Source organism: Musca autumnalis, unplaced genomic scaffold (genome assembly GCF_047663935.1).
Source record: "Musca autumnalis isolate F117 unplaced genomic scaffold, ASM4766393v1 scaffold_4, whole genome shotgun sequence".
Taxonomy (NCBI): domain Eukaryota; kingdom Metazoa; phylum Arthropoda; class Insecta; order Diptera; family Muscidae; genus Musca; species Musca autumnalis.
In genome coordinates, this window is record NW_027411977.1 from 89,986,182 (window position 1) to 90,058,270 (window position 72,089).

Sequence of the window (72,089 nt, forward strand, 5' to 3'; positions counted from 1 at the left end):
TATAACCGCAGAGAATTGCAATTGTTTTTGCTATCACAAGATTTTCAGTATTTCGAAGATCATAGATTACATTTTGGGATTCCTCTTAATCCAAACCCTATATAACTCTATTCGCGAGTAGGACGAGTTAAGTTATACACGCGCTTAATATGTTGGAGGGTATACCCGATCATAACTCCTTTTTCGACTTCTGTGAATTAAATACCTCGAAAAAGAAGAATAACTCGAATCCGCGAGTGCAGCTTGCACTTCTACATTAATATTGTATCGATAGCCTAAGAATAAAATATTATTTTATGTCATAAAACGCCATATTTGCTTCTTTACTAGAAGTGATAGAGTCTGTGCAAGACAATTAAAAACGCCAGAAATTTAAAATCGGACTATACAGACTACGACCTCCGAATCCTTCTCACAGTACTGTATGAGACTACAAAACTCATGTTTGGGCTATGCCAAAGTATGGTTGAACAAATATCTCAGAAGCCAATATCAGAAATCATTCGGCAAACTCAGATAAATCGTCACAAAACACTTTAAGTCGAAAAAGTTCCATGATTGTTGTTCCGGCTGTATTATCTACTATCGATATAATGTTACAGAAGAAGCATTAATTTTTTAATTGTACGTGTAGACGTTTTCGGACTCGATGATATTAAACACTTTTCTGGACTCAGGTCTTGCAACTTATTGGAACTAGAATTTAAATATTTCTTAAATTACATGAATGTAATGCTTCAAAGGTAACATAGTTTTGACAAATAACAATTGATCCTTAAACAACCCCACATAATTACTCGCTAATAATAAGCAAATTAATCAAAAGTGTTTTATTTTTGTCATAAATTATAATCGGTTGGAAACGAATTAAAAAAAATCGTATTTTGCGCTTTATCAGGAAGCGTGGACTTGCCCACGAAAAATAGGATATCGCTGTAAACAAGACTACAAGCGTCAACAAAAAGAAATGTCGAAAGGATCCTCGGACAGTCTTTAAACTGCGCTTATTTTAAACTTTTGTGAGGGATATAACACTATGCAACACTGAAAATGCAAACAACTTCTGGTATGCATATTTTGAAAGTACATATTGAGACTATAAAAACCCTAGTAGGGTTTTGTCCTGTCAGATCCAGTTCGGATTTTATGGCCTCATCTTAACCGGGCTAAAACTACAGTTTTTTGCATTTATGGGACCTTTATCTCAGAAACGAACAGGAATCTGGCCTTGCTGTCATGGGTAATATTGTAGCCCTAAACTAGTAGAACTTATCTTTTGAAGAGACTACATAAAAAAAACTCCATCTAGGGCATCAAAATTGATAAAATGTAGAAAATTTTACATAATTTTTGAAATTCTGGTCAGTATCAGCTAAACTATTGGGAGTTGAACCAAGTAACCTCTTGCAAAAATATTCTAAATAAAGTTCTTAGCAATTCTTCAGACCATTCTGAAACTCTACAGTGCTTACTTCATGTTGTTTCAGCAGTATTTTGCATCATATCTTTTACAACACGTATTTCAAACACAGTTCACACCAACAGTTTATTCTCGCATTTCGGATTTCACTACATTATTGACATTTTTATTAAATCTTCGTTGAAAAATGTACTTAAAACAATGGCATAGAGGCATCTTACCACAATGACATGTTCTGAAGAGTTGTGTATTAAATTCCAGGGAATATTTTGCCAAAAGAAAATATTCAGAAAAAATTAACGGTTTTGGGGATACGGTGCGAAATGTATAAAAATTGTGGAACTTTTGCATATATTTTGAAATTTGAGGCAATAAATGTAGTTTTTCGAGTTCATTATTTCTCCAAATATTTTATTCTTGTCCTTATCTACAAATTTGCTTCAGAGGTCAGAAGAAGATTCGCATTGGTTTCAGAGATATAGCCCAGAATTTCTTTAAAAACTCAATATTTAACCATGTTTAGATGGGGCCATAAAATCCGAACAACAAAACCCTACTAAGGTTTCTTGTCGTTTGGGTTTGTACTTTCAAAAAATCCTCAGTTCGAATTGTTTGCACAAGATCGCCTTAAAAATGTTGCACAGTGTAATTGAATATGTTGTCTAAACATATTCTCTTGGAACTTGATGTACATGTGGAAGTAATTTCACGATATTTGAAGGAGTGGACCGATATAACCCATATTAGGCTCGATCTATGTCAAGGAAGAAATATTGCAATGTGCAAAGTTTAGATAGAATCGATTACTCTCTTTGAGAGATATAGTATGCACCAATTTTGCGAAAATGTTTGAACTTTTATGGCGGAGGTACAGATATGACTTAAACTTCAAATATTACGAGATCCAAAACTTTGACCAAATCAGTTGATCCGGTCGACAGTTATCATGCGCTCCATTCTGACAGATAAACAGAGATACAGACAGACGTATTGTGCTGAAGGCCCTAAAGGCTGAGTGTACAATTATACTGTGCAACACTAAAAATGCAAACAACTTCTAATAGATATTTTTCGTTTCGACTTTTCATATCCGGTTCGAATTTTATGGCTTTATCTAAACCAGTCTAAAACGACCTTTTTCAGAACATATGTCATACAAAAATCGATAAAATATAGAAAATTTTACATCATTTCTGAAATTATACCCAATAGCTGCTAAATCATTGGGAGCTGAACCATGCTACCTTTACAGGAAATTTTCGAAAAAGTGCGCTTAACAATTCCTTGGAACATTGTGAAGATGTAAAATTCTTCCTTCATGTTGTTTCAGCAGTATTTGATGTACCTCTTTTTACATCATGTATATCAAACACCGTTGACACAAACAGACTATTCTCATATTTGGCAATTCGTGGTGAATTATTGAAATATTTATTAAATGATCGTTGAAAAATATTCTAGATATACCGTGATAGAGACATTAGACAACAAAGGCATGTTCGGATGAATTGTGTAGCACGTTCAAGCGAATATTTTTTTTAAGATATCATTACGACAAATTTTAAAGTTTGGGAGATATGGTGCAAACAATATCAAAACTGTGGTATTTTTAGCTATTGCATACATTTTATAGCGCTAATGCAGTTTTTCGATTTTTTGTAAAAATATTTTCTTTGTTCCCTTATTTTTAATTTTGCTAAAAATCTCAAAAAAGTGTATATCTAAGGTCTAACAGCTCAACTCGAAAGAGAATTAATTAAATATCACTATAAATGACCTTAGCCCTAATACGGCAAAAATAAAAAAAACAGAAAAAATAATTTCAGCATGAGCCAGGCTGGGATTCGAACCTGTGTCTCCGACAACTGAGTGTCAAGGTTGCCGGCGTCTTAGCGTTCTGAGCCACCGTCAAATTGTCAAAACTTTAGTAGACAATAATTGGTGATCAAAAACAAATCTTCTGATATAGAGGAGCAATTACTAATGACGTAGGAATAAAACACCATAGTATTTGTGAACATTGAAAAATGGGATTACCAAGCAGGACTTTAGGAAAAGTTTGGGGTTCGATTAACTGACATAATTTCGCATATGCATTTATCTAATGAAGTGAGATATATATACTAGTTACCAAGCTTTGCCTTCGTCTGCCACAAAAATATCCTAATACGCCTGAAGATCGGCTTAACCACCCGTGAAACGTAGCGTAATGGTTGGATGCGTGGGACTTCGGTAGACTCCTAATTTTTCTATGTATATCTAAGGTCTAACAGCTCAACTCGAAAGGGAATTAATTAAAAATCAAATGTCGTTCGTTAGTAATTGTATCACTTGAGAACGGCTGGACCAAGTTGGATAATTTTTTTGGAAATGTTCGTCATAATCCGACTTAGGTTTTTATGGAAAGAAAATTTAACCACGCCCACTTTCAATTTTCAATTTCAATTTTTCTACTACTACTTAACGAATTTTCCTGAAATTGTCTGGGAATGTACAGGGATGGCCCATGATGAAAATAGGCAACAAATTTAGTTGAATTAGGAATGTACCGGTTTGAAAATTAATTTGCGAGATAATTGTGGTTGTGTCTCCTTACATACTTATTTGGGAATTTTACTGAAAATAGGCTGCATAGATTGTTTGATATAAAAAACGCTACATTTGTGTCGGTATGAAAATGTACGAATTAATCTAAAATGTAGGTACTTCTTTGGGCCTAAACGAGGGGCCAGCAACGCGGATCTGGGTCTGCTAGTATAAAATATGAAATATAAAATATACATATATTAATTTAAAATCAAGCAGATTTTATAAATGACAGTAAACAATATATTTTCAAAAAATATGTAATTTTTAATATCATATAATCTTATATATATAAAAATGGTGTAAAAAATGTATAGTAATTCATAAAATGAGAACGGCTAGGCCGATTTCTGTAAAATTTTTTGTCAGTTATTCGTATTTTCGAGAAAAAGGTCTTTACGGAAGAAAATTTTGGAAAATCTCTCTGGAAAAGTCGGAAAATTGGAAAAATCGAAAATTGAGTTTTTGTATGAAATTTTATTCCTTAATAGCGAGACGAAGTTCGCCGGGTCCGCTAGTTTAATATAATAATAAACTACAAAAATGAAAGTATTCCAGAAACTTTAATCACCCCAGAAATAGTTGGTACCACAGTGGTGCAATGGCAACCCTTGCACTCTGAATGCCCGGGTTCGATTCCCAGGCCAGACAAAATCACATTTATAAAACTTCATCACAAACTGTGTCTTATAGTACGGTTACACTTTGACACTTTAAGTCCAAACCCACTGGGTTAATCCGGTTAAGTGTAACCGGGGTATTAAGACACACTGTTCGGACTTAATTCCATGTAATTGAGCTAATATGCACAGATGAGAGAAAGGAGACTTCCGTTTTGAGATGTTTATGGGCGTCAGTATATATTATCCCCTATTATATACTATCCTCTGTTTTCCTAAGTAAAATAAACAATTTAAAATTTGCAACATTTATTTTATTAGGTTTGCATGCATTTTGTTGTTTGTTTTTTTCGTTATTTTTCTTCTATTTTTTATTAATTTCTCTAAAGGAAATCACAAAAGGATTTCGTGATTATATATTAAACTAAACAAAGACAAGTCAAGCGGCTTGTTTCAAATCGTACATACATAAATACTGGTGCACATCTTTATAAAACTACATAGTAACTACAAAATTACTAATACGAGTATACATATTGTTACTTTTTTTATTGCTTGAGCAAAAATAAAAGGAAGACAAAAAAACTTATAACTAATAAAAAAAGTTTCGGTGTATCACTTGTTGAGGATTTGTGTTACCTCTATGTCTAAATTAGGGTGGGAAGGCGCAGGACTTATTGATTCTCCTCTTTCGTTTTTTTCTATGAGGCAAAAATCAGATCCTTTGTGTAATCTTTGATCTTAGCACTAAGAGGTAATTTGTACATACAATAAATACATGGTGCATACACGTATGGAATATAATCGTAAAAGGTGGGTCTAGTAAAATTAGGTGGTGGTAGTGGTATACAAGTGAAAAATAATTATACTATAGAAATTGTGCCAGTTTATTCATCATCCAAACGTATGGCATGATTCACATGTCCACAAGCCTCTTGGATCTGTTCTGCAGTGGCAAGTGTGGTGGATATGGTATTGTTCTCCTTTGGTGTATTAGCCTCAGTGTCCATTTTCATGGCGTTCGATGTCTTGGCCGAGTTGATTTTCAATACACGATGTTTTTGTACACAATTCACAATGGAGGATATAATTAGACCCAAAGCCAGGGTCAATAGACAGCCAATCATGGAATACCACATATAGCTGAGTTTAAATATGGGCCAATCCCTAAAAAAAGTTGAACATAAAATGTTAATTATCTGCTATTGCACAGAATTTGAAATTATGATAACTTACGTAAATCCAGTCTCTGCAATTTCCAAAGCTTCCCTACGCACTGTAACCGCTGAGCCCAAGGATTGTGTTACATTGACCAAACAATCACAGTTCTCCACTGACAAAGGTAAATCTTCAGGATCTACATTGGAAATTTGAGCAACTACTCCAATGAAAATGACAATAACCAAAGACGCAATGCCACCGTAGAAGGCACCCTTGGTATTGGCACTCTTAAAAGCTATGCCCAAAACAAATAGGCCCAAAGTCACACCACCAATAAGACCATTTAGTGTTAAGGTGGCTTGTAGAACACCACCCAACCGTTCCACTATGAAAACCAGACCGAAGGATAAGATACCATAGCCCAGTGACATCCATTTGGCATATAAGGCGCCCTTATCGGGGGAAATTTTGATATTCAAGCCATTCACTAGCAAATCTTCGCAGGTCACAGCCGACAACGAGTTCAAGGCAGAAGCCACAGTTCTAATAAGAAAAATAAAAACAAATTAAATTAATATGGAACAAAATTTCCATTTGCAAATGCTTACCCCAAACTTGCTGCAAAAATACCAGCCACAAATATACCAGCCATTGTATAAATATGCTCATAGGTACTAATAATATAGTATGGCAACAATTGATCCGAGGCTGTAATACGCCCCGCTGTCAAAGGATCACAATCGGCATAGTGATTAAAGACCATCAGACCAGTATAGAAATTCAATAGGAACACAACCACAAGTCCCAGGATGGCAAAACCCAAAGCAATGCGAGCCAATTTCAAAGATTTCAATGACATACATTTCTGTACCGAAGCTTGATTGGTGCAAAACAATGATGTCCAATAGAAGAAACCACCAATAACTACCGACCATACAGTGTGACGTGTTGTTGGATCCATGTTAAAGCTGAAAAAATATAAAAATTATTAGTTTTGTAAGATATAAAAACTCTATTTTATTTTAAATAAGTTTTCCAATATATTGCCACTTTGTAGAGTTGGGCAATTGAGCGACCTAGTTCACTGTCCTAGTTCAATATTAAGTATACACAGTTTGTTCGTACAAAAGACCGGTGTAAATTGAACTATATGTGAACAAGGTCGTTCAATATACATAGTTCAATTGGCACAACTCTACCACTTAGTTTCTTCTATACGTATACATAACGACACTATCAATACGCACTGGTGTATCAAAGACAGGACACTCCTATCAACATGCTAAGCTTAAGTAAACGAATTAGGTAATAACAATGTGATTTTAATTCTAAAATAGACCACTTCTTAAGTGGACACATAGTCATTCCTAGTTCGAAAGGTCTCGATACAGTTCTAGCTACAGAGAGTGTCGACAGCTCATTTGCATTAGAGTTTATTTAGTGGATCCGAGGCCCAACAAGTCTTGATACAATCTTACCTACCGAGAGGGCAGAATCCGAGGACCGAGAGATATCCGGTTTAAAGCATCCATTCAGAGGGACGAATGGTCTCGCGTGTATAATGCATTTCATTGTATGAGTGCCGAGCGATCTTGCAACAGCTCTATTTGGCGACATATCCATTATCCGACAAGAACCAGCTCTAAAGAATTTCTTCAAAAGAGACTGGAAGTGGTGTTCGAGGATAACGCGACGGTAGGGCTTAAGGACGCATTTTTTTCCATTTAAAACAACGTATTTCATATGTGTTGTCTTGAATGAAGAAACAAGAACTAAATCTTACCCAAGTAGTGATCTCCTACCTAACAAGTAAAAAAGTATCAGTCGACGAAGATATACACTCAGCCTGTGTGGATTAAAACACCTTTTTCCCGAAACAAAACCCATGTATTTAGGGGGCCTTGCCGACAAATATATAGATTAGGATAACATCTCAAAAGTTATGCGGGGGAGATACCTAATGGAACGGACCGACTAGGCCGTCGTTTTTTTTTTTTTTTTTTGGAGTCATTCCTCCCGACATTTCAGTTGGTCACCATATTCTTTAGAGCTTTTGGACCATTATATCAGAAAACATAGACTTGCCCACGAAAAACATCATATCGCTCTAAACAGGACTACTACGAGTACCTTCGGTAAAAATATCCAAAGGATTCTCGCACAGACTCTTAACGGCACTCAAACAGAAATGTTGATCAATTGTGTGGGTGGTACCCTAAGAAATGGATCGGTAGGGCCCACTTTTAAAACTAAACTAAGTTTGTAAAAAATATTTCGAGATCCAAAGTTTGGACCAAATCGGTTGAGATATAGCGCGTACCATTTTACCGAATATTTTCGGACTTTTGTGGGGAGGTACCGGAAGGAGTGGACCTATAAGCACTATCTTCTAATTACATCTAATATTCGAATAAATATTACGATATGCAAAGTGTGGATCAACGCAGCATTCGGTTCGGGTTGTTGTCGTGCTACACATGCTGGCAGTAGGGGATTTTTACAGTTTTCGGGTCATTTTCTCAAGAAGTATGGACTTGCCACTGAAAAAACTTGTACCATCGTAATAGCGGCCTTGAGTGCAAACTGTTGCAAGAAAAATCAAAACAATTAGAGAGGATGTCCTAACCTACACTTTTCCGAAATTTGGTGTGGAAGATATCGAAGTCGTTGCATATATAGTCCATATTCTAACCTAATCTATGTCTCGTAGAAATATTACGATATCCATCGGTTACTGCCTTCGAGAGTTATCGTGCGCACCATTTTAGCGAAAAATTTTGAACTTTTGTGGGGGAGGTACCAAAAGGAGTGGACCGTTAAGACCCATCTTAGAACTTCATATAACTTTGGGCAAAATATTACGATTGCCAAATTTTGGATCGAATCCGTTCATCCATTTTCTCAGGAAGTATGGACTGGCCCCTGAAAAAAACTTGCACCGTCGTAATGGGGGCAGCGAATACAAGTTGTTACAATAAAAATCAAAGGGATTCGAGAGGAGGTCTTAAACTGCAGTTTTCCAAAATTTTGTGTGGAAGATACCCGAAGGAGTCAACCGATATAGTTCATGTTCGAACTTTATCTATGCCTGGTAGAAATCTTACTATGCGCACAGTATGGAATAAATCGGATAGTCCCTTCGAGAGTTAGCGTGCGCCCCAGCCAGACAGACGTACGGACATTGCTAAATCGACTACAAATTGTCTGAAACGGATTTCGTCCAAACATACGAGTACTTGCCCGTATGAAAGAGTATATAGCCTCGTTAGCATAAATGCTGAGGGTATAAAAAGAGATCTCCCCCTAACGCCGAGTTGTTAAGCGACAACATGCCGCCGATTAGTGTCTTTTAAGATTTGCAGTAGCTTACCAACTGTATTATAACCAAGCCTCGTTGTTGCCTATGCGCCTCAATGAACAACAGGTTTAGTTGCCAAGTCCCTGCAGTGGCAAGGAGGCTATGCCACGGTTGACTTCAGTCCCTCCATTAAATCAATATCTCAGTATATACGAACTTTTATTACAAAATATAACAAACCTGAAAATTTGCCTACGACTGATCTTGGTTTTAGACCCCAACCATTATTTCCTTTTTACCCTCGGGATACTCTTGCAAAAGTGCAACAACCTCCCTAACCTGAATATTATACAAATTAACAAATTTCTGCGTGGGCGGACACAACATACCGAAACTCGACGACATAAACGACAGTCTGAACAGAAATCCCACGGCAGCGGGTTCTTTCGTACCGGATTGACCTGAGACCACAGTGTTTCGGCGGCTACAAAGCAGCATTAAACCTATCCTTCTACGTGGGTTTCATGTCGCAACAAACAGTCTAAACAGACAGAGCAGGGTAGAGCCCTGCTTAACCTCGTCCACAAAAAAATATCTCAAAATTTGCGGAAAGAGGCATCCAAGACGACATTTGGGAAAATTTATCACTGAAGGCAGAAACTATAAAAATAACTTATATACGTATTTCCACCTACAGTCAGAATATTTCACCCCAAATCATCGGAAAAGACCGGATTAGTTAGAGCCGTATGGAGGAGGAAGATTGTAAGGACAAATTATCCATCAAAATGACAGATGTTTTGCTAGTACCTCCGACTGCCAAAAATGCCAAAGACAGACGGACGGACATGGTTAAATCGAGGTACCCGAGGTAGTGGGCAGATATGGCCCATCTTCGAACTTAAACTAAGTTTAAACAAAATATGAAGAAAGCCAAACTTTGGACCAAATCGGTTAATCCTTTCAAGAGTTATCGTGCGCCCCAGCCAGCCAGACAGACGGACGGACGGACATGGTTAAATCGACTCCAAATTGTCTGAAACGGATTTCGTACAAACATACTTGGGGTCTAAAACCATTATTTCCATGAGGCACGTTTTGCCCATATGAAAGTGATATTGGCGTGGATGCCTTGGTACCCTCAGGCTTCACCTTTAAAAGTGCAACAACCTCCCTAACCTGAATATTATACAAATGAACAATGACGAATATTCCCTCACTACTGTCGCAAACTTCTGCGTGGGCGGGCACAACATACCGAAACTCGACGACATATACGACAGTCTGAACAGAAATCCCACGGCAGCGGGTTCTTTCATACCGGATTGACCTGAGAGCACAGTGTTTCGGCGGCTACAAAACAACATCAAACCTATGCTTCTACGTAGGTTTCATGCTGCAACAAAAACAACAACAACAGTCTAAACAGACAGAGCAGGGCTCTACTTAACCTCGTCCACAAAAGAAATATCCCAAAGTTTGCGTAAAGAGGCATCCAAGACGATATTTGGGAAAATTTATCACAAAAGGAAGAAACTATAAACACAACTTAGATACGTATTTCCATCTACAGTCAAAATATTTCACCCCAAATCATCGGAAAAGACCAGATTAGTTAGAGCCGTATGACCCTACAACCCAATACTTCTTAGGCAAAAAGCACTGGAGGAGGAAGATGGTAAGGACAAATTATCCATCAAAATGACTGATGTTTTGGTAGTACCTCCGACATCCGAAAATGCCAAAGCAAAAGAAGCAATTGATAACAAATAGCAACGGAAATCAGTAACATACTTTTATGTACTACTGATACATCAAAAAGGATACTAAAAACCTCATTGGACGGGAATTTCAGGTGATAAGAATGCACCTCAAATTTATGACGAAGTTCGAATCATCTGCTAGGTAATTGAACTGTAGGAAACCTAAAACCTGTCGAAATCCCTATGTAGGTAACAACTGTAGGACGGCGTTAGAACGTTTTCTAAGTCTTTGAAACAACCACAACCTGGAAAGGTTGAAGAGGTGGCAAGTCCATAGGCTACCTCCTCCAACTCAAAACAGAATATGAGAGAGGTGACACAGTCGAAACCTGTGAAATTTGAGAAAGTGTTGAGAACATCTGATCCTCTATCAACGCAGAAGGTAAGTATTCGACAAATGTGTCTAGATCATAGTCTTCCAAAAAGGTTGAGAAGACTACACCAAAAAGCTCTGTGAGGAATTCGCTGCGATCCTCAGCTTCCTTACTTCCCAAACTCCATACTAGGGTGATGGAAGTGAGAGAATGGGGAGAGAGAAACCATCCAACGGAGGTGCAAACGCGAACAGTCTGGGTCTATGACAACGTCGACCACTTTAAAGGCCTAAAGTCCATAGTCGACCAACCCGAAACCACTACCAACAATCGTGAAGAGGGTGAGGTAATCGGAGGAACAGAAGCTCTCCGTGAAAAAGTTGATACTGTCACCACCGATTCATTCGTCTGTTTCGTATGCCTCGTTAACAATTAGGGATAGTGAGAAGAGCATCTCTGAAGATTCTAAAATCCATTCAGTCAATACATTCTTCGCAGCAAACTTCTAGATCTGGGAAGGCGAGCAAGGTTAGCCCAGTATATCACAAAAATCTTGCTAGTCTAACCCGAAGCATAATGACAAAACTGTGCAACGAACGATCTGAGGGTATCAATCATACACAAGGCTAATTCCAATGGGTGTATCAGTGAACGCCATGGGTGGCTGATCGAGGTCAGCTTAGGGACAACTTCGTCTCAGGCAGGTGGATCAGAGTAACGTACGACTTGACCAGCCGAAACCACAATCAATGATCGTGAGAGGATGAGATCATCGGAGGAACAGCAGTCCGCTGTAAAGAAGTCGACACCACCGATTCATTCGCCTGATGCATATGCCTCGGTGACAATGAGGGATAGTGAGAAGAGCATCAGTGAAATCCCTAAAATTCCTTCAGTCAGTACATTCTTCGCAGCAAACTTCTAGATCTGGGAGGGCGAGCAAGGTTAGTGGGAAGACTAGTTCTTTGCAGAAGCCTTGCTCGTCTAACCCGAAGCATAACGACAAAGCTGTGCTACGGATAATGACGAAGTTCGAATCATCTGCTAGGTAAGTGAACTGTAGGACTGAAACCTGTCGAAATCCCTATGTATGTAACAACTGTAGGACGGCGGTAAAACGTTTTCCAAGTTTCTGAAACAACCACAACCTGGAAAGGTTGAGGAGGTGGCAAGTCCATAGGCTACCTCCTCCAACTCAAAACAGAATATGAAAGAGGTGACACAGTCGAAACCTGTGAAGTTTGAGAAGGTGTTGAGAACATCAGATCCCCTATCAACGCAAAAGGTACGTATTCGACAATTGTATCTAGGTCATAGTCTTCCAAAAAGGTTGAGAATACTACACCAAAAAGCTCTGTGAGGAATTCGCTGGGATCCTCAACTTCCTTACTTGCCAAACTCCATACTAGGGTGATAAAGGTGAGAGAGTGGGAAGAGAGAAACCATCCAACGGAGGTGCAAACGCGAACAGTCTGGGTCTATGACAGCGTCAACCACCTTAAAGATCTAAAGTCCATAGTCGACCAACCCGGAGGAACAGAAGCTCTCCGTGAAGAAGTCGATACTGTCACCACCGATTAATTCGTCTGTTGCATATGCCTCGGTAACAATGAGGGATAGTGAGAAGAGCTTCGCAGCAAACTTCTAGATCTCGGAAGGCGAGCAAGGTTAGTGGAAGCCCAGTAAATTACAAAAATCTTGCTAGTCTAACCCGCAGCATAATGACAAAACTGTGCGACGAACGATCTGAGGGTATCAATCGTACACAAGGCTAATCCCAATGGGTGTATCAGTGAAGGCCATTGGTTGCTGATCGAGGTCAGCTTAGGGACATCTTCGTCTCAGGCAAGTTGATCAGAGTAACGTACGACTCGACCAGCCGAAACCACTATCAATGTCGTGAAGAGGATGAGATCATAGGAGGAACAGCAGTCCGCTGTGAAGAAGTCGACAACACCGATTCATTCGCCTGATGCATATGCCTGCCAATGAGAGATAGTGAGAAGAGCATCAGTGAAATTCCTAAAATTCCTTAACTCAGTAAGAAGTTGACATTGTCACCACCGATTCATTCGTCTGTTGCATATGCCTCAGTAACAATGAGGGATAGTGAAGATTCTGAAGATTCTAAAATCTGAGAGGGCGAGCAAGGTTAGTGGGAAGTCTAGTTCTTTGCAGAAGTCTTGCTCGTCTAACCCAAAGCATAACGACAAAGCTGTGCTACGAATAATCTGTGGGCATCAACCCTAGACAAGGCTAATCTCAATGGCTATATCAGTGAAAGTCATTGGATGCTGCGAACATCTTCGTCTCAGGCGAAGTGGATCAGAGTAACGTACGACTCGACTAGGGATACGCATGTCGGTTCTCGAGTAATCGATTCCTCGATTTTTTTGATTTGAAGAATCTAAAAATCGAAACCGACTTTTGACTTCGTAGAAAATCGAAAGATCGATTTTCTATTATGATTTTTAGATTTTTCCAGTGGAAATCGAAAGATCAATTCTGTTTTGACTTTTTGATGTACTACGAAAATGATTTAATAATTTTAACTAATTTCTTTGTATGTGAATACGATAAACATAATTAAATTGCACTCAAATATCCGCAAAAATCGAATTGACATTGATGGTGTCGGATTTATCCTACAAACGACTTGATCAAACGAATCAAAAGATCGATTTTTGAGTTGTAAGTAAAAATCAAAAGATCGATTTTTAAGTTTTAACCAAGAATCAAAAGATCGAAAGTTCGACTTTTGCTTGGTAATACGTATCCCTAGACTCGAACAGCCAGTCCTGTACAAATGATTCAACCGAAATCAACCGCTTCCTTATTCTCGCAGCTAATGGCATTGGCTCCCATAGAAAAGGCAATAATTGGCAGCCGTACTGCTGCTGCGATCTCGTGTGAGAGCTTGTCAGGATAATGAATTTAATTAAGTAGCAAGCGTCGGGGAATTGGAGAATTTTTCCGAAGAACGGCGGACTTGTCATAAAGTTAGCCACCTATGTATCAAAATGGAGAAGAATGACAAACAGTAGGGGTGCTAAACTTTGGACAAGGAAAGAAATGCTTCCGAATCACTGCGAAGCACCTGTAGCATGGAAGCAGCAAGACCTTAGATTTGCGATTGATATGAATCAATGTAAAGGCTGCTGCTGATGAACTTTTGACATCTTCTAGTAAAGCTTTAGAATTCTTTTTGATTGAAGTATTAAATAAGTGGAAGTTCGATAAGGGATTTCATGGTATCCTTGGGAGCCTAAAGGTTTGGTATGTTTGGACGAAATCCATTTCAGATCATTGATTAGCTCTATCCATCAGTCTGTCTGGCTGGCTGGCTGGTGCGTTCGATAACTCTTGAACGGATTAATCGATATCGCAGTAGCTTATAAAATGAATAGTACCTAATTAGGGCAATACTTACTTGAAAAATTCCAAACGATCCCTGTCAGCTGCAGTGTTGAAAATCTCAACAGGTGTTCCACTGTAATAACTGCCCAAGGCAACAACTAAAACCAACGACAAAGCCAATACCGCAGCCTAAAATTGGATTGAAAACAAAACTTTGTAAAATTAGAACAGATAATAGTAGTTGTGTGATAGGATATTACTTGGAATGTATCAGCAATAACCACAGCTTTCATACCGCCCTGAGATGAGTAGAAAACACACACGACATAAATAAGAACAACAGCTATTTTTGTATCCAATCCTGTTGCCTTGGATAGGGCAATGGCGGGGGCTAAAACAGCAACGGCTGTATAGAAGCACATCTGTAAAAAGAAAAAAAAAATGAAATATTAGAAAATATCACAACTGATTTTAAATTAATCGTTTTTCTTAGGCGATTCTAAAACAATTCGATCGATATACAACACAATTTTATTTACTAAATTTTAATGTCCTCTAACACAACAAACAAACTCACCTGTAGCACATACAATATGGCTCCCAAAACACGGATTTCCTTGCCAAAACGTATACCCAAATATTCATAACAACTGGTCAATTCCATTTTGAAATAAATCGGATAGAAAACTTTAACAGCAACTGGCACCACAAATACCATAGGAATAACTAAAAATTTAAAAAAATGTATTAAAAAACTGGCATAAATTTAAAAAACACACACACACAACTTACCAATCAACACAAATTGTGTACCCTGGAAATACATTTCCGATGGATTGCCCAACAATTCAATGGCTGTTATAAAACTCGTTGTTAAACTCAACGTCACGGGGAATATGGACATTTCCGAACCGAGTAAGAATTCATTTGATGAACTACCCGACTTTTTGAAGAATCCATAAAAGATACCAATACCCAGAGATATAACCAACATGCCCAATAGCACAGTATAATCATAGGGCGAAAATGTGGCCTTGTGTGATGGGTTACTACATTCTTCCATGGCCGGTTCATCGGCCAGAGGTACTGCAACGCTAGCAACATCTTGGAGATTTTTCAATAGCACAGATGCGGCCAATTTAAATTGAGGATTTTCCACTGAAGAATCTTCACCACGAACAATAACATATTCGGCAGCTTTCTTGGCAGGTGGATCAGTGGTAGTTTCAAAGGATTCAACGATACCTGTAGCAGGTAGTGCCCAACAACCAGCTGTGTGTGCCAATGCACACAAGAATAAAAGTTTCAAAATGGCTACCATTGGAGCTGGCATTTTGTTGTTTGTTCGTTTGTATTTTTGGAACTGTTTTATTTGTGTGGAATCGGATAATTGCTTATCCTTCTTTGGTATAGGTTCTGGTTCTAGTTTTTGTGACTTTTTTGTGTTGTGTTTCTTCGGTTAGTTCTGTGAATACAGGTGGGGGCGAGTTATTTACATTTCCGTTAAAGCTTTCGGCTATCAACAATAAGTTCACGTTTTCTTGGTCCAAAATATGTTCAGTAAGCTAGAAATAGAAGAAGAGAATATAAAATTAAAAACAATAATTAAATAAACATTTTAAACATTTTAAATAATAATAATAATATAAAATATATATTATAGGATATAAAACATATAAAAATCATGTACCCACTACAGTTTTTATGCTGTCTTTGCATCGCAAAGAAGACCAGCATAAGTAGTGTTGTTTGCAGTAAGCAGAGATCACAACAAAATGGCGGTGGGATTAGCAAATGAGCGTGATGAGCTTCGTCGAACCAACCCCAATGACCCCAGAGTCAGGAAGCTGACACTGGAAGTTAACAGGCTGGTCGGCGAGCATAAGCGGAACAAGTGGTTAAATCATCTGAAGAATTGCAACATTGGAACCGGTATAGGTGAATTGTGGGCAACGGTTAAGTCACACTCGAACCCAGGAAGAAGGGAGGATAGGACCTCAGTCACGTTTGGCGACGTTACTTTGACTGACACGAAGAGGTGCGCATGCCATTTCAATCGACAGTTTGTCAAGCACTCCGAGAGTGACAGGGCGAAGAGAAGAGTATTACGTCGTATCAGACCTCTTCCTGCCGAGGAGGAACCACCACAGTTTACAATGGATGATGTTGCCAATGCCATCAGGAACGCTAAATCATCCAAAGCGTTGGGACCTGATGGAATCTTCATGGTAATGCTGAAGCAGGTGGATGAGTCGGGAGTGGAGTATCTCACTAAAGTTCTCAACTTGTCGCTAGCCACCCTCATTGTTCCCGAAGTCTGGGAAATGGGCTGCCAGCAAAAGTGAATCGTACAGACCGATTTCGCTTTTGTCGCCCGTAGCAAAGACCCTTGGGGCCTTAGTCCTCCCCAGTATCAGGAATAGCTAGCAAGTTGCTGATCATCAGCATGGATTCCGTAAGCAGCACAGCACGACAACAGCGCTGCACGCCATCTCCACATATATTTGTCAAGGACTCAACCAGAGACAGCCGTGTGGTAGAACAGTGATGGTAGTGCTTGACTTATCAAAAGCCTTTGATACAGTCAGGCACTCCACGTTGTTTGAGGACATTGAGCAGACAACCCTCCGGCCAAGCTTGAAACGTTGGATAGTCAACAATACATGTGGACGCTAGTCGTACGTGGAATTCAGAAACAAGAAACCCCGTAGAGTGAAACAGGGAGTTCCCCAAGGCGGGGTGATATCTCCGGAACTGTTTAACCTCTATCTCTCCTGTATTCCGCCCCCTCCAGACGGCATCGAGGTCGTAACGTATCTGTGAGAGACTGAACAACTATTTAACCGATCTTACCACATTTTTCCACGCGAGGAATATGCAGATTTCCGCCACAAAATCAACAGCCACTCTGTTCACCACATAGACAGTGCAGTTTGGAAGAGAATTGAATGTCGTGGTCGACGGTAGCAGAATTCCGACCACAAACTGCCCCAAATTTTTAGGGGTCACATTCGACACTACTTTCAAGATGTGCGCGCACGCCACAGCTATCAGCGACAAACTGAAAAGTAGTAACAAGGTCCTCAAGTCCCTAGCCGACAGCAATCGAGGTGCAGATAAAGAAACCTTGTTGACCACATATAACGCGATAGGTTGGTCTGTGGTAAGCTATGCGGCGCCAGTTTGGTCCCCGGGATTATATGATACAAATTGGAAAAAAATTCAAACCTGCCAGAATGCCGCCCTGAAAACAGCAACAGGGTGCCACCACAAGTCTTCAGTGGACCATCTACATGAGGAGGCAAAGATTCTTCCAATAAAGCAACACAATGAGATGCTTTCGTTGCAATACTTGCTTGGGTGTTACCGTGAGCGGCATCCCAATCACCATCTGCTGGCTAGGCCCGTCACATTCAGGCATATCAGGAAGGATATTCATGCTCTAGAGAGGGAGGTCCAACAATGTAGGAGAGAACCCCTAGATCAACAGGCATATCAAACGGGTTTAAATAGTATTCACACGGATGCTGTTGCTGAGGCCATAAGCAAATATAATGTGAATAAAGTCCTCGAAATACATCACCCATCTATTGCAGCTGAGGAGCGTCAGCTTCCACGACAAACTAGAGTAGTTTTGGCTCAACTACGCTTGGGATATTGCAGTCGCCTAAATTCTTATTGGGCGGAAATCGACCGCACCGGGCAAGACATCTGCCCAGTATGCGTCATGGACCCGCACGACACAAAACAGCTTTTCAACTGCCCAACCAGCCACTTTCCTGGAACTGGAGATAGACCCAGAGGCAGATTGAACAGGGGAACGAACATACAAACATAATAATAAGCACTGTTACAACAACAACAACAAAATGTTGTTTTTGCCTGTTATTGTTGTTGGCTTTGTATTGTTGGACTGCAAAATAATACATGTTGTGTATTTATTTCAGCCATATTGTTTTGCTTCAATATTGGAAGATCAAAATGTTTAACAGTGGGTAATGAAATTGATTACTGCGATGCAAATACAGCATAAAAAACAGTAGTGGGTATATGATTTTGGTTATTGTGACTCAATTGTGCGGTCAACAGATTTAGGAGGATACAGAATATTTCGCATTTTGTTTAATTTTCTGGTCTCCCTTATTGACCTGTTTATCGACACATTTTTTCTTCAAATATTGAAGCAACAAAGTATGGACTTTAGCTGAAATAAATACACAGCATGTATTATTTTGCAGTCCAACAATACAAAGTCAACAATATAAAAGAGTTGAGTGATGATGACTGACAGATCTACAACGCACAGACGAAACAGCTGAATCTAGAATCTTGAAATTTTGGGTGGGGGTAAGTCTTGGGGCGAAGTTGGTCATTTGGTTGGGTTTTTGGAAATTCGTACTAGAAGGGTGTATATAGTACTGAAATGTACTAAAAATGGTAGCATTTGTGTGGCTGACCGACTAATAATCAACGCCCAGGCTAAGCGAGTAAAGCTAAAAAAATTAACTAAAAATTTACTATCTGTAACAGAAAGTAATGTTTAAGCCATTGGGGTAATACTCCAGACTTAAAAACAACCAAAAAAATTAACATTTTGGGAGAGGGTCACTCTTAGTCCGTAGGTGTGAAATATGGATGGGCTTCGGGAAATTCTTGCTAGAGCAGAACGAAAAGTACTAAAAGGTAATTAATATGGTACACTTTTGAAATTTGGAATGATTGTCACTAATGGAGAGTTAAAAAGATGTACCAAAGGGTTCTTGGAAATTCGAATTATAAGTGGACGAAAAGTACTAAATTTAGTACAATTTGGATTTGGGTGAACGGATAGAGCTGGAATCATGAAATTTTGAAATGAGGTTCACTGATGGAAAGTAAGAAAGATTAACTGTTTTTAGCAATTCGAACTATGAGTGTACGAAAAGTACTGAATGGTACCAAATTTAGTACAATTTGGATTTGGGTGAACGGATAGAGCTGGAATCGCGAAATTTTAGAAAGGGTCACTGATAAAGAGTAAGAAAGAGGTACCAAAGGGTTTTTGGAAATTCAAAATATAAGTGTTCAAAAAGTACTAAATGGTACAGAAATTAGAATTTTGCGTTTGGGGGAACAGACAGAGCTGGAATCCTAAAATTTGGAATTAAGATTACTGTTGGAATGCAGGATTGAAATATGGAAATAGTTTTGGAAATACGTACTTATGTGTACGAAAAGTACTAAATGGTACTTAATTTGGTACAATTTGGATGAACGTATGGAGCTGGAATCTTGAAATTTGGAATGAAGTTTACGGTTGGAGTGCTTAAACCTGTAGTTTTGAATTTCGTTCTTATGTGTTTGAAAAAATATTAAATGGTACTACAATGGCTACAATTTGGATTTAGGCAAACGGATAGCGCTAAGATAGTAGATAGTAGTTTTTGGAAAGGTCGCAAAAAGTACTAAAAATCTTACCATTTGTGCGGTTGACCGACTAATAATTAACGTCCAGACGAAACGGCTGAAGGTAGAATATGGACATTTTGCGTAAACGTTAGTTTTGGGGTGAAGGTGGTCGATAAGGCTGAGTTTTCGGAAATGCGTACTAGAAGGGTACCAAAAGTACTAAAAAGGTACCGTTTGTGTGGCTGACCGACTAACAATCAACGCCCAGGCTAAACTACCAAAGCTAGAAACTTGAAATGATGGGAGAGGGTCACTTTTGGTCCGAAGATTTCAAATATGGCTTGGTTTTTGGAAATTCGTACTAGAACGGAACGAAAAGTACTATAAGGTACGAATATTAAATATGGTACAATTTGTATTTGACGAACAGCTAAAGCTAGAATTCTGAAATTTGGAATGAGAGTCAATAATGGAATGAAGGATAAATATACCATAAGGTTTTTAGAAACTCGAACTCTAAGTGTACGAAAAGTACAAAAATGTACTAAATTTGGTACCATTTGGTATTATGTGAACGGATAGAGCTGAAGGCGTGAAATTAAAATGAAAATCACGGTTGAGAAGTAAGGATAATATGAGGAGGTAATTTTGGAAATGTGTACTCATGTGAACGAAAAGCACTAAATTTGGTACAATTTGAATTTGGGTAAACGGATAGAGCTGAAATGCTGAAATTTGAAATTAAGTTTACTGTTGGAGGGTAGGATTGAGATACATAAGTTGGTAATTTTGGAAATTCAATCTTATGTGTAAGAAAAATACTACAGGGTTCTAAATTTGGTACTATATGGATTTGGGTGAAGCAATAGAGTTGGAATCCTAAAATTCGGAAAAAATATTACTATCGGAGTGTTGGATTGAATTTGTGTTTTTTTTTAATTCGTACTTTTGTGACACAATTTGAATTTGTGTGAACGGATAGAGCTGGAATCCTGAAATTCGGTCTCAAAATAATTGTTGGAATGTAGGATTGAGGTAGTTTTTGAAATTAGTACTTTTGTGTACGACAAGTACTAATTGTTAATAAATTTGTTACAATTAGGATTTGAGTGAACGGATAGAATTGGAATCCTGAAATTTGGAATTAAGATTGCTAATTGGGTGTAGGATTGAGATATGGTGGTAAAAATATTTGCTTAAATATAGAATTGAATTTCTGAATTTTGGTATTATGATCAATATTGGTTTGTAGAACGTAGATAAGAAAGATATTTTGGATATTAGTACATATGTGTACGAAAAGTTTTACATAGAAGTAACTTTAATATGGAGTATAGAAATAGAGGTGGAATTTAGAAATTCGATATTATAGTCGCTGGTTTTGTTTCGAGTTGAAGTATAGATGTGGTTCGGTGGAGTATATTGAGTTTTGTATGAGGGTACGAAAAGTAAATAAATGGATCCTTATTATTAAGTAAAGGGGTTGAACTGGAAGTTTGAAATTTGGTGTTAGGATATCAGTTAGTTTTTAGAGTAGGTTTTGGAAATTTATACTTATGTATATGAAAGTATATAAGAAAGTATATATTATAAGAAGTTATTTTTTCAAACTTATACCTATGTGTACCATTTTGTACCATTTTGGTATTGCATAAACGGATAAAGCTAGAACTTTGAGTTATTTTTCACCATATCCATATTGTTCTAAAGTATTTTATTCCCTTTCATTTTTAAATGTAAAATAAAATTATTTAAATATAAAGATTTCAATGAAGTAAGTAAGCAAAATTGGAAAGAACACGAATGTATTAGAGGGGTTCGCTTTTTGACACAAACGTTCTGCATCTTCCCACCTAAGTGAGTTTATATATATACAAATTTATGTAATTGGATTATTTGTAATTGCGTTTTATTATTCTCTATTAATTGAATTCTATAAACAAAACTGTTTGAAATAATGTTCATGTTTTCAATTTAATCCATTTGATGCGATGTGCTGTGCTGTACGATTGTCCACCCATCGCAATTCGATTGTCATCAATTGGTTTATTTTGGGCATGTCCGCCTATAACCAGACAATTTTTTAATAATAATTTGTTTTCTTGTGGATTTTTTTATGAACTCATAACTATTTGTACCGCCATGGATCGACTCAATGACAATTAATTAATTGAAGATCGTTGACTTACATAAAAGCGTAAGTGTGTATGTATGCATGTGCAAAACGCCTTACTTATCCATTTTGTCGATGTTCTTGTTATTGTTGATCTCTTTATAAGTAAGGAAATAATATTGAACTTGAAAATAAAAAATACATTTTTGCTATTAATTAATAAATATTTAAGCCCAAACATTTACTGGGTGTTGAGCGGATAAGTCATTCCTGTTATAAGTATGTGTGAGCAATAAGGCATTATTGTTTATGCCTGCTTGTTAATGAATTAATGTTCTAGCCAATTAATGGAAGAAATGTACAAAAAATAATAATTTTTATTTTAATTTTAATAAATGTATGTATATACGTACATAAATAAATAATTGGCGATGTCCGTTCAGCTGGGGCGTACAATAAATCTCGAACGGAAAACCCGATTCATTCCAAAATTTTGTCCGAACTTAGATCACGTTCGAAGATGGCCTATATCAGTACACTCCCTCTGGTACCTCCCACATAAAAGTTCAAAATGTTTCGATAAAATAGTGCGCAAGATAACTCTGGACTGTTGATGACAGTATGATGACCTCGAGAATTTATGAATTGAGTATCCGATGTGGCCGAAACTTTGAACATCGTTATTGTCCAAGAGGGTCCATATCGGACAACATCGCTGGGTACTTCCCTAACACAAGTTCAACATTTTGAGTAAGTGCAGTTTAAGGTATGTTCGAGGATCCTTCTGGGATCTTGTGGACCAGTTTACAGTGATATTATGTGTTTTGTGGGCAAATCCATGCTTCCTCACATAGTGCTCCAAAAACTCTAAATCCTACGATGACCAACTGAAATAGTTGGTAGGCGCTATATTTATCGAAAGGAATGACTCCCAAAATGAGATCACGTCAAAAATGGACTACGACAGTCCATTCCTTCAGGTAGGGGGACTTCCCGATTTTACGTATTTATTGACCGAACTACCTGTAATTTTAAATTTGAGATTCCCAGTGGTCACAAAGCCTCTCCAACAAAAACTGTCAACTTCGTTGTTGTTGTTGTAACAGTGTTTATTATTATGTTTGTATGTTCGTTCCTCTGTTCAATCTGGCTCTGGGTCTATCTCCAGTTCCAGGAAAGTGGCTGCTTCGATGGGCTGTAAACACAGATCCACTGGAGTTAAGGTAGAATTAAACGTGACATAGCAATAACGCCATAACCATAGAAAACCAAAACCCAATTGGTTTGTTATGGCTATGGCATTATGTTATGTTACAACTAATCGAATACATTGATTTCCATAGGTTTGGTTCAATCAGCAGATTGATATGGCCTTATGGCGTTATAGTTATGTCACGTCTAATTCTACCTTTAGATGAGTAGGTTTGGCGGGACAGATGAAAAGGTGTTTTGTGTCGTGCGGGCCCATGCCGCATACTGGACAGATGTCTTGCACGGCGCGGTCGATTTCCACCCAATAGGAATTTAGGCGACTGCAATATCCAGAGCGCAGTTGAGCCAAAACTACTCTAGTTTGTGGCAGCTGACGCTCCTCAGCTGCCATAGATGGGGGATGTACTCCGAGGATTTTATTCACACTATATTTTCTTATGGCCTTAGCAACTGCATCCGTGTGAATACTATTTAAACCTGCTTGATACGCCTGTTGGTCTAGGGGTTCTCTCCTATATTGTTGGATCTCCCTCACTAGAGCATGAATATCCTTCCTGATATGCCTGAATGTGTCGGGCAGTTGTTGATTGAGATGGCTCTCACGGTAACACCCAAGCGACTACTGCATCGAAAGCATCTCATTGTGTTGCTTTACTGGAAGAATCTTTGCCTCCTCATGTAGATGGTCCACTGAAGACTTGAGGAGGCACCCTTTTCCTGTTCTCAGGACTGCATTCTGACAGTTTTGAATATTTTTCCAATTCGTATCACATAATTCCGGGGACCAAATTGGCGGCGCATAGCTTACCACAGAGCGACCTATCGCGTTATATGTGGTCAACAAGCAGCTGGATGAGCCGGCTTCCTGATATGCCTGAATGTGTCGGGCCTAGCCAGCAGATGGTGATTGGGATGGCTCTCACGTTAACACCCAAGCAAGTACTGTAACGAAAGCATCTCATTGTGTTGCTTTACTGGAACAATCTTTGCCTCCTCATGTAGATGGTTCACTGAAGACTTGAGGAGGCACCCTGTTTCTGTTCTCAGGTCGGCATTCTGGTAGGTTTGAATCATTTTCCAATTCGTATCACATAATCCCGGGGACCAAATTGGCGCCGCATAGCTTACCACAGACCGACCTATCGCTTTATATGAGGTTTCTTTATCTGCACCCCAAATGCTGCCGGCTAGGGCCTTGTTCCTACTTTTCAGTATGTCGCAGATAGCAGTGGCGTGCGCGCACGACGTGAAAGTAGTGTCGAATGTGACACCTAAAATTTTGGGGCATTTTGTGGTCGGAATTCCGCTACCGCCGACCACGACATTCAATTCTCTTATAAACTTCGCTGTCCATGTGGTGAACAGAGAGGCTGTAGATTTTGTGGCGGAAATCTGCATATTCCTCGCGTGGAAAAAGGTGGTAAGATCGGTTAAATAGGAGTTCTGTCTCTCACAGATGTCATCAGGGAAGGTACCTGACGCCAGGATCGTTCAATCATCCACATACGTTACGATCTCGATGCCGTCTGGCGGGGGCTGAATACAGGAGAGGTAAAGGTTAAACAGTTCCGGAGATATCACCCCATCTTGGGGAACTCCCTGTTTCACTTTACGGGTTTTGGACTTCTTGTTACTGAATTCCACATACGACTGGCGTCCACACATATAGTTGACTATCCAACGTTTTAAGCTTACCCGGAGGGTTGTCTACTCAATGTCCTCAAACGGCGTGGCTTTTGATAAGTCAAGCGTCACCATCACTGTTCTATCACACGGCTGTCTCTGGTTGAGTCCTTGACAAATATATGTGGAGATGGCGTGCAGCGCTGTTGTCGTACTGTGCTGCTTACGGAATCCATGCTGATGATAAGCAACTTTATAGCTATCCCTGATACTGGGGAGGACTAAGGCCTCAAGGGTCTTGGCTACGGGCGACAAAAGCGAAATCGGCCTGTACGTTTCACTATTGCTGGCATCCTTGCCTGGCTTCCGTAGCGGGACCACACCATTTTCCAGGCTTCGGGAACAATGAGGGTGGCTAGCGACAAGTTGAGAACTTTAGTGAGATACTCCACTCCCGGCTCATCAGCTGCTTCAGCATTACCATGGAGATTCAATTAGGGCCCAAAGCTTTGGATGATTTAGCGTTCCTGATGGCATTCATCCATTGTAAACTGCGGTGGTTCATCCTCGGCAGGAAGAGGTCTGATGCGACGTAATACTCTCCTCTTCGCCCTGTCACTCTCGGGGTGCTCGACAAACTATCGATTGAAATAACTTGAGCACCTCTTCGAGTCAGTCAACATAACGTCGCCAAACGTGACTGAGGACCTACATTCCATCCTTCCAGGGTTCGAGAGTGACTTAACCGTTGCCCACAATTCACTTATACCGGCTCCAATGTTGCAACTCTTCAGAACTCTTCAGGCAAGAAGACACAGTCCGATGTTTCAGCAGATATTATCATGTCAACTTAGGTGCATAGTTTCGTATAGCCAGCATAGAACGGTAACTCCCGATTTAAGGTATTTTGAGGGTTTTTGTTGCATTTTTTGTTGGGACTAGCTGTAATTTAACATTTGAGGTTCCCAGTGGTCACAAAACTTCTCCACCAAAAATTGCCAACATAGATATAGCCCCCATATAACGTTACCTCCGGATTTTAGGTATTTTGAGGATTTTAGCTGCTTTTTTCCGATCTAGCTGTAATTTGAGCTTCCCACTGGTTACAAAACTTCTCCATCAATAATTGTCAATATTGGTCTATTTTTTGGTATAACCTCTATACAACGTAAGGATTTTAGCTGCATTTTTTTGTCCGAATTAGCTGTAATTTGGAATTTGAGGTTCCCAGGGGTTACAAAACTTCTCCATGTTTTGGTATAGCCCCCATATAACGTTACCTCCGGATTTTAGGTATTTTGAAGATTTTAGCTGCATTTTATGTCCGAACTAGATGTATATTGACATTTTAGGTTCCCAGTGATCACAAAACTTCTGCACCAACAAATATCCATGTTATGATATAGCCCTCATATAACGTTACCTCCGGATTTTAGTTATTTTGAGGATTTTAGCTGCATTTTTTGCCCGAATAAGCTGTAATTTGACATTTGGGGTTACCCGTGGTTACAAAATTTATGGACCATAACTTGTCAACATAGGTGAAAAGTTTGGTATAGCCACCATATAACGGTAACTCCCGATTTTGGGTATTTGAGGGCTTTGAGGGTTTTTGAGATTTTTTTTTATTTTTTTTTTTTTGACATTTGAGGTCCCCAGTGGCCACAAAACTTCTCAACATAGGTCCAATTGTCAACATAGGCCCATGTTTTGATATATCCCCCATATAACGGTACCTTCCAATTTTACGCTTTTTGAAAAGAAAAAAAGTCTCCACCTGCTATTGTGGGCAATGGTACTTTCGTTACAGAAAGACAATTATTCCATATTAGTCCCAATTTACATTGGGCGAGTTTACTTGCGGCAATTGTCATTTTGTAGGAGAGAGAGGTGAGGCATATGGTAACCCTTTGCCTCTCAGCACCCTCTCTCACCTACAAACTGACAATTGCCGCAAGTAAACTCGCCTAATGTAAATTGGGACTAAGTTCAAAGAGAATTATAGAGCACATTACAACTGCTCCATTAAATCTACACAAAAAAAAAAACTTCAAACAATCCATTAACCGGTTCAAAGTCAAAAACTTCATCGAAATTGGAATATTTGACTTAGTTTGCATGTTATCAGTTTTTATTATTGTTAGTGGCTGTTACATTGGAGGTATATGCATCTAAAATGCATTCAAGCCAAAGCTAGTTACAACGACCCACAATAAAAGAGTACAAATCTCAATCAAAGAAGAAAAAAGCCTCAAACGAACAAAATCTAACCATGGCAATAATACAACTTTTACGTGAACAACATACTATGGGAGGCAAGTGAACAAAAACAACAACAACATACCAATGTACTCAGTGGCGCTCAGTGTTCTCCCCACATTGGTGGTGCCATGGGAAAGCGAATTTATCTGGTTTATAGCAGATACTACCAGACAAACTGGCACGAGCTAGTTCATTTCTGTAAGAAAGCGGAAAGATACACCAATACATTGATGCCAGTTTGTTGTTGTTGTTGTTGTGAAGACCGGTGGCACCCATTAGTCGGCATTTCATCGATCCATCCTTCTCTGGCCACTAACCAGCAAAATGACGTTAACAAGAGTGGCACACAAGCGCCCAATGAATTTCAAATGAAAACACCAATAACAACAACAACAACGAAGAAGAAGGAACAACGCCATATCTCACTGATCGCGAATTCATTTCATGTACAAATCCCGACAAATGGTACGTATGTCTGTTGTATGTCTAATGTATTGAGAGAGATGGTGAGAATACCTTCCACAGTGGACAATTGAACTGAGTGCCAGTTTTATAATCAAAGAACACAAACGACCACAAGTTAGTGCTGCAGACGCCGCTTTAATTCACCGACCGAGTTAATGGCACGAGTGACAAATCACACACCCCGTTACTTGATTAATTTTGAAATTGTATACCATTGTGTCTGGGTATAAGGGTGTAACGATCAAGGCAGTTTTGAAACAGTATGACAAGATATAAGAAATATGGTAGAATAACACTATGCAACACTGAAAATGCAAACAACTTCTAGTGTGCATTTTTTGAAAGTACATATTTAGACTACAAAAACCCTAGTAGGGTTTTGTCCTGTCAGATCCAGTTCGGATTTTAAGGCCTCATCTAAACCGGGCTAAATCTACACTTTTTTGCATATATCAGGCCTTTATCTCAGAAACGAATAGGAATTTGGCCTTGCTGTCTTCAGCAATATTGTAGCCCTAAACTAGTAGAACTTATCTTTTGAAAAAACCACATAAGAAAAACTCCATCTAGGGCATCAAAATCTATAAAATATAGAAAATTTTACATAATTGCTGAAATTCTAGTCAGTATCGGCTAAACTATTGGGAGTTGAACCAAGTAACCTTTTGCAAAAATCTTCCAAATAAAGTTCTCAACAATTCTTTAGAACATTCTGAAACTCTAAAATGCTTACTTCATGTTGTTTCAGCGGTATTTTGCATCATATCTTTTACAACACGTATTTCAAACACAGTTCACACCAACAGTTTATTCTCGCATTTCGGATTTCACTACATTATTGACATTTTTATTAAATCGTCGTTGAAAAATGTGCTGAAAACAACGGCATAGAGGCATTTTACAACAATGACATGTTCTGAAGAGTTGTGTATTACATTCCAGGGAAATTTTTTCCAATAGAAAATATTCAGAAAAAATTAACGGCTTTGGAGATACGGTGAGAAATGTATAAAAATTATGGAATTTTTTTATATATTTTGAAATTTGAGGCAATAAATGTAGTTTTTCGAGATCATTATTTCTCCAAATATTTTTTTTCTTGTCCTTATTTACAAATTTGCTTCAGAGGTCAGAAGAAGATTCGCATTGGTTTCAGAGATGTAGCCCCGCATTTCTTTAAAAACTCAATATTTAACCATGTTTAGATGGGGCCATAAAATCCGAGCTGGATCTGACACAACAAAACCCAACTAGGGTTTCTTATCGTTTGGGTCTATACTTTCAAAAAATCCTCAATTCAAATTGTTTGCACAAGATCACCTTAAAAATGTTGCACAGTGTAATCAAATCGGAGCCGTATAGGAAGCCGCAAGCAGGGGGATTGGATACTGATTATTAAATTTAAACTCGCTGATGAAATTGAGGTTAGGGCATTAGAGTGATGACTTTCTGAAATTTTATTCTAAAATGATTTTCTGTTGCATGAATGAATGAAGTGTTGCCCATAAATATTGAAAACGGTTTCGCAAAAACAACTTTGAAATTATTTTTTAATCATGAGGTTTTTTTCATCGAATCACACGTCAAAATGTGATACGAGTTTGTTTAAAAGTTATGATCCTAATTAATACATTATTGCAAGTTAAAATTAAAATTAAGCTCAAAGTGGTTTGTGCGGGAGGTTTTTTTATCTAATCACCTTATATTAAAGATTTTATATAATTTTAAAAAATCATAGAAATTGTATACATGGATACGATGTGGTAAAAACTTCATCAACTTGTTAGCGCATATTGTGCACCTTTGGCCATTATCTGAAGAGGACAACCTGCTAAAGAAAATTATAAAATTGTCTGAGTCGTGTTCTTAATCTGCACTTTTACGAAAATTTTTCACATTTGATGTGGGCGGTACCCGAGGGAGTGGACTAATATTGTCCATATCGATGCCATACCTAATCAACCTCGTATCTTAAAAAAAAATTATGGAGGGGAAATAAAAAACGATCATTTTTAAATACATCGGGGTTTTTTAAAAAAATTTAAACGCAATTATAAGAAAGTTGGGTACATCTAATTCCATAAAAACTCAGTTCAGTTGGTCATCCTATAATTTAGAGCTTTTGGACCATTATGTCAGGAAACATTGACTTACCCATGAAAAAAAAAATATCTCTATAAACAAGACCACAAGGAGTAACTATGGCCAAAATTTGCAAATGATCCTCAAAGAGACCTTAAACTGCACATAAGTCGAACGTTATCCGGCAAGCATCATCTTCGAACTTTATCTAAGATTCGCCAAATGATATGCAAAGTTGGGTATCCGGTTCGAACGTTGTCGTGTGTACAAGCCACTACACATGTTGACCGTAGGGGGTTTTTTGACAGCTTTCTGGGCATTTTCTCAGGAAATATGGAACTTGTACCGTCGTAATAGAGATATTGTAGGAGCAATCATATTTTAAGAACAAAATTGAAGTTGAGTTTTACTAACTTCGCCATCATTCGCCATCTCCAAATTTTTTGAAAAATGTTCGAAATAGTGTCAATTTTACAAAAAATTTTGTTCCAGCTGCATATATTTGCATTTCCGTGTGTGACATTAAAAATACTGACGATGCCTCTGGTCGTTTCAGTGAATATGCCGTATTACTGTATTCTCAGTTTCTTCTTTGTTTTGTGTTTTAATTGTTTGTTTTGGTTTCTTCTTTAAATATTTAGACATTTTTGTTTTGGGATCTACTTATGAGTGTATTTTTTTACATTTGTATATTTTTGATATCTGTATGATGCTATATAAAATATGAAAAACGAGTAAAAACGTAAAGTTCGGTGGCACCGAACTTTATTATATCCCCTACCATGAAATATTCTGACCTCAAATGGAATAATTTTTTTCTTTCCTGTCCACGATACTAGTCGGAGACGTTTTTGGCCACTAAGAACTCCAAATAGAAAATTACAACCAAGTCGAACCGAAAAGGTATATAAAAAACCTCTGAATCACTTAAATAGGGAGGTACCGTAATATGAGGGCTATACCGAAACCTGGACCTAAGACCAAAATTTTTGGCGCAGAAGGTTTTTATCATTGAGAACTCCAAGTGACAAATTACAGCCGATTCGGGCCGAAAATGTTATTAAAATCGTCAAAATACTTGAAATCGGGAAGTATCGTAATATGAGCGCTATATCGAAACCTGGACCTAAAACCACAATTTTTGGCGCAGAAGATTTTTGACCATTGGAAACTCCAAATACCAAAGTAGAGCCAATTAGGGCCGAAAATGTAGATAAAAGCTTCAAAATATCTGAAATCAGGTGGTACCGCTACATGGGAGCTATAGGAAAAACTGGACCCATATTGATGATTTTTTGGCTAAAGTATTTTTTACTTATTTTTAGCATATACTGAAAAAATCAGATTGATCCGACGATTATAAATATTTTTGTCGCACCTTCCCATACAAGTGGGACCACTGTGCAGTGGTGAGTACGACCATGGGTATCTTCATCAGTTTAGTTGGCGAAAGAAACGACCGCTGCCACTTTTTTGAACCTGATAATCAGATTTGGTGGACGAGGATCTTTCGCCTTTTAATGCTTCTAGCATACCATGCCAAAGACTTCGTAAACAAGAATATCTCTTTTGGAAAGAGAGAGGAAGAGGTAGAGAGGAAAAGTCAATCTTTTTTAATATAACATTTGAAAAAAAATAATTTTTTTCAAGCTACATGAAAGATTTTTGGTGCATGGATTGAGAAAAATTTCCCATTCTCAAATCTGTTTGAGATACTAATTTTGGTTATTGTGCGCAAAAGTTATGGCGGTTTCAATTCTGATTCTAAGAAAAAAATCCCATTATATTGAGAAACATAGTTAATTTATGGCTTCTTACATAAGATATGATTACTGAGGTCCCATAACTTTATTGAAAAACATGTAAATTTTCGCAGAAATTAAGAAAGTATTCTGAACTATCAACTTGTTTTTAATAAAATTCAAGCTGTTTATACATCAGAAAAGTACCTTTCTATACAGAGAGTAATGTTTACAAAACGCACTGACAGACTGCAAAATTTACTGATCGCTACCAATATCATGATTTCATCCCGGCGAAGGGAATTATCAATTGGCTTTTCAGAAGTTAAGCCAATAGGGGAATACTACAGACTTAAGCAATCATATGATTGAATCTTCAACTAAAACAAAACAAACAAAAAACAGCGAAAGCACGCGCAAAAGGGAATTTTTAAATTCCAACAACATACTCACAGGTAACTATGTACATGTTACTTCAACTCACAGAAATCGATGATTTCTTAGTTGAATCGTGCTGTCAGCTTGCTAAAAGCTGGTACACATTGTCAGTTTTGAATGACAGCTTTGTTGTTGCTTGCTAGTGTGGCCGTTCATTTTTGTCATTCATCATGCAACCACGAAATGTTTTGTGGTTGCTGGACGGTTGGACAGTTATCGATAATTGCAAAAAATCGTCATTCAAAACTGACAATGTGTACTGCACTTAATATTTTGTTCTGGTGTTTTTTGGGAAAGCCGAAAAGTGAGCATCATTCTCATTAACATGACAATACTCGATGCTTAGAGAGTTCAGGTTTTCACTAGAAAAATCATCATTTCAAAAACTGAAGGTGGTGAAGTAGCGAAAATATTGACTTGTGCATGGCAATGGTTTGCATATCCGCTAAATGCATAAGCACAGGCAAAGACAACGACTGCAAAAGCCTCTCAGTCTAGCGTTGGCTAACATTTTAAGAGTTTTTTTTTGTGATTTTAAACTTCTCTACAGATAGTGTCGTTAGAGACCCCATTCGGACTCGGTCACATCATTGAGCTAAGTATAGAATCAAAATGGACTCATTGATATGGAAGATATGATATCGACCTCCTCTTGTCTTTTCAGGTATGGTAGTGGGAAATGTTTTTTATACCCTCAGCCTTTAGGCTATGAAGGGTATATACACTTTCATACGGGAAAAATGTGCCTCATCGAAATAATGGTTTTAGACCCCAAGTATGTTTGGACGAAATGTGTTTCAGACAATTTGGAGTCGATTGACCAATGTCCGTCCGTCTGTCTGTCTGTCTGGCTGGCTGGAGCGCACGATAACTCTCGAAGGGATGAACCGATTCGGCTTTCGTAATATTTTGTCCAAACTTAGTTTAAGTTCGAAGATGAGCTATATCGGTCCACTCCTTCCGGTACCTCCCCCACAAAAGTTCGAAAATGTTCGGAAAATTTGTACGCACGATAACTCTTGAAGGGTGTAACCGATTTGGTCTATATTTTGCCCATCGTGGAGCGTGTACCAGACTTAGATCAGGTTTTAATATGGACTCAATCGGTCCACTCCGTCGGGTACCTCCCACACAAAATTTTGGAAAAGTTCAGTTTAGGAACATCTCTCGAATCGCTTTGATTTTTGCTTTAGCAACTTGTATTCACTGCCCTCCTTACGACGGTATAAGTTTCATCAGGGGCAAGTCCATACTTCCTGAGAAAATAGCCTGAAAGTTGCAAAAAACCCTTATGACACCGTGTGAGGAGGTTGGAGGTCAAAATAACTCTCGAACAGGTCTGCCGATTCGGTCCAAAGTTTGGCCTTAGTAATATTTTGTCCAAACATAGTTTAAGTTCGAAGATAAGCCATATCGGTCCACTCCTTCAGGTACCTCCCCCACAAAAGTTCAAAAATGTTCGGAAAAATTGTGCGTACGATAACTCTTGAAGAGAGTGGCCGAATTGGTCCATACTTTACACATCCTAATATATCCACCAGATATAGATCAGGTTCAAATATGGACTATATTTGTCCACTCCATCCGTTACCTCCCACTCAAAATTTCGGATACATGTTCACTTTAAGACCTGCTTTCGAATCACTTTGATTTTTGTTGAATCAACTTGCATTGCTGCCTCAATTGCGATGGTAAAAGTTGTTTCAGGGGCAAGTTCATACTTCTTGAGCAAACATCCCTGAAATTCTAAAAAACCCCTATGGTACCATATGTAGTGGCTGGAGATCCATTCTTTTTAGTATCTCCTCCGCAAAACTTTTGATATTAAATCCTAATCAACATTTTTGTCAGTTCAAACGCCCAAAATTTTTAAAACTCCCTAAATACATGCGTTTTTTGGAAAAAAAATTGTTTCAATATACACAGGCTGAGGGTATATCTCTGTCGGCAAAGCCGACTGATACTTTTTTACTTGTTTTATTCTTTAAAACATGCAAATTTTTACAATAATCCATAGCACATTCCCTGATACCTAAACTAATACAATAAAAATGTCTACAAGAATATTTTAATGACTTTACACCATTCACTGATGAGACAGACGACAGATGGTCAATTGTCTATGTACACATGACCAGTCAGTCCATCGTAAGTGTTTTGGTTACAACAAACAAATCAACGGCATTTAGAATATTTACAAACGCTTCGTCACGTACTCATCAACTTTCTTTCCAATGTATTTAATTGATTTTGATTGTTTTGCATCGAATAGAACAATTTAAAAAATACAAAAAAAAAACTAATTTTTATACAATTAATGGCAATAAATAATTTTAGTTTAGGGAAGAAGAAATTTTCCATAAGTAATAAAAGATCGTTTGAGGAAAAAAATTCTTTATATTAAAATTACTTTAATAAATATAATAAAATATAGTTAAAAAATAAAAGTTGAAAAAAATATATTAGCATTATTTCTACACAGCATTTGTCCCATAACACGAACTAAAAATAGAATTCCACTCTCAGATATTAATCAATTTTTTTTGTTGGAAATATGTTATGTTCGGAAAACACTTTAATTAACTTTAAAGCACATGACAGGTTTTAAAACGAAACCAAACCTTTAAAGAAAGAATTTAACAGCAATTTGTCGGCTCCAAAAATTTCTAAGTGTTTTTTGCATATTTTATCTGAACAAAAGAAAACATCCATCATTTCTCTCCCAACAAAGAGGCAATAAGTGTTAAAATTGCCTCGGGTTATGATTTGTCGTGTGGCACTTTAAAATGACTTTTTGACTGATCATATCAAATATTCTACCCAACACTTCTTTGTTTAAACTTTAAGAACACATTCACAGTGGATTCTTAAAGAGATGCTTTTCTACATACATACGTATATATTTACATATGTATAATAGTATACATATATCTTTATTATTTTGTGAATAATAATTGGCGTAAAACTTGAATATCAGTAATTTTTGGCACACAAAACAGGAGTACGATCAGGAGAGCCGCGCTGCTCCTGAAGGACATCGTTGCAATCAATAGCAAAACATGTTATGCACAGAAGAGAAATCGGATGATAACGAAGTAGGAGAAGTGAATAAGACGTCTACGCGGGCTCGAAAATGTCCAAATTTGAACTAATAAAGTAAATTTTTTTAGCCACGCAAATTTTAATTCGGAAATGAGAGGGTTAACCAAGCGCAATTGTGCAGGAACTCAGTAGAAGCTGTCTGGTATTTTTTCAATAAATCGGAGTCGCTGTTTATGAGATTCTGTGGCGAGAATCGAAACTATAGTATTCCCTGCCTTACACCTTGGCGAACAATGCCAAATCTTTTCCACTAATAAACTAGTTGTTTTAAATTATTAAAACAACAACAATGGGATTAAGCCAGACTATTTTGAAAAAACAAAATTGCAAACGCTATTCCAAAAAAACGCCACAATGTTTCTAATTGAAGGCACTGGCACGACGTGTGTTGTTTTTGCTGTAAAGCAGACCAACCAAATTTTGGTGTGTGCATTCGTCGAAATTCGACGACACATACTAGTGGAAAAGGTTTGAATTGTTTTCGCAGACACTTTCGTCGGAGTTGTGTGAGGTTGCCAAGGAAAAACTTCTCATTGAACTTTTTTCTTTGCTTACCTTTATACTTCAAGCTGACGATTGGTGTTTGGGTATAACAATATTTGTTGAAGAAGTTATTGAAAAATAACTTCGGTGGAGAATATCCACAAACAAAAAACAAGGGAACTGATGAGATTCTGCGGCGAGAATCGAAACTATAGTATTCCCTGCCTTACCCCTTGGCAAACAATGCCAAATCTTTTCCACTAATAAACTAGTTGTTTTAAAATATTAAAACAACAACAATGGGATTAAGCCAGACTATTTTGAAAAAACAAAATTGCAAACGCTATCCAAAAAAACGCCACAATGTTTCTAACAAAAAAAACGCCACAATGTTTCCATTTCACAATTTTATTATCATCCTCTCGTAACATAAAACTAAATAATTCAAATATATGATGATGTGTTTTTGAAATTTAGTTTTGTAGTTTGAAGATTGACAAATGGGTTTGTTTTTTTTTTCGTAGTCTTTGTAAACCTTTCTCCATAAAACTACCGAATTGGTAATATTATTCATATAATCAAATATAATCTGCATATCGTTTATCAGCATTGGCAATTAGGAAAGAAATGTTTTTTATTTCATTAGAATAAAATATAGAAATACGCTTACAACGAATTTTTAGAAGAATTCGTAGTAAACATCTTTTTTCTTGGGATATTAAATCAACTTTATTAATTTGTTATAATTATATCAAACATATATACATATGTGTGGTATGTGGCTAAGGTTAAATACGCCATAATTTCTTTGTTTTTCAAATCACAAAACAAAATGTAAAAGTAATAAGCCGCAGGTCAAATTAAATACATGAAATTGATTATGAACCAACGATTACGAATGATTAACAAAGAAACCATAAACAAATAAATTTTTTTTTTGTATCGAAATTGATTGGGTGCGGGATCACTTGAATAGATAATTTTATACCCCACACCAGAGTTGTACAAATCTCGTTCATTTGAACAACCTAGTTCTTTATCTAGTTCAATGGACTCCGGTCGTTTGTATGAAGAAGTTGCGTATACATAACATCACACGTCGGTTTGTGTGACGTAATTTATACTTTTTTGAACTAGGATAGTGAGCAGATATGAACTAGATTTTTACAACTCTCAAAGTGTTATAAATTTCTAACACGACGAAGTCATGGTCTAGAAGTTTTTCGCAAATCAGAAAGCATGCCACCCAATTGCAAATCTTATCGTTCTTTTCGTATCCACAATTAATTACAAACCCACTTACTAACAAGGACATGTCGTACGAAATAAGTCTTTATCAAACGGCGACTATTAAAAAAATTCTTGATTGAGTTGTTAGGGTTTTCTGGGACAATTCATCAACACATTACCATCAGTTGAAATAGTCAGGAAATGTCGCCAACACTGGAGGAAGTTTGGACTTGCACTGTTGCAATAGGGGCCGAGAGGACAACCAAAAATTTCAAAGTCACCCAAGACATGCCTCTTAACTACACTCGTTCGAAAATTTGTGTGGAAGGTACCAGAAGGAGTGGACCGATACAGTCCATATTCTAAACTGATCTATGCCAGGAAGAAATATATAGCGAGAAACAAATTTGGGATCGAGAGTTTTCGTTAAAGGGAAAACTGTTGATCTAATTTGGGACAAAATATTACGAAATATTCTAACAAACATACATGGGGCGAAAACTAATATTTCGTTTATTAGGAATTCATGGATAAGTTACCTACCATGGTAAGAGGTCTTCTATGTACAGAAACTATATATAGAAGACCCTTTCAGTAGGTCTTCTTTGTATAGAAGACCCCTTTAGGAGGTCATCTACGTATAGAAGACCCCTTAAGGAGGTCTTCTATGTATAGAAGACCCCTTTAGGATGTCTTCTATGTATAGAAGACCCGTTTAGGATGTCTTCTATGTATGGAAGACCCCTTTAGGAGGTCTTCTATGTATAGAAGACCCCCTTAGAAGGTCTTCTATGTATAGAAGACCCCTTTAGGAGGTCTTCTATGTATAGAAGACCCCTTTAGGAGGTCTTCTATGTATAGAAGACCCCTTAAGGAGGTCTTTTATGTAAAGAAGACCCCTTTAGGAGGTGTTCTATGTATATCAGACCCCTTCAGGAGTTCTCCTAAGTTTAGAAAACCCATTTTCGAAGTCATCTATGTATGGGACTTCTATACATAGATAACTTCGAAATCGTCTATGTATAGAAGACCCCTTTAGGAGGTCTTCTGTGTATAGAAGATCCCTTTAGGAGGTCTTCTATGTATAGAAGACCCCTTTAGGAGGTCTTTTATGTATAGAAACCCCTTTAGGAGGTCTTCTATGTATAGAAAACCACTTTAGGAGGTCTTCTATGTATAGAAGACCCTTTCAGTAGGTCTTCTTTGTATAGAAGACCCCTTTAGGAGGTCATCTATGTATAGAAGACCCCTTTATGAGGTCTTCTATGTATAGAAGACCCCTTTAGGAGGTCTACTGTGTATAGAAGACCTCTTCAGGAGGTCTTCTGTGTAAGAAGACCCCTTTAGGAAGTCTTCTATGTATAGAAGACCCCTTTAGGAGGTCTTCTATGTATAGAAGACCCCTTTAGGAGGTCTTCTATGTATAGAAGACCCCTTTATGAGGTCTTCTATGTATAGAAGACATCTTTAGGAGGTCTTCTGTGTATAGAAGACCCCTTTAGGAGGTCTTCTATGTATAGAAGACCCCTTTAGGAGGTCTTTTATGTATAGAAGACCCCTTTAGGAGGTCTTCTATGTATAGAAGACCCCTTTAGGATGTATTCTATGTATAGAAGACCCCTTTAGGAGGTCTTTTATGTATAGAAGACCCCTTTAGGAGGTCTTCTATGTATAGAAGACCCCTTTTGGAGGTCTTCTATGTATAGAAGACCCCTTTAGGAGGTCTTTTATGTATAGAAGACCCCTTTAGGAGGTCTTCTATGTATAGAATACTACTTTAGGAGGTGATCTATGTATATCAGACCCCTTCAGGAGTTCTCCTAAGTTTAGAAGACCCATTTTCGAAGTCATCCTATAGGAAATCTTCTATGTATAGAATACCCTTCCAAGAGATCTTATATTAGCAGGTATTCTATATATAGAAGACCCTTTCAGGAGGTCTTCTACTTATAAATTATACGCAATCCACATAAATTATACACCATGGCTGAAATTTTAGTCTTCGTTAGGGGTACAAAACTTTCCATCAGAAATTTGTCACGTCCACGTCTTCATATAGCCGCCATGGAACGGTACCTCCTGGTTTTCTGTGTTTTGAAGGTTGGGGCCTCAATAACCCACGGAAATGACTGAAATTTGGAATTTAGCCTTCGTTGGGGGTATAAAACTTTCCACCTGAAATCTGTTGGTATAGGCCCATCTCTGCATATAACTCCCTTAGAACGGTAATCCCGATTTCCGATATTTTTAAGGTTTTAACCTCATTGTCATACCGAAATGGCTGAAATTTGGTATTATGTCTTCGTTGGGGGTATAAAGCTTTACATATATAATTTGTCGGTATAGGTCAACGCCTTCATATAGCCCCCATAGAACAGTACCTCCCGATTTTCGGTATTTTGAAGATTGTGGCCTCAATATCCCACCGAAGTATCTGAAATTTGAAATTTAGTCTTCGTTGGGGGTATAAAACTTTTCCACCAGAAATTTGTCTGTATAGATCCATGTCTTCATATGGCCCCCAGAACGGTATAGCCGCCATGGAACGGTACCTCCCGATTTTTTGTATTTTGAAGATTGTGGCCTCAATATCCCACCGAAATAGCTGAAATTTGTATTTAGTTTATTCGTTAGGGGTACAAAACTTTGCACCTGAAATTTTGCCGGTATAGGTCTTCATATAGAACGGTAACTCCCTACTTTCGGTATTTAGATTTTTTTAGCCGATTATCCAACCGAACTGGCAACAATTTCGTGTTTAGTCTCCTTTTCATTCATTCCTGCAAAGAATTGATCCCGATTTTGAGAATTTTAAAGTTAATCGCTGCTATGATTGAACGTCGGATTCGCTTACGAACATCGGGGGTTATTTAAATGCTTAGACCAACTTCAAAAAATCTGTCCATTTTTGCTAATAAAAAATATTTGCCGAGGTGAGAGGTGAAATCACAACTTTCGGTATTGTAGCCGGACACTCACACACTTTGTGGAACCGTTCCTCAAATATAATGTTCGGTAATAAAGCTGATTTTACCTAATATACTACGAAGTTCATCGTTATTGTGAAAATGTAGACAAACATTTGACAACTTAAAAGAATTTTAATTAAACTAGTCTTGTTGTTAGCAATTGTTTCGTCTATGATTTGGTCTTATGTTCTACATAGTGAAGGAAGCCTTACCTTTACGCTGATATACGATTTTTTTTTTTGGTGGAAGTCACTTATATGTTATTGATTAAATAAATTAACAAATCTACCAAAAAAGATGTCAAAAAGCATACAAAAAATATTCCGTAACAGTAATAAGATAATTATATCAATATTATTTTTTAATAAACTCAAATTAGCCCTAATTTACAGATTTCGTGTGAATTATCATCATACGTCATAATTTGCATTCAACGATGTCTGGCATTTTTTTCTCTTTATTTACTTAAGATTTTTTTCATTTTTATATTTTTCGCTAGAGACAGATCAAGCGTTACCTTTTATCAATAGCATAAAGTAAATATAGATGTCCGTTAAGAAAATAATGTTTAATATGTATAGGAATAAACAAAATGACATGTTTATAAAGATGTCATAAGTGTCGACAATTAAAGAACAATATATACACTAGGGAGACCAAAAAAAAGAAAAAATTAAAGGCCTACGCCTAAATTTTTGCATTTAATACAAAAACCTTATATATGACATTTTATGGTCACCTGGCCAAAGGTGAATTTTCATAATTTTTGTAGGATTCGTTTTGTGGCATTCGTTTTTTTAACTGATAAAGTTTTTAATCGATTGGACCATAAATGTAAAGGTTGCATTTTCGTTGAAATCCATCTTTGGTCTAAGGAAATAAAGATCGCTCAGGTGACACGGTTTCAACGTTAAACGATCGCCATAAAATTTCATATTAAAGGAAAAGTGCAAGGATAGGTCTTACAAAAAATGTTTTTTCTTTTTTTTTCATGTCACCTTATATACACACATAAATAACTCGTATTCATATCCCAGTAGCTTTAGTTATTTTAGGGGAGTTAACAGCATGGGTTGTGACAGATGCTGTTCCGAATCCGCAACTTGCACATCAATGTAATTAGTAAAGTTGTGCAATCTAGCGGATCGATGTTTTTAGTTCCTTTTCCCTAATGTTCTCCAATATACAAGGTGGCGCAAAACTAATCCTCCTATCAGAAAATGCTATAATTTTCTGATCCGAAATACACGTTAATAAACAATGTTACGCTACACTGCTCCAGAACGCGGAATATTGGTGACTATTTATTAGACCAATAATCGGTCCGTGATTTTGGCACAACGTGAATTTCGTCGCAGACGTTTAGTCGCTCGCTTCGAAGAGACTGGCACAAAACGAGATGCTGCCAGGCATGGCAGACCCCCGAGTATTCGTACTGCAGAGAATATTGCTGCTGTAGCCGAGGATGTCACGGAAGCGCCGTCGACATAGACCAGACGACGTGCCACGCCAATGGGTATCAGTTGATGATCTTTACAGCGAATTTTGGTACAATAGTACGATAGTTCTTTGAATAATTCCTAGCAATTAGGTTGGAAATTCTCTTTGAGGACTAACCATTAACTTTTGGTGGCCGATACATAAACTGGGCCAAAGGAACCTCGTAACACTGTTCCACTGGGCTTTCGAGTGAGCAGTTTTTCAGGGACTTAGTGTCACTGTTCTACTGCTTCTACCGGAACTCTTGACCGGTTGACAGGGATCTTTTTCATTTTATTCTCAGCAATATTCTTTTTTATTCGTTTTATGTAGCCCCAGCCCCACATGGACTTCGTGTCACTGTTCTACAGCAACGACGGGCTTTCCTGCACGGCACCGTTGTTGAGTTTTTTTGTTTTTGTTTTTGTTTTTTTTTTTTTTTTTTTTTTGCATAAATAAAAAAATACCATAGTAGTTTTTATACCCTTACTCTTTAGGCTAATGAGGACAAGTCTGGAACTGATCAACCGATTTTGTTGTCGTAATATTTTATCCAAACTTACCTCAAGTTCGAAGATGAGCTATTTACATCGATCCACTCCTTCGAGTATCTCCCACATAAAAGTTCAACATTTTATGCTAACATGAAGGACACGATCGCTCTCGGAGAAAGATTCTGATTTGGTTCATAATTTTCATATCGTAAAATTGCTTGCAGACATGGATCCGTAGTGAAATTCTGTAACTTAATTTTTGAGTTACCGACAAAAATCGGTAAAATTAAAATCATATCAAACTTCCGAAATGGAAGGCATTACAATTCATGGAAGGCATTACTATGTGGCTAACCTTCAATATACCGAAGTTCGGGAGGTATGTAGACTCAAAGAAGACTAAATACCAAATATCGATATATCGGTAAGATGTTGTGGCTCCAGAGGCACGCTTCTATGGGGGATATAGGAACTCGCAGACTTATATTGATAATTCTCTCCTGGAATATATGATAAACCCATGGAAGACTAAATAATAAATTTCAGTCTTTCGGTGGGATATTGACGTCACAACCTTGAGAATTACGAAAATCGGGAGGTACTGTTCTATGGGGGCTATATCGAAACCAACGAATTGAGAAATGATTATGGACAAAGACACTAGGTTGACTTGATAAAAAAAGGCTTCAAAAAACAAGTAAGAACGGCAATAAGTTCCCGGCCCAAGTTATAGCCGTTCTTACTTGTTTTTTTTTTTTTTTGTATGGAAGTATGGAAGATGTATGGAAGTAAAATGTAACAATTAGTTTCCTTTCGTTTATGAAGAAGACTAAATACCAAATTTCGGCCATTTCGGTGGGTTTATGTGCCCACAACCTTCAAAATACCGAAAATCGGGTGGTACCGTTCTATGGGGTCTATATGAAGGCGTGGACCTATACCAAACAATTTCATATGGAACGTTGAATACCCCTATTGACCGTTATGATTTGTTCCTAGGTTTTACCATTTTTGAGATATAGAAATTCAGGTCACATTTTTAGGTTCTTTATACCCTCAGCATTTATGCTAACGAGGGTATATACACTTTCATACGGGCAAAATGTGCCTCATCGAAATAATGTTGTTAGACCCCAAGTATGTTTGGACGAAATGTGTTTCAGTCTGGCTGGAGCGCACGATAACTCTCGAACGGATCAACCGATTCGGTCAAAAATTTGGCTTTCGTAATATTTTGCCGAAACTTAGTTTAAGTTCGAAGATGGGTTATATCGGTCCACTCCTGCCGATACCTCCCCCACAAAAGTTCGAAAATGTTCGGAAAACTTGTACGTACGATAACTCTTGAACGGAGTAACCGATTTGGTCCATACTTTGCAAATCGTGAAATGTCTACCAGACTTAGATGTGGACCACTCCTTCTGGGACCGCCCACACAAAATTTAGGATAAGTTCAGTTTAGGACCTGCTCTCGAATCGCTTTGATTTTTGTTTTAGCAACTTGTATTCACCGACCCCTACACGACGGTAAAAGTTTCATTAGGGGCAAGTCCATACTTCCTGAGAAAATAGCCTGAAAGTTGCAAAAACCCCTATGACACCGTGTGAGGTGGTTGGAGCGCAAGATAACTCTCGAATGGATCTGCCGATTCGGTCCAAAATTTTGCCTTAGTAATATTTTGTCCAAACATAGTTTAAGTTCGAAGATAAGCCAAATCGGTCTACTCCTTCAGGTACCTCCCACACAAAAGTTCAAAAATGTTCGGAAAAATTGTTCGTACGGTAACTCTTGAAGGGAGTGACCGATGTAATCCATACTTTGCACATCCTAATATATCTACCAGATATAGATCAGGTTCGAATATGGACTATATTTGTCTACTCCTTCTGGTACCTCTCACACACAATTTCCGATAAGTTCACTTTAAGACCTGCTCTCGAATCACTTTGATCTTTGTTGAAGCGATTTGCATTCGCTACCTCCATTACGACGGTGAAAGTTTTTTCAGGGGCAAGTTCTTAGTTCTTAGGAAAACAGCCCGAAAGGTGTAAAAAGACCTATGTCACCATATGTGGCTCTCGAACTGTTCTACCGATTTGGTGCAACATTTGGTCTTCGTCATATTTTATCCAAACTTAGTTTCATGGGGCAATACCGGTCCCCAACTTCCGGTACTTCTCCCCAATATTTAAAAAATGTCACTAAAATGTTAGTTGCACTTGAATGGTGCAACCAATTTGGTCCAAACTTTGGATCTCCTAATATTTTGTCAAAATTTAGTTTAACTTCTAAAATAGCCCATATCGGTCCTCCCTAAGGGTACCACCCCCACAAAAGTTCAACATTTGTGTTAATTCCTGATCCACATTTTTGTCGGCAAGTTCAAATGTTGAATGCCACAAAATTCTGAAGAGACGCTAAATACATTCTATCTGTCCGTAAATTCACAATGGCTGAGGGTATACCTCTGTCGGCAAAGCCGACTGACACTTTTTTACTTGTTTTTTCCTAGGTTTACCATTAAGTTTATGTTGGGAAATTGCAGTCATGACATTGTTTTATAAGGAATTGTGCCAATTTGATCTTCTATATCTCAAAAATGATAAAACCTACGGAAATATCGTAAAGGACAATCTTGTAGAGAACTTTCACTGCTACAAAATTTTTTTTTTTTGTTTCATTTTGATAGGGCTTGAGGTTTCACAGTAAAATCGTGAAAACCTAAAAAAATCCTAAAAATGTTAACTTTGACCGCGATTTATTTAAAAAGCGCTCCGAAGATTTTTTTTTTTTTTTTATTTTTCGGCAAAACTTCCCAGGAGTAAGCACCTTCCGTTTAAAGTTGGTTCAAGAGCACCGTGATCACTCATGTAACATGATACAATAAAAAAATCCAAATTTATATTCAAAAATTACGAATAGTACAAAAAATTACTTAAAAATTTAAACTTAAAGTTAAACAAAAATCAGTTTTGGGAAATAAAACAACCAAAAAAAAAAGAGTTAAAACAAAAATCAGTAGAAATAAAAATGCAAAATTATGAACCTCTGTTGCTATCGGTTATTCTTAGCAACAGTTTTTGTACATGCAAAAAAAAAAACAATCAACAACCAAAAACTGTTACAATACTCCACTTTACCGACCGAAAAATCGGCGCGAATTAAAATGCAAAATTATAAAAGAAAGTTATAAATATAAGATAATATCACTATTTTTATTTTATTGTTATTACGAACCATATTCGATAAACATAAAAACATTATGGACACTTTAAATTTTCGACACTTTAAATTATGGACAAATTAAATTGTTCGATATTTAAAACTTACCGTCTTGAAAGCACCGTTTCCTATGCCAGAATTGTTTCTTCACCAAAAATGTTCTGAATTGTATTTGCAGTATTGTGCCGCGGTTGTTACGGTATTTCATTAACGTGAATTAAACTTGAATGTTTAAAATAAATCCAAGGGATTTAAAAATTACAGAAAAAAGAAATTTGTTTTTTCGTTAGTCTTTTTCTGTTATAAACAAAAGGACATTGGTCCTGATTATGTCACACCACAAATGGTAAACGGAATTTCGTGTCTTGGTTTTTGTTGTTATTATTCTTGTCTTTAAACACACACTTTTTGGGTAGTTTCAATATGGGAAAACAAAATTATTTTCATTGATCACATAAAAAAATATTTTTTTTAATTTTAACTGACACACCAGGGAGTTCAGCTCACAAATTATGTTAAATACATATGTTCCAATCTTCAGCTCAATTTCTATTGTTTTCTTTTTCTCAATAAACCACAATTTTTTGGATGTCTCCAAATTCGTTACGATCGTATTGACAATTTGCGAATAAATGCCTTTGGTTATTTGGCTATGCTGGGTTTTATATATTGAGCACAACACAATTGGGCTTCGGATATCTAAAACTCTAGTATGGTTAATGTGAGAGTGTATGTGTGTGTGGTTTTTAACAACTGTGAGTATAACTAACATCTCATGCAAAACGATGAGTTTTTGATTTCCTCAAATTAAGTTTAAGATACTCTTTGCTTTGCTTAACAACCGCAGATATTAGGAAGGTATTCTCTCTTTTGTGATTTCTTGCCACGCTAATGTACACAGTTGAGCATCATTGTTGTGGGTAGTCGGATGTGTGCGAAGCACACAAATAAACAAGGCTTACAAACGCGATTCAATTCCAATTCTCATTGGTTTTCGCCAGAAGAAAAGTTTGTTTATTTTTTTTTTCGCCTTGTAACTGTGTTGGTTAAATTCTGCAGCATCTGTTACTCGTATTTGTATCTCAAACATTGTCTTGGAAATATTAAATTATCATCTGTTCACTACTCTCTCTCTCTATGTAAAGACATTTCTCTAGATCAGCGTCTCTATAACAGCGATCGGCAAGGTGCTGAGATCAATAAAGCATAAATTTCAATGTAAAATTCTTGAAATTTTCACTCCTTTACTCTCAGTAAGCGTACGTTGCCGATCGGTGCTCTATAATAGACAACACGTGAATTAATTTTCTTCTATTGGCAGTAAATTTATAAGATTTGTGTCTGTGTGTGTGTGTCGCAAACTTAAAACGTTCTTGGGTAAACAATCTTCGCTATTCACCAGGAGGAAATGTATCTTAATCTGTAGTGAAATTTAATTCTTTAATCAATCGAAAGATCGTCGCCAAACACATAAATGTTCATAAAGACATAAAAGTCGTAAAATAATTTACGTTAATTACTTTAAATAACGTCGCATATCAATTAATAACAATGTTTGTGTTAACATTTACATTTAATGTGAACTATAAAATATTTCGAAGAGACGAAAAGGGCAGTGCTCCGAATTTTCTAGGCCGTGGAATTTTTATATTCACTACGATTTTAAATCAACAAGTAAAACAACATTAAGTTCGGCCGGCCGAACTATTATACCCTCCGTCATGGAATATTCTAAACTTTTATGAAATAATTATTTTAATTAATTTTCACAATTTTATGGGATTTTTTTAGCACTGGGAACCCCAAATACCTAATTTTAGCTAATTGGGCCAGGTAAAATCGGACGGCACCGTTCGTGGGCCAATGTTCACATTTTTATAGCCTCCGTGTATATACACGGACAAAATGTGCCTCATCGAAATAATGGTTTTAGACAAGTATGTTTGGACGAAATGTGTTTCAGACAATTTGGAGTTGATTTAGCCATGTCCGACCGTCTGTCTGGCTGGAGCGCACGATAACTTTCGAACGGATCAACCGATTCGGTCCAAAATTTGGCTTTCGTAATATTTTGCCCAAACTTAGTTTAAGTTCGAAGATGGGTTATATCGGTCCACTCCTTTCCGTACCTCCCCACAAAAGGTTTGGTCCATACTTTGCACATCGTGAAATGTCTACCAGACTTAGATAAGGTTCCAATATGGACTCAATCGGTCCACTCCTTCGGGTACCTTCCACACAAAATTTCGGAAAAGGTCAGTTTAGTACCTGCTCTCGAATCGCTTTGATTTTTGTGGTAACAACTTGTATTCACTGCCCTCCATACGACGGTGCTAGTTTCATCAGGGGCAAAACCATACATACTGAGAAAATAGCCTGATAGGTGCAAAAAACCCCTACCCACCGTGTGTAGTCATTGAACCGCAAGATATTTCTCGAACGGATTTGCCGATTCGATCCAAAATATAGCCTTCGTAATATTTTGTGCAAACTTAGTTTAAGTTCGAAGATAAGCCATATTGGTCCACTCCTTCAGGTACCTCCCCCACAGAAGTTCAAAAATGTTCGGAATAATTGTGCGCACGATAACCCTTGAAAGGAGTGACCGATTTGGTCCATACTTTACACACCCTAAAATATCTACCAGATATAGATCAGGTTCGAATATGGACTATATTTTTGCACTCCTTCGGGTACCTCCCACACAAAATTTTGGATAAATTAACTTTAAGACCTGCTCTCTAATCACTTTAATTTTTGTTGAGGCAACTTGTATTCGCTGCCTCAATTACGACAGTAAAAGTTTTTTCAGGGACAAGTCCATACTTCCTGAGAAAACAGCCCGAAAGTTGTAAAACCCCCCCAATGTCACCATATGCAGTGGCTGGAGAGCTCGAACCGAATACTGCGTTCGTCCACACTTTAGATATTATAATATTTCTTCGAATATTAGATAAAATTCGAAGGTGGTGCTTATAGGTCCACTCCTTCCGATACCTCCCCCACAAAAGTTCGAAAATATTCGCTAAAATAGTACGCGCGATTTCTCATAGACGTATCAACCGATTTGGTCGAAACTTTGGATCTCTAAATATTGTCGAAACTTAGGTGATGTTCAAACTTGGGCCTTATTTGTCCAATCCTTGTGGTACCACCCACACAAATGTTCAACATTTTTGTGTGGTTAAGGTTCTGTTCAAGACATTTTTACCGATGGTTTTCCTAGTGGCCCTGTTTACAGCTATATTATGTTTTTCGTAGGCTAGTGTGAAAAAAAGCCCTATCTATTGTTTCCCCCAATTTTTTTGAGCTGTAATCTTATCTATAATTTTGTCGGTTCATAACTTGTATTCACTGTCCCCCCCCCCCCCCCCCCCCCTACGACGGTGCTATTTTCATCAAGGGCAAAACCATACATCCTGAGAAAATAGCCTGAAAGGTGCAAAAAACCCCCTATGACACCGTGTGTAGTCGTTGAACCGCAAGATAATTTTCGAACGGATCTGCGAATTCGGTCGAAAATGTGGCCTTCGTAATATTTTATGCGAACTTAGTTTTTTTTTTTTTTTTATTTATTATTTGTTCAAAAGTATTTACATAGTTTACTTAGAAAACTAATCCTTAAAGAGATGGTTAAAAACAACCTTACATCTATAAGTACATGCTAGTATAATAGATTTTTTTTATTTTTACAAAAAGGTATTTGGAGAAGGAAAACTGATAAAAAACCTTCAATAAAAAAAGCAAACTTAGTTTAAGTTCGAAGATAAGCCATATCGGTCCACTCCTTCAGGTATCTCCCCCCCAAAAGTTCAAAAATGTTCGGACAAATTTTGCGCACGATAACCCTTGAAAGGAGTGACCGATTTGGTCCATACATTACACATCCTGATATATCTACCAAATATAGATCAGGTTCGAATATGGACTATATTTGTCCAATCCTTCGGGTACCTCCCACACAAAATTTTGAATAAATTCACTTTAAGACCTGCTCCCTAATTACTTTAATTTTTGTTGAGGCAACTTGTATTCGCTGCCTCAATTACGACAGTAAAAGTTTTTTCAGGGACAAGTACATATTTCCTGAGAAAACAGCCCGAAAGTTGTAAAAACCCCCTATGGCACCATACTCAGTGGCTGGAGAGCTCGAACCGAATACTGCGTTCGTTCACACTTTGGATATCGTAATATTTCTTTGAATATTAGATGAAATTCTAAGGTGGTGCTTTTAGGTCCACTCCTTTCGGTGCCTCCCCCACAAAAGTTCGAAAATATTCGCTAGAATGCTACGCACGATATCTCATAGACGTAGCAACCGATTTGGTCCAAACTTTGTATCTCTAAATATTGTCGAAACTTAGTTTATGTTCAGATTTGGGCCCTATCTGTCCAATCCTTGAGGTACCACCCACACAAATGTTCAACATTTTAGGGTGGTTAAGTGTCTGTTCGAGGATCCTTTGGACATTTTTACCGAAGGTTTTCCTAGAGGATATTATGTTTTTCCTAGGCTAGTATGGTAAAAAAGCCCTATCTATCGATATCCCCGCAAATGTTTAATCTTTAATCCTATCCATATTTTTGGCGCTTCATACGCCCAAAATTTTCTATCCATACAGACTGAGGGTATACCTCAGTCGGTAAAGCCGACTGATACATTTTTACTTCTTTGATAGAGAAGTTTTTAACCACTAGGAATCATCATGTAGATAAAAACTAAAACCGGTAAGCAAAGAATCAAAGCCGGGCGTGGCCGACTATATGATACCCTACACCACTGGGAATATGTATGAAATACATTCGAACTATATTCAAATTCAGACCAATTTCAATATAATTTGGCACATTTATTTCTAGAACAAATACAGTCACACATTCCAAATTTCATCAAAATTTGACTTATATACCCTGTTGGGTGCATGAAATACCTCAAATCAGCCGAAAATATATATGGAAGCTATATCCAAATCTGAACCGATTTCGATATAATTTGTCACATTTATCTAAAGACCTAATTCCATCACACATTCCAAATTTCATTGAATTTTATTGAAATTGAATTAAAAATTGGACAGATACAGCGTTTTTGGTGCATCAAATACCTCAAATCGGTCGAAAAAATATGTGGGATCTATATCCAAATCTGAACCGTTTTCGATATAATTTGGCAAATTTATTTATAGCTCAAATTCCATCACACGTTCCAGATTGCATCAAAATTGGACAGATATAGGGTGTTTGGTGCATCAAATACATGAAACCTGCCGGAGAAGTTTTGTGACTGCGGGGAATCTCAAATGTCAAGTTACCTGTAGTTCAGTAAAAAAATAGCTTAAACTCTGGGGGCAATACCTAAACGTGGACCTATGTTAACAATTTTTAGTGGAGAAATTTCGTGACTTCGGGGAATCTCATATGTCAGGTTACGAGAAGTTTAGTAAAAAATTGGCAAAACCCTCAAAATATGAAAATCGGCAGGTACCGTTATATGAGGGCTATTCCAAATCATGGTCCTATGTTGACAATTATTAGTGGAGAAGTTTTGTAACTGCAGGGAATGTCAAGTAACGGAATGTTCAGTTAAAACAAGGGAACTGATGATATCCTGTGGCGAGGATCGAAACTATAGTCTTCTCTGCCTTACCACTTGGCGAATGATGCAAAAATGTCTCCACTAATAAATTAATTGTTAATATTAAAACAACAACAATGGGATTAAGCCAGACTATTTAAAAAAATTGCAATAAAAAACGCCACCAATGTTCTACTTCAGTCAAAAAAATTTAACTAAAACCCTCAAAATATCGAAAATCAGGAGGTACCGTTATATGTGGGCTATAACTAAACATGAACCTCTGTTGACAGTTTTTCATGAAGTGGTGTTGTGACCCTTAAGAACATCAAATGTCAAATTACAGCTAGTTCGTATAAATATTCTGGATTAAATTCTCAAAATACTGAATCGGCAGGTAACTTTATGTGGGAGCTATACCAAAACATGGGCCGATATAGCCCATCTTCGAACTTGACCTGCCTATGACAAAAAAATACGTGGCTGCAAAAATATAACGCTCTAGCTCAATTTTTTCTAGAGTAACTGCAACCGACGGACAAGGCTAGATCGACTCAGAATTTTATCCTGATCAAGAATGTATGTATATTTTATATGGTCGCAAATGATTTTTGTAATGCATTACATGTGGAAAAAACAAGCTTAATATTATCCATAATATGGTGGAGGATATAAAAAGAAATGTATTTCCTAACAAACGAGTAAGAACGCATCAGTCGTCTTTGCCAGCAGATATATACCATTAGCCTAAGACATCAAGAATCAAAGAAATCAAAATCTTGTAGTCCTGACGCCTAAAAATATATTGATTATACCCTCAGCATTTATGATAACGAGGGTATATACACTTTCATAAGGGTAAAATGTGCCTCATCGAAATAATGGTTTTAGACCCCAAGTATGTTTGGACGAAATCCGTTTCAGACAATTTGGAGTCGATTTAGCAATGTCCGTCCGTCTGTCTGTCTGTCTGTCTCGCTGGCTGGTGCGCACGATAACTCTCGAACGGATACACCGATTTGGTCCAAAATTTGGCTTTCGTAATATTTTGTCCAAACTTAGTTTAAGTTCGAAGATGGATTATATCGGTCCACTTCTTCCGGTACCTCCCCACATAACTTCGGAAAAGTTCGGAAATTTTGTGCGCACAATAACACTTGAAGGGAATAACCGATTTGGTCCACACTTTGCACATCGTGAAATTTCTACTAGACTTAGATGAGGTTTCAATGTGGACCCAATCCATCCACTCCTTAGGGTACCTCCCACACAACATTTTGGAAAATTTTACTTTAGGACTTGCTCTCGAGTCGCTTTGATTGTTGTAGCAACTTGTATTCACTGCCCCCTTACGACGCACAATGGTTCAGGAATCGATTTTCTTGGCCAAAAATCAAAATTTTGTTTTGTGAAAGTTATTTAATTTCTATATGGGATTCGATAGTAAACATATTGAAACTAAGGAAACCAAAAAATTAGGTAAAAATATCGGAAGGTGTGGGCGTGCTGTGCCCCTAAAGACGAACATTTTCCCCATTTTTGGGAAATACGTAATTTTTGCAAATTTCTAGAGAAAGACATAGCTATTTTTCGGAAACTATAACAGATATTGGGTTCATTGTTTTTTTGCAATCGTTTAGTAAATTACCGTAGCGTTTACACAACATAAGCTATTTTATTTTTCCTTAGGTACTAAATTTTATGAAATTCCAAATTTAGTGGACTAGAACTTTTGTGGAACAACATGGAACAAAGCTCTGTTTTCACAGAAAGATGCCCGAGGGTCTCCTCTTTCAGTCCATATATACTTTTGTACCAGTCCCGTTCAGTCCGTTTAACACTTTTTTCAATTTATTGAAATTACATGGGTAAAAATGTGTGTTTTTCTATACTGTTTCCATATGAATTACAGCTTTTTGACACAAATGAACATTTTTTTGAGTATATGAGTTTTTATATGAGTTATATAAATTTTATGAAAACCCAAGAAGTATTTTTTAATTTTTAAAAAAATTAAAATTTTTTTGTAAAAAAATTTTTTTTTGAAAAATTTTTGAAAAAATAATTTTCGACATTTTTTTCGATTTTTTTTTAGTTTTTTTGGTAATTTTATTATTTATTTGTTGGTGTTTGGCCATATTTAATACATAGGAAGATATAAAAACCACAAAAAACTCGTATTTTGATGAAAAATGGTTAAAAAACTCAAAAGTTTAATTTTGACCATGAATTTCTCTGCAACTACCGGACCGAATTTGACCGCTTATAATTCGTCTGAAAGCTGCTTGTGTTATCTGTCTAACAAAAAAAGAACTATGAAAATGTCTTTATCCGTTCAATAGTTACAGAATTTTGACCAGGAAAAAACGATTCTGAACCACTGCTATAAATTTCATCAGGGGCAATATATCTACCAGATATAGATCAGGATCGAATAAGGGCTATATTTGTCCACTCCTTCTCGAATCACTTTGTTTTTTGTTTGAAGAAACTTGCATTCGCTGCCTCAACTACGAGGGTAAAAGTTTTTTCAGGGGTTAGTCCATACTCCTTCCCAGCAAAATTTTATGGAAGTGGTTCCATGAGATGCCATGATTTCACTGGATCTTTTGCATTGGTTCAAATGAAGTCGTGAAAGATCCGATCTTTTCATCAGCATTTGAACCCATTCAAAGGAAGTCGTGAAAGATCCGATCGTTTCATCAGCATTTGAATCAATTCAAAGGAAGTCGTGATAGATCCGATCTTTTCCTTAGCATTTGAACCCATTCCATCGATCCAATAGAGATGAATTTTGTGTTTTTATTTTTACACGTGTATATATTCTTTTATTTATCTAAATATGTGCGTTTCAAGCAATGTAAGATTTATTATGCTAGGAAGTCCCAATCATTGAGCTCAAAGTAGAGTCGGACTGCACTCTTTGGTATTAGTAGTGTTCCTTTACGTGCCTGAGGGTACCAGTTTTTACCCGCAAAGTGTTTCCTTACTTTTAAAAGCATACAATTTATATGAGAGCAGTTCACCACTTTTACCATTTTTGCAACAATTACCATTTTTAAAAGTAAAGGAACAGACCAATTATAAAAGTTTCCTTGCCTGAACTAGAGAACCCTGCTCAACGAATTGTAGATCCCTACAAAACAACAAACATTTCCAATCTGCAGTTGGAGTCAATATCGAAATCTGCACTGCACTGATGGGAAGTAAAATCCTTTTGTAAGATGAATCAAAACCTGTTGCGGAGGAAGTAAACTCTGTTGCGTGCAGCGGCGGTGTTTAGACTGCAACAGCTGGGACGACCGGAAGTCAAGTTTCTCACTTAAATTTACAACCTGTCGCTTGCCAAACACATCGTACCCGAAGTCTGGAAAATAGGCCAGCTACTGAAGCCCGAAAAGGATGCCAGCAAAGGTGAATCTTACAAACCAAGTTCGCTTTTGTCGCCCGTAGCAAGGACCCTTGTGGCTATAGTTCTTCCAGCATCAAAAATAACTTTCCAGTTGCCGATCAATATCATAGGATCCGTAAGCAGCACAACAACTGCGCTGAAGGCCATCTCCATCTCCATATTAGCAGAGGACTCACTCAGAGGAAGCCGTGCTGATAATCTAGAAAGAGATTTCTAACGTTACAAGAAAGAAACTCTAGATCAACAAGCCTTTCAACCAGGTTTAAGTAGCATTCACACGAATGCAGTAAACAGTTATCGTGTGAATGCGGTCCTTGGAGAACATCCACCATCTATCGCAGCTGAGAAGCGCCAGCTCTCAGGACAAACCAGAGTAGTTTTGGGTCAATACGCTCGGGATGGTGCAGCCGTCAAAATTCCTATAGGGCAAGTACTGATGACACCGTGGAAAACATCTGCCCAGCATATAGCACAGGCCCCCACGACCCCCACGACTTTATGATGATAAATAAATTATAGTTATTTCATTAATTTCTTTGAATTAATAAAATAAAAAAATGAAAATCATTTTTCAATACAGCATTTTCCATTTTCCGAACAAGACGTGAAAATTACATGCCAAAGGGTTGGTGAAAATGACATGCCAAAGATTAGTGAAAATGCTATTCTTGGGAATTCGTTAAGATGGCATGCCAAAGGATTGGTATAGATGCCATGCCAAAGAATTGTTAAAGATGCCATTCCATCGAGTTAGTAAAGATGACATGCTTAGGATCTGAAAATGAATTGCATCTTTTGGGGGTCACGCTCTTGTAAAAAGAATGAGTGAAGATGCTGAAAAAATTACATTCCATTTCACTTGCACCCATTCTTGAATAGCATCTTTGGCATCGAACATTTTGCTGGGTTGAGAAAACAGCCCGAAAGTTGTAAAAAAACCCTATGGCACCATATGAAGTGCCTGGAGTGCTCGAGCCGAATACTGCGTTCGTCCACACTTTGGATATTATAATATTTCTTCGAATATTAGATAAAATTCGAAGGTGGTGCTTATAGGTCCACTCATTCCGATACCTCACAAAAGTTCGAAAATATTCGCTAAAATAGTACGCGCGATTTCTCTTAGACGTATCAACCGATTTGGTCTAAACTTTGGATCTCTAAATATTGTCGAAACTTAGGTTATGTTCAAACTTGGACCCTATCAGTCCAATTCTTGTGATACCACCTACACAAATGTTCAACATTTTTGTGTGGTTAAGGGTCTGTTCGAGACATTTTTACCTAAGGTTTTCCTAGTGGCCCTGTTTACAGCGATATTATGTTTTTCGCAGGCTAGTGTGATAAAAAAGCCCTATCTATCGTTTTCCCCCAATTTTTTGAGCTGTAATCGTATCTATACTTTTGTCGGTTCATACGCCCAAAATTTTGAAAACCCCCTTAAATACATATTTTTTTTTGTTTTTTTTTTTTTGGAAAAAAGTATTTAAATCCACACAGGCTGAGGGTATATCACTGTTGGCAAAGCCGACTGATACTTTTTTACTTGTTCATTATAAAGACACTATTTGTGTGAAAATTCTTTATTTGATTTATAAGGCAATTCGTTGTGGAGACTTTCGTTACAAAGAATTTGGACTGCATTACCTGTCCATAGGGAACTCTCGATATACCTAATTACATCGTAATAATGGTTTTAGTTTGGACGAAATTCGTTTCAGACAGTTTGGAATCGATTTAGCAACATCCGTTCGTCTGTCTGGCTGGCTGGAGTGCACGATAACTCTCAAACAGATGAACCAATTTGGTCCAAAATTTGGCCTTAGTAATATTTTGTCCAAACTTATTTTAAGTTCGAAGATGAGCTATATCGGTTCACTCATTCAGGTACCTCCCGACAAAAGTTCAAAAGTGTTCGGAAAAAATGTGCACACGATAACTCTTGAAGGGAGTAACCGATTTGCTCCATACTTTGCACATTCATAAGTTTATATCAGATATAGATAAGGTTCCAGCTTGGACTCTATCGGTTCACTCCTTCTGGTATCTCCCACGCAAAATTTCGGAAAAGTGCAGTTTAAGAGTTGCTCTCGAATACCTTTGATTTTTTTTTTTTTTTTTTTTTTTTTTTTTTGTAACAACTTGTATTCGCCATTACGACGGTACAATGTTTTCGGGGGCAAATCCATACTTCCTGTAAAAATACCGCGAAAGCTGTAAAAACCCCTTATGGCAACATGTGTAATGGCTGGAACGCACGACCAATTTCGAACGGAACAACCAATTCGGTCCAAAATTTGGTCATCGTAATATTTTGTCCAAACACAGTTTAAGTTCGAAGATAGAAAATTGGGTCCACACTTACTTCAATCACAGAAGTTCTAAATATTTCGCTAAAATGGTACGCACAATAACTCTCGAAAGCAGTGACCGATTCGGTACTTGGCACATCGTAAAATTTCTGTCCATCCTTCAAATACCTTCGAGACAAAATTTCGGAAAAGCTCAGTTTAAGGCGTGCTTTATTCCACCAACTAACATTTGATATTGCATGAACACTTGGCGGCAAAAATGGCGTTTTTCTCCTTGGATCCCTTGTCGATCGGTGCATGAAATTTGGAAAAAATTCGGTCGCGGCGCTTCAGAAGATGTTTATAAGATGTATCAGGGTGACGAATCATGGAACTATGCGTTTGAACTCGAAAAATAGCAGCAAAAATCATGTTTTGGAGGTGTCTCAATCAAGCAACTTTAAACAACCCAACACATAGTCGTATGTCAAACTGTCCTGAGTACTCTTAGGCTAAAAACTGTCAAACTTTCCAAAAAATGTAAAATGAGTATGAGTAATTTTGTTTTAAAAGATTTGTTAGCTATTAAGAATCAAATCTGCGTAGATTCTGTTGCAGAATTGTGCTAAAAACTACAAAATACCGATATTTTTAATTATCAATTATAAAGACTAATACGTATATTATAATCTGTACCAGATTTACAACTTGTATCTTATATATTGTAGACTGTATCTATTTAATTTGCATACTTTGTGTCAATATTTCAATTATTAAATTAAAATAGTTCTACGTAAAACTACACAACATTTTAAATTTTCAAGATTTTTGGTCAAGTTGGGCCCCATAATTGAATGTTTAATCTAACATAAGCTTAATTTTATATGTAAAAAAAACATTGTTCCACAACATCCCATACGGGACAAGGGAGACTTCTCTTTTATATATATGTATACGTTCTGATTAAAACACTAAGCTTATACACGTGACAATTTCTGACGTTATGTTCTCGCCTGTGAAAGATCCCTCCTATTCTAGAATTTAAAAACATACCTCTTTTTAAATTTCTTTTCAAAGCCATAGCCGCCAAAAATTTATTGTTTTCACTGATAAATTGTTGCTCGCCATTAATTGGCTACAATTAATTATCAAAAGGGAAAATTGCTTTTTAATTACAGATCTCGTCATTTAAAACACCACCAAACGTTGACATTTGTTTTTTTTTTTTTTTTTTTTTTTTTTTGGAATAATGAAACATTTATTTGATGAAAACATTTATAACATTTTAGATTTTCCATCATATCTTCTGTTATTAATTTATTTAATGTTTTCAAAGAATTATTTGAAATTTCTACTTCTATCAATCTTCTGGTAGTTGTCATAACAGCCAAATGACAACTTGCTATAGTCGGCCGTTTCGTTGTAAATCAATATTTATTGTTTTCTGATTCCCTTTACACGTTTTTTTTTTCATTTTATTGGCGATCACTTTCATAATTGGCCATAGTAGAGGGTGTTAACGGAAATAATTGTAGCAATTTCCTAGATGTACATATGTATATATATCTACATACATTTTTATTATTTTTATTATTCCAAATAGCTGTATCGAAAGATCAGCTAACAGCCACATGTATGCATCATAACTGCACGTAGCAATTGAAATGTTGGGTGGCATAGCGCATTAACTGAAGTGTGTGGGGTATTATACTAGGGTTAGGTTGAAAAAAGAGAGGGGGCGCAAGGATTTCACCACATGTCCTAATTGTTGTTTTATTATTTTAAGCAATTTATAATACATTGTATGCTTAACTAATACTACGACTAGTCTCCAGAAGTAAAAGTGACTAACTAGTAGTTTATTTCTGATAAATAACACTGTGACACAAAATGGAACTCAAAGTCTGGGGGGTGGAAAATTTCTTTTGGAGATGAAAGCCGTTGATGAGTATACTAAGAACCCAAAAGGAAATTTTCGCCATAGGTCAAGTTTCTGAGATATCGCGCGATGAAATTTTTGATTTTTTCCCTATAATACTTGGGAAAATAGCTCCATATCTCTGTTTGGCGTTGTTGTAGCTTCGTTTTGAGGTGACATGTCTTCAGTCAAATCGATTGGCGAATCTTTTTGTAGAACATTTCATTCCTCTAACTCAATGCCTTTCATGTCCTTTTCGTCCTTTATTTCTTGAACCGTAGTGAAAGTACCACAAGATGAGATTTTTCAGCATCCAAATATTCTACAAAAATGTTGCTCAGAAGATTTTAGGTTCGGTTCTCTTTGACAACTAATCGATTTTGTCCCGTTTTCATTGTCATTTTTGACATTTATTCGGACTTGGTTCAGAACTAAACTATATTTTGTTTTTCTGTATATTCGTTATTGGTTATGTATAGGTGTATAGACATAACAATTGGTTATTGCTTATGTAGACATCTGGGGTGCTTCTGAAATATTTGTCAAGCAAGAATTCATTTCGCTATAAATCAGAAGTTTGACCAAGTATTATAGGGAAAAAATCAAAAACTTCATCGCGCGATATCTCAGAAACTTGACCTATGGCGAAAATTTCCTTTTGGGTTCTTAGTATACTCATCAAGGGCTTTCATCTCCAAAAGAAATTTTCCACCCCCCAAAAATGCTGCTGCACAGTGTAAGCGATAAAAATTCTTAACCAATTCTTAAATAATGTGTATAATGGAAGAATAAAGATATTGGCATTTCAATTCTGAAGTGTCAGCAAATCAAATGGCTTTTTGCGTTGGAGTCTTCTAGGCACATTAGATACTTGAAGTAGATTTGTTGCTTCAACGTTGACATGTTGATGAAGTCGTGAGAAATAATTCTTGGTGTAGAAGCATATTTCTTCTTTGACAGTATTAATCTTTAGGTCTCGGTGTAAATCACTGTTTCGGACGCACCAAGGTGCTTTGACAATATTTCGTAACACCTTATTTTGAAATCGTTGTATTCTCTCAATGTGTTGGTCTTTTGAGCATCCCCATAGCTGGATACCGTATATCCAGATAGGTTTCATTGCTTGCTTGTAGATCATTAACTTAATGTCTGTTGATAGAATAGAATTTCTTCCTATTAACCAGCTTAAATTATGGTACTTCATATTAAGTTCCTCTCTCTTTTTATTTATGTGATCTCTCCAGCTGAGTTTACTTACTTACTTAGTTGGCCTTTTACAGAACATTTGTTCCATAAGCCGAACTAAGAAAAAATCTCCAATCCTCTCTGTTTGCTGCTGTATTTTCCCAATCTGGGATATGTAGCTTTATGATATCTCGTTTCACTTGTTCGCTCCAACGAAGCTTTGGCGTTCCAGATCTGCGAGAACCTCCATACGGCCCGTATTTATTTTAGCGGGTTCATCATCACTCATTCTTATAACATGGCCTAGCCATCGCAATCGTTGTATCTCGATTCGTTCAACTAAATTGATGTCATTGTATAGTTGATACAGCTCGTTGTTCATACGACGCCGATATTCGCCGTCAACACAGATTGGTCCGTAGATCTTTCAAAGAATTTTTCTCTCGAACACACCAAGCACTGCCTTATCTGCTTGAGCAAGTACCCATGCTTCGGAACCATAAATTAGCACGGGTAGTATCAGTGTAGTGTTACTTTTGTTTGACGAGAGGTGGCTTTATTCCTAAACCAAAGTAGCATCTGTTAGCCAACACTATTCTTCTTCGTATTTCACAACTGAAGTTATTTGTTGTGTTTATGGCGGTGCCGAGGTAGACGATGTCCTTTACTACCTCAAAATTGTAGGTACCAACATTCACAGATGGTGCGGGGTTTGTGGACAGATTACGCGTCGATACCATCAACTTGGTTTTTTCACCGTTTACTGCCAGACCAACTTTAGCAGATTCTCTTTCGACTTTTGCAAAGGTGTCAGTTACTTCCTTTACCGATCGACCCATGATGTCAATGTCATCGGCATAAGTCAGAAACATATGGCTGTTCGTGTATATCGTTCCATTTCTTTTGACCTTCGCGTCTCGTATGACCTTTTCCAGAAGGATGTTGAACAGATCACACGACAGGCCATCTCCTTGTCTGAAACCTCTTTTGGTAATAAACTCTTCGGAGAGGTTCTTTCCTATTCTCACTGAGGATCTCGTCTCAGTTAATGTCATTCTACAAAGCCGAATGAGCTTTGCAGGAATACCAAAATCAGACATGGCTTGGAACACCTTTGAACGTATAGGGCTGTCGAATGCTGCTTTATAATCGACGAAAAGATGGAAGGTGTCGATCTGCATTTCTTGGGTCTTTTCCAGGATTTGTCTCAAGGTAAATATCTGGTCAATGGTGGATTTGCCAGGTCTAAAGCCGCACTGATAGGATCCAATAATTTCATTGACCATAGGCTTTAGTCTCTCACACAATATGTCAGATAGTATCTTATATGCAATAGGGAGCAGACTTATGCCCCTGTAATTGGAGCACACAGTCTTATCACCCTTCTTGTGGACGTTCCAATCGTCGGATACGCGTTCTTCCTGCCAGATGGTGCTAACTAGCTGATGCATACACCTTATCAGCGTGTCGCCTCCGGTTTTGAACAGCTCGGCTGGTAGGCCATCTGCTCCTGCCGCCTTATTATTCTTCAGCCGGTTTATTGATGTCATTACCTCATCTTGGCTGGGATCTGTGGTATCTTCGCCGTCTTCACTGCTATCGGACACCAACAGTTTGGAAAAATTTTCTTTCCATATTCTGAGCACACTATCTGTATCAGTTACCAAATTACCTTGTTGGTCTCTACAGAAGTATATGCCTGTACCAAAGCCATCAGTTTGATGCTTCACTCTTTGGTAGAATTTTCGGACTTCGTTCTGTATCCTGTACATCTCTATTTGTTCACACTCCCTCTTTTCCATCTGTCTCTTTTTCCTGCGGAAAAGACGTTTCTCCTCTCTCCTTTTCTCCCGATACCTCTCTCGAGCGCTACGCGTTGCTACTGATTGTAAAGTAGCCCTATATGCCGCAATTTTTTCTTCGGTAGCAGCACGGCACTCCTGGTCATACCATGGATTCTTTGGTGGAGGACTCTGGTATCCAAGTACTGATTTTGCGGCTGTTTGCATGGAGTGGGCAATATTTTGCCATTGTGCTGATATGTTATCGGGACGAGAAGCGCTTTCATTAAGCAATTGGGTGAGTTTTATATCTAAGGTTATTCCAAGATATTTGGCCACACTCCGTCAAATGCTTGGGAAATGTCCAGGAATACTGCCGAACAGGTTTGTTTTGTCTCGAATGCGTTTTCGATGGCGTGCACGACCCTATGCACTTGTTCAATGGATGAGTGTTTTTTTTAGAAAGCCGAATTGATGGTCTGGGATGATACGTTTTATAGATACCATTTTTTCTAGACGCTTGCAAAATAATGTTTCGAATAATTTCCCAATAACTGGGAGCAGAGATATTGGTCTATAAGACTTGGTTTCGTTTGAATTTTTGCCTGGTTTTGGTATCATAATAACTTCCGCCACTTTCCAATGGCTTGGAATGTATTTGACTTTTAAGACCGAATTAAAAATTGTATATAGCTTTGCTATTCCAGGATCTTTTCAAATTCAACATCGTGTTCGCTTTGTTGTATGTTTGGAGTGAGGAATTGACCTTCTGTGATGTCAGGTGGGTTACTTGTCCTATTTGAAAATATAGATCTTAAGTGTTCTGCAAATGTAGTCGCGTTTTCTTCATTGCTTTTTGTCCATATACCGTTTTTCTGTAAAATAGACGCTTTCTGGGGAATTGGTCTATTCTTTTCCTTCATTGCTTTCCATAGATATTATATGGTTTTGTTATCGTAAGTTAGATTTGTGAGGTAAGTGCGCATATTTTTCTCATTATGTTTTTTGATTTCTCTACTCAAACGTTGTGTAATGTTATTGAGGAGATTCTTATCGGTTGGAAATCGGGAATTCTGTCATTTTTTACGAATTCTGCGTTTGTTTTTACCTAAGTCCTTGGTGATTTCAAAGGGGGAGTACTATTCCATGCAGCTCGTTGAATGCAATTTGTAAAAGAGATCACCTTTCTTTCGATGTCCTCTTCGGTTTCGATGAGTGTATGTTGAACTGATTTATTTATTAGGTCTTGGAATTTATGGCAATTAGTTCGTTTGTTAATTAGTGCAGAGTATGGATGAGACAATAATGTTTGATTGTCATACGATAAGTATATTGGAGAGTGGTCTGAGCTAAGGCCGTAGCCATCATGAACAGAAATCTTATTCATATCAAATTTCCAAGTTATGAAGAAATCTATAAGATCTGGGGTTTTCTTTGGATCCGCTGGCTAATATGTATGGTTGCCAGTCGTGGCGACTTGACATCCCCTTCTTTTTATTGCATTCATCAATTCTTTTCCCTTTGATGTGGTTAATCTTGATACCCATTGAGTGTTTTTTGCATTGAAGTCTCCTCCCATAATGAATCTATATTTATGGGAGTTGATAAGTTCAATATATTGCTCGGATTTTATTGTATGTCTAGGTGGACTATACACCGACGTAATGGATAGTGGATTACCATTTTAACCAGTGATTTAGAGAATTTCTTATGATGATTGCACTACCTCCGCGAGCATTATTGCTGGGATGAATAGTGTGATACATATCAAAATTCTTAAAGTTTATAAATGAGTGTCTGACAAGGTGAGTTTCGCTTACCAAACATACTCGTATATCCACTTGCTCTTCTTCTAAAGTGAGGCAAAGTTCTTCTTTTTGTCGGAACAAACCATTTGCGTTCCACTTCATAATTCTTAGAGTTCTATTAATCATTTAGAGTACAGAAAGAACTCTCTTCTAGCGCGCTCAAGCGAGCATCTAGGACCTTGTTGAAGTTTCCAGTTTCGATAGAATTTTTGTAACAGGATTTTCATGTTGCATGTTCATAATATTTTCTGGTATGGTGTTATGTTTTGTCACCTCTGAATATTCATGGCCTACTTTACTATTCCTAATGGATATAGAAAATAGGCAAGTCCCCATGTAAGTATGAAAGTTGGTATTTTGTAATTTGATCTATCAGAGCTGTAAGTAAAGCTGGATAATTATACCCTCAGCCTTAAGGCTAGAAAGGGTATATACACTTTCATACGGGCAAAATGTGCCTCATCGAAATAATGGTTTTAGACCCCAAGTATGTTTGGACGAAATGTGTTTCAGACAATTTGGAGTCGATTTAGCATTGTCCGTCCGTCTGTCTGTCTGGCTGGCTGGTGCGCACGATAACTCTCGAATGGATCAACCGATTCGGTCAAAAATTTGGCTTTGGTAATATTTTGCCCAAACTTAGTTTAAGTTCGCAGATGGACTATATCGGTCCACTCCTTCCGGTATCTCCCCCACAAAAGTTCGAAAATGTTCGGAAAATTTGTGCGCACGATAACTCTTGAAGGAAGTAACCGATTTGATCCATACTTTCCACATTGTGAAATGTCTACCACACTTAGATGAGGTTCGAATATGGACACAATCGGTCCACTCCTCCGGGTACCGCCCACACAAAATTTCGGATAAGTTCAGATTAGGACCTGCTCTCGAATCGCTTCGACTTTTGTTGCAACAACTTGTTTTCACTGCCCTCCATACGACGGTACAAATTTCATCAGGGGCAAGTCCATACTTCCTGAGAAAATAGGCTGAAAGATGCAAAAAGCCCCTATGGCACCGTGTGTAGTGGTTGGAGCGCAAGATAACTCTCGAAGGGATCTGCCTATTCGGTCCAAAATTTTGCCTTCGTAATATATTGTCCATAGTTTAAATTCAAAGACAAGCCATATCGATCCACTCCTTTAGGTACCGGAAAAAGTGTGCGCACGATAACTCTTGAAGGGAGTGACCGGTGTAATCCATACTTTGCACATCCTAATATATCTATCAGGTTCGAATATGGACTATAGTTGTTTACTCCTTCTGGTACCTCTCACACAAAATTTCGGATAAGTTCACTTTAAGACCTGCTCTCGAATCACTTTGATTTTTGTTGAAGCGATTTGCATTCGCTACATCCACTACGACGGTAAAAGTTTTTTTTCAGCGGCCAGTCCATATTTCTTGGGAAAACAGCCCGAAGGTGTAAAAAACCCCTCTGTCACTATATGTGGCGGTCGGAGAGCACGATGACTCTCGAGCTGTTCAACCGATTTGGTCCAACATTGGGTCTTCGTCATATTATATCCAAACTTAGTTTCATGGCGCTATGACCAAAATGCTATGACGATATCACTTGAATGGGGCGACCAATTTTTTCCAAACTTTGGATCTCCTTATATTTTGTCAAATTTTAGTTTAATTTCTAAAATGGACCATACCGGACCTCCCTAAGGGTACCTCACCCACAAAAGTTCAACATTTGTGTTTTAGTCCAGTTCATTCCTAATCCAGATTTTTGTCGGCAAGTTAAAAGTCCAAAAGGGCCACAAAATTCTGAAGAGACCTTAAATACATTCGATTTGTCCGTAGGTTAAAGTTTCACTTCACGTTGGCTGAGGGTATATATCTGTCGGCAAAGCTGACTGACACTTTTTTAACTTGTTGATATCTATTTTACTATTAACATTTCTTATGAAAATTCTACAAGGAGAATATTTATCTCAATGTGTTAATAAAAGTGATGAAATCAAATGGGTATATTTGCGTCTAAAGATCAAGTTGCCATCAGACCATCTGTTTTTCGTATGTTCTGTATCTGTTTTTCAGATCTGTAAGTTCTACTCGTCGTGTGATACATAAAAAAAATTTGATGAATCAAAATGAGATGACAACTCATATGTACGTTTTTCGATTAGACCGCGCTCTATTCTCGTCTGTAAACATAAAGGGAACAGCTGTTTTGTTTGTTTGACAAAGCTGTTGTTTACATTTTCAAGTTATTTCATACAAAAAAACATAACCAGGTATGATAGCAAAGCTCATAAACTGTATGTAAAATGACAATTTTGTTGTGCATTGCTTTGTTCCAGAATCTGCAAGATGCTACTATTTTTTTACTACGATAACATTTTTTCCTTTATATTATCGAAAAAAATAGTAACAATTAGTAGATTCTTGCAGTACCGGAACAGACCACATACAATCCGGTTCATCTGAATAGAACCAACCAATATTTGCCTACAAATACCGTTATATCTGACGATAGGAAAGGAATTGTAAATTTTATTTTTGTGGACATGTAGGGTATATAGTAGCCGATATTTTCAATACCTAACATGTTTCACTTATGCGTTATAACGGTACTTTTTATTCGCTTTATGAAAAATGTCAAAATATTAGCATGTTTTAATGGTTCACCAGGATAGAACCACCCTAGGAACTTACAAAAATCCTTTGTCAGATGTGGTAAACTTTAACAAAAACATATTTATAATTATAAATAAATGCCGCGAGGGTTCATTGCCAACAAATATTGTGCAAAATAATTGTATTAGGGTCTTGGAATTTGATGAAAATCGATGCTTAGAGCTCCAAAAAATATTCTTAGGAAGAAATCGGTAGAAACCATTTATAAAGTCAAAATTTTATAATGATTTATATTAAAAAATTTCTAGACTACAAAAAAATTACAAAAAAGTCACATTTCATATGTTTATGAGTCCGAAACAGAGGAAATATGGTAAAGATAACTCAAATTTCTCCATTTCCAATCCAAAAATTGATATTTCATCTCAGGAAAGTGAATGCAAATCGATGGGTTCCACACAGTTTCGTTGGCTGTGAACATCTATAGGTCCAAAAAATAAAGAAAATCCCACCGCCGAAAGCTACAAGTCAACATCACGGGCATTTATTTAGAAGATATCGCATGAAATGAAAAGCACTGAAACATAGGTGCTCTTTATTTTGTAATAAAGGATCGGAAATATTTTTTCGGTACTTATACCATGATTAAAAGATGTGTGAACACCATAACCATCAACATTAAACCCTTTCCTTTCCAAAAAATTAAAGTCTGCCTTCCCCTCTCGCTAAATTGTTTCTTCACATCAAATGTCTTAGAACCTTTTGAAATTCCTAGGACTTGACATTCCTAGGATGGTGACATAGAGCGTTCGGCGGTGGGATTTTCTTTATTTTTTTTTTTTTTTGACCTATAGATGTCCACAAAAAGGCTACCATCTGGTACCTTTATTACCCGACAAATGATTGATACATTTACCCTTTCGCCTTGCAAATTTAAATTATTATTATGCAAATTTAAAATACATTTAAAACGTTGAACTATATTAATAAACATCAACGAATACCGGTTGTAGCTAAAAAATCCCCGTTACATTAAATGCTAGCTAATGTTAAGCGGGGTACACACGATCAGTTTGGACTGTCGATTTTTCGGAATTATCGATTACTGTCAAACAGTCCAGCAGCCACAAAATATTTTGTGGTTGCCAGATGACTGACAAAAATTAGCGGCCACACTGGCAAGCAACCGATTATTTGAGCAAAACTGACAGTCAAAACTGATAGTGTGTACCCCACTTTACAAAGTTCGACGTTTGTGCTACCGGCTAATGGGAATTTCTACGTCATCATACAAAATATTATGCATTAATTAACATCTTATTAACATTTATTATTTTGGTTGTTCCCCCAAATTAATAAGCACCGCATATAAACAAACTATTTTAAGGGCTTAACACAGGGAGACTTGTTTGTTTTCTTTCAAAATTTAAATATTCTTAAATGTTTATTGGCGATAAACAAGATCTCAAATTAATGAATTAATGAGTTAAGACGCTTACATGCTGGCTCTCTCTCTAGTTCTCTCTGTCTTTTTGTAGTTTTCTTTTTTCATGTTCTCAGTTAGTTTGGCATATAATTTGTTTAAATCTTCTGTTGAACTGCTTCAAACTGCATTTTGGCGGTTAAAATCGAACGTTACACGAGCTTCCACTTTTTTTGTTGTAATATTTTGCCGCAATATGAAGTAGAAAAAATATTAAAATATACTGCGTATTTGTATGGTTGTAATAGGTAAACAGAAGCGAGTTCCGCTCGATAAAATCTTAACAATTCTAGAAGCTTGTATAATAATATCCGATGTGCATGCATATCTGAAGCTGGAATTTGTTCATCATGTAATCCATTAGTAAATATGTTGTAATCACTTCATTAATATCACAAAACATATTTGCAAAGTAAAAATTAGAGCCCCAAAAACAGAACAAAATAACCCATTACAAAGTAATTCAAACAAGATAAATTCCTATTTTCACTAGCTGAAATATAATGGATAATGTTTTTGTTAGTGTTTTCAAAGCAAAATAACTTATTACAAAGTAATGAAGCCTTTGTGTGGGACAGGAGACCAATGACTCTATGGTGGATAGGTAGACCGAAGTCTTTGTATGAGACAGAAAATCGAATACTCTATATAGGAACAGTAAAGCGAAGTTTCCGCGGGTGGGCTTTCCAAAATTTGTAAACACGCATTAATAGCTTTGTTTCTTTACTTTTTTAATAGTAAAAGTAGCAAATAAGAGAAGTTCTCTCTTCTCTCAGAGAACTGTGAAAATTGCTCTCACGTAACAAGTTTTGCACAAAAGTAAAGAAACGGAAAAATAGTAGATCTGGCAGCAATGTCAAAAAAAAAACATGGCTTCTAAAAAAGATAGCAAACAAAATAAATGTCACTGCTTTTTATTTTTTAATTTCACTGGTTTAAATTTTTATTATTTTATTTTATTTCTTTTTATTTTGCTTTGACCAAGCTCGTAGTTTTCCTTTTGCCTTAGTTTTCAAATAAATGTCAAATCAGCAGTTTGACAGATTTTCCACTTTTTACACAACGAAATTTGTCGAGCAAAAATTAGCAAAAGAGAAAGCCATTTTGGATCTCTCTCCTTTCTCACTCTCTTAAAAATTGTTTCCAGTTTTACTACTTTTTGGGATTAAGGAGCGCTTTCCAAGTTAAAAATGGCAAAATTGGTAAAACTTGAAGAAACTTTAACGTAAATGAACAGAGCTAATAACTCCAAAAACAGCTGATTATCACACCAGTTGTCAAAATGCATTATTGTGAATAAAATCACATACCAAAGGTAAACAAACAACTCACAGTAATGTATTATTGTAAACAAATGTTGACTCTTGATCGGAATTTGAGCAACTGATCTAACACCTTCTTATTGCGCCAAACCTGGCGCACTTAACTACTTAAGTCACGAAATCCAAAACATTTAAGAGTGTGCTATTATGAGGTGAATGCGAATTATAACAAACTCTTGAGGACAACGTGGGGAATTGTGTAGTAGGTAGGAAGAGCTTAAATTTATTTGTTCTAACTTACAGTAATTGAGACTAGTGTACCGTTAGACTGGACCATGGTGGAATAAAAAGGTGTTACATGAAATCATACCAAACCACATAGGTTTCAATCAGGAAATTTTTGGCCAAAACCCTATTTTTGAAGTTTCGAAATTTTAACTTTTCTTTGCACACAATAATAAAAAACACCTCAAGTCATCTGAAAATAATTAGTTTTTGTAAATAACGTTAGTATTCGTTGATTGGCGCAGTACCAAAGTTGACACTTTTTTATGTAAAAATAAAACAGACTTTGTGCTGTAAAAGATACAATTTTTGTTGTACTGCGTCGCTGCATAAATATACAGAAGTGAGACCAAAGTTATTATGAATCCGTAAGCTGTTAATGAGTACTTTCATAATATTAACAAAAAGAACGATGAAATTTTTAAAATTAGCGTAATAAAATCAATGTTTTTATATATATTAAAAATTATTTTTTACAAATATTTTTTTAAATATACTTAAACTTTTAAAAAAATGTCCAAATATGACCACCTCCAAATCGAATTTGAAAGATAGCAGGGAGTCTGTACTAATAAATTCAGAAGTCAAATCGTGCCCAAATTTGCCACAGTTAAAATAAAGTGGATTTTTCTATTTTAAGATGGGAGAATTTTTTGTAAATACCTGTTGTGACTGTACGTAGTATCCAATTGAAATAGAACGGTAATACCTACATCTATCAACCGATTTTTCTTAAAATTCATATTTAAGGGTTTCAGAGTCTAGAAAACAAATATGTGTAAGTTTTTTGAAAATAGGCCCATTTTTTGTCATAGCCCCCACATAAAAGTACGGTCCGATTTTAGATATTTTGTGAATTTTAGCGACACTTTATGACCGATTCGGCTGAAATTTGGTATTTCGACCTCTTGGAAGATATGAATCCTTCGTACCAAAAATTGTTAACATAGGTCAATGTTTTGGTTTAGACCCCACAAAACGGGACCACCCTGTTCAACAAATTTTGGCAGTTTTTGGTCATTTTGGTCGATAAAACGTAAGAATTGCTGTTTGTACACATTTATTAAAAATAATAATTAATTTCAATACAAAATGGACGTTGAAATAGTTTTGGCCAGAAAATTTGGATTTGGGACCATTGTGCAAACGTCAAATTTGCTCACAATAATGTATTACAGTGAATTGCTTGTTTACATTTTGTATGTGATTTTATTCACAATAATGCATTTTGACAACTGGTATGAAGATCAGCTGTTTTTGCCGCTGTACCTGTGTTATTGTGCCATGGAATGGACTATGGCACGGGGAACGCCACACTACTGTATTCAGTATATATTTGAGCATCCGATCCCACCGAAGCTGAGTGTATGCAAAATGCTGAACGCGAAGATGGGCATGTTTAACGTAATTCTGTGATGCGACGCAAATGCCCAGCACTTTCAATGGGCTAGTAGGGACACCAAAAACAGAGATGAGTCATTATTCAATTATTCCACCAATTACTAGGGGACCCGGCGAACGTCGTCTCCCAGTTTGATAGGTACAGAACTTGACGGCTTTGGTTTAAACCTATAATACTATTATTGCTATCACCTTGTTCAATGGCAAATATTTCTTTGTTTTGAACTGTTTGGACGATCTTTGAAGAAGACGCACATTAGATAATTGTACTTTCGACAATTGTACTTTCTACAACTGTCAGTTTAACGAAGAGAGAAGGTACTGAGAGGCAAAGTGTTTCTATTTTCCTCGACTCTCTCTCTCCTATAAACCGACAATAGCCGCGAAAAAGTAGGCAACTCTAAATCGGGACTAAGATATATTTTTAAGCAAATAACACGTTTTTCAATGTAAATAAAAATACTTGGTAGCACATTCGTTTCATAATCGATGGTTTCTGCAATTCTTGTTTTCACCACTGAACACGATATTTCACTCAAGCAATTGAATACGAAGAAAGGAATGCGAACGTTGGAATTTGAATTTAATGCTGAATATAGTGCTTATTTAAATTTGAGTTTTAATCAATTAACCTATTTTGAGCAGAGGGATCCGATCGCTATCAGGCAACCACCCTCGTCTGCTTTTTTCTGACTTCTCTGTTTAACGTGATCTCCCGAATTATACTTACATTCCAAGTTCGGAATTAGATGCAATGGCTCCGGTAACACGGACAAATGCAGTAATTGAAGTTTGACTGAGACTGCACAATCCAGTACTTGGTACACTGATCCTTGTTAACAGAGCTATTCTATTAGTTGCCGTTCTTTGAGTGTTTCGGATGCTTGAAGTCTTGTCACACTAACACGTGACTTTTGTCACCCTATATTTAATTTCGTAAATAACATAGTCAAATTAATATCACAAACTAATTAACGTTTAATAAGTATTTACCTACTTATGTCGCCTGATAAAGAATATTTGTCAGATAATTCGACCAAGAAATCTCCAGTACCTCCGATTTCTTGTTTTTTTTTTTTTTCTTTCCAATTTTGAATATCATCCTTTTTCGATGTACATACATACAGTGTACCAACAGTACCAGTGTACATTAGGGCTATAACCAAAAAATACCACGCCAGTAACATGTGCGGTATATTGTCCTGATAACGAAAATGCGTGTTTCAGTTTGATTCGGTGAAAAAAGTTTCCGCACCGACTGCGATTACCAAAGCCTCTTTGGTATTTTTTCTATTTAAAAATTTAAATTTGCTATGTTTAAATTAATATTTATAGAAAACAAATACGATTCTCACAGGCAAAGTCTAAAAACAGCCTGTAACTTTCGCGAATTCGTTGCTAATGACCACATATTCTCTTGTCCGATAGGTACAATAAATATAAACATAAAATTCGCGAGGCTATAAAGAAAAACAAAATGCTCTGAAATATCGCAATTTGATAGAAAATTAGTCCAAAATGGTTTGATATTGATTTTAAATATGATCAAAACTATTAATAAGTTATTACGAAAAGCGTAAATGTCATTAAAACAAATAAAATTAAATAATGCATTACTGAACTTCAATGCATTTGGTGCAGAAACTTTTTTTTGCGATAGAAAAAGAACGACACCATATTTCATAGCTCTACACGGCTATGTGGTGGTATTTTTGATATTAGCAAAAATTGCAAAAAAAGTTATAACCCTAGTTTACATATGTATGTATTTGTCCATTTGTAATTGCTTTCAAGCTCTGCGAGAACTAAACTGATTGAATTCATACTTCTTTTCAGGGGGGATATCATTTTTTAGTATCATGTTAGGATCTGAATAGTATCAATATATATCTGGTATAACTTAAATTTTATACCGCATAAATCGGAAGTTGATCTTTCGAAGATGTTTTTACTTACATTTTAAAAGTATACATATATGCCAAAACCTCACTCCCAATGAAATTACATCAGAGCTCTTGATTTTTCAAATAATCCACCAATTTTGTGGATTTGTACCTTTTTCCTCAAAACTGTTGAAACCACGTTTGTCGTTACCATCTTCATCTTTGCAATCGGAATCTGACCGAAACCACCACTAATCTTTACAAACTCAAAACTAAAATAAATGGAAATCGATTTGATTGTGAATAAAAAATTCTATACAACTTTCAAAAATTGACAAAACAGAGGCGTACAATGGACCCTCACACTTGGTGCATATATAATTTTCCCCAAA

The 72,089-nt window shown here is 37.0% G+C and overlaps 2 protein-coding genes across 2 annotated transcripts; both read right to left on the reverse strand.

The window, feature by feature from the left end:
* Positions 1-4,918: 4,918 nt before the first annotated feature.
* On the reverse strand, positions 4,919-15,853 carry LOC141401056 (sodium-coupled monocarboxylate transporter 1). Its single transcript, XM_073980879.1, has 7 exons — positions 15,312-15,853; positions 15,097-15,245; positions 14,780-14,941; positions 14,593-14,708; positions 6,396-6,755; positions 5,863-6,330; positions 4,919-5,793 (listed from the first exon to the last, which is right to left on the reverse strand). The coding sequence occupies exons 1-7, from the start codon at positions 15,850-15,852 to the stop codon at positions 5,514-5,516; spliced, it is 2,076 nt and encodes a 691-aa protein (XP_073836980.1). The 5' UTR covers position 15,853; the 3' UTR covers positions 4,919-5,513.
* Positions 15,854-15,991: 138 nt separating this feature from the next.
* LOC141401057 (uncharacterized) lies at positions 15,992-45,469 on the reverse strand. The gene is made up of 2 exons (XM_073980880.1): positions 44,933-45,469; positions 15,992-16,084 (listed from the first exon to the last, which is right to left on the reverse strand). The coding sequence occupies exons 1-2, from the start codon at positions 45,030-45,032 to the stop codon at positions 16,077-16,079; spliced, it is 108 nt and encodes a 35-aa protein (XP_073836981.1). The 5' UTR covers positions 45,033-45,469; the 3' UTR covers positions 15,992-16,076.
* Between the last annotated feature and the right edge of the window lie 26,620 nt (positions 45,470-72,089).

What these genes read in the sequence shown, in the direction of transcription:
- LOC141401057 (XM_073980880.1), bottom strand. Translation starts at nt 45,032, where the DNA reads ATGAAATACCGTAACAACCGCGGCACAATACTGCAAATACAATTCAGA.
- LOC141401056 (XM_073980879.1), bottom strand. Translation starts at nt 15,852, where the DNA reads ATGCCAGCTCCAATGGTAGCCATTTTGAAACTTTTATTCTTGTGTGCA. An exon ending in CCATATTGTATGTGCTACAG is followed by an intron (nt 14,942 to 15,096) that starts GTGAGTTTGTTT and finishes TTCTTTTTACAG; the next exon opens with ATGTGCTTCTATACAGCCGT. An exon ending in ATTTTTGCAGCAAGTTTGGG is followed by an intron (nt 6,331 to 6,395) that starts GTAAGCATTTGC and finishes TTTTCTTATTAG; the next exon opens with AACTGTGGCTTCTGCCTTGA.